The 72,089-nt window shown below is 41.4% G+C and overlaps 2 protein-coding genes and 1 pseudogene across 2 annotated transcripts in view; all 3 read left to right on the forward strand.

The window, feature by feature from the left end:
• The first annotated feature begins 17,683 nt into the window (after positions 1–17,683).
• GLYATL2 (glycine-N-acyltransferase like 2) lies at positions 17,684–23,973 on the forward strand. The gene is made up of 5 exons (XM_047774137.1): positions 17,684–17,761; positions 18,665–18,772; positions 20,192–20,318; positions 20,412–20,592; positions 23,565–23,973. Exons 1-5 carry the CDS (start codon positions 17,684–17,686, stop codon positions 23,971–23,973), a joined length of 903 nt encoding a protein of 300 aa, XP_047630093.1.
• Positions 23,974–34,810: 10,837 nt separating this feature from the next.
• Positions 34,811–36,043, forward strand: LOC125124413 (elongation factor 1-alpha 1-like; annotated as a pseudogene).
• Positions 36,044–52,131: 16,088 nt separating this feature from the next.
• The window catches only part of LOC125125135 (glycine N-acyltransferase-like), a 20,584-nt gene continuing 626 nt past the window's right edge, over positions 52,132–72,089 (forward strand). Inside the window, exons 1-6 of the mRNA XM_047775660.1 lie at positions 52,132–52,338; positions 60,640–60,735; positions 66,397–66,504; positions 69,623–69,749; positions 71,249–71,420; positions 71,837–72,089. The exon at positions 71,837–72,089 is cut by the window's right edge and continues 626 nt beyond it. Coding sequence (XP_047631616.1) covers positions 60,658–60,735; positions 66,397–66,504; positions 69,623–69,749; positions 71,249–71,420; positions 71,837–72,089 — 738 coding nt within the window. The 5' untranslated portion in view covers positions 52,132–52,338; positions 60,640–60,657. The remainder of the gene's footprint in view (positions 52,339–60,639; positions 60,736–66,396; positions 66,505–69,622; positions 69,750–71,248; positions 71,421–71,836) is intronic.

Consider the following 72,089-nt stretch of genomic DNA (forward strand, 5'->3'; position numbering starts at 1 on the left):
GTAAATTCAGTGTAATGAATAAAAAAGCAGATTCAGGAGTCTGAACACGTGAGTTCAGATCCCAGTTCCACCAGTTACTACCTACCATGTGACCGCTCAAACAGCAGGTTCTTCCACAACACTTTGGTTGCAAGTAATAGAAACTGGTTCTAGCTCACTTAGGCAAGAAAGGAACATTAATTATCAAGATGTAGGGTAGCTGTCCAAATCCAAGGAAAACTTGGAGCCCCCTGGTGGCCCAGTGGTTAAGGATCCTACGTTGTCACTGCCGTAGCTCAGGTGACAGCTGTGGCGTGGGTTGATCCCTGGCTTGGGAATTTCCACATACCATGGGCATGGCCAAAAAAGAGAAAAAAAACCCAAGAAGAATTTAACTCCCATAACTTGCTTAAGACAGTAATCAGGTAGCCTTGTCTATTCAGGTAAAGAAATGAATGAATGATTTTTTAAGGATATTATAAGGATGAATCATTCTGTTTTCTCCATCCATGTGCCACAACCTTCAAGATTCAGCTTCCAAAGATCTGATTAGACTAGTATGGGACTCGTACCCACCACCACTTGGTTAAGGAAGAGTAGAGAACCTCAACTGAGAGGTCCACTAGAACTATAGGCAATGGGGGAAATTAGGTAAGGAAAATGTCTCAGGTCCCACAGTATGGCCCAGGGAACTATATCCAATCGCCTGGAATAGGCCATGTTGGAAAATAATATGAAAAATGAGTGTATATATATATATTGTGTATATATATGTGCATATGTATGTATATATATATCTGAATCACTTTGCTGTACAGCAGAAATTGGCACCTTGTAAATCGATTATACATTAATCCAAAAAAAATTAAAGTCGACAGTGAAGACAGTTCAATAAAATATTGGTGAAAGATTTGAACAGACACTGCAACAGCAACAATAGCAACAACAACACCAGCAACAAAGATAATCTCTCTCTCTGTATCTCAGGTCAAGCATGTTTGCATGTATTTCATGATAAACCCCAGGTTCCCTATTTCGGGATTCTTCACCTGCAACACAAATCCCATTACATTTGCATCTTCCACCCGTGCCCTTTTGTGTCACCTCCATAGATCTTGTGGGGCAAGGGGAACTGACACAGACATGAAATTCATTCTGCCTATTATACCATAAATAATAAAATCCTGTCTCTGAATCAGCAGTCATATATTCTGCCAGCATTTATGAAATTGTGCCTGTCTATCTTGTCAATAGGGTAAAATCTTTAAACCTTCTCAGTTCTTGACCATTCTACCTCCAAAATGTATCTAGAATCCAACCACTCTCATCCTGATTTCTACAAACCTCCATCATTAACTCTTGCCTAAATTACTGCAATCTGTCACTAACACCTCCCTGCTTCTTTTTGCTCCTGCTAGTTTATTTCTTACCACAGAAACTGGAATTTTCCTTTAAAAACTAAAGCAAGTTCTTGTCATTCCTTTCCAACTCCTGCTAAGACTACCAATCCCATTCAGAAAAAAAGACACACATTCTTTACAATGAGCCCCTAGGTTTGCTATGACTTAGGCTCCATACCCCTTCCTGGCTTCCTTTTCTATTTCACTGCCTCTGGTCACTCTGCTTGGTTCAGCTGCTGGGCTTCTTTGCTATTCTTTAAACTGGTCAGGTCCACGCTTGCCTGTGACTCTTGAATGGCTTTTTCCTATGCCTATATTCTCTATTCTCCTTAGTCTGCACAGACACTTCTCTTGCCTCATTCAAATCTTCACATAAAAGCCACTTTCTCCGTGTGACCTTTCCGATCACCCTATTAAAAATCACCACTGCTCCCCTAACTCTCTGCCATGCTCCGATTTCCCATTATCATTCCCTACTTCTTTTCTGTTTCCATAGTATTAGGTACCTTCAACCATGCTGTACAATTTAATTATTTAAAAAATTTAGTGCTTGCTTCCTGCCCCCATGAGGTTTTGAGCTCTATGAAAGCAGGAGTCTTTTTTGCTTGTTTCTTATTAAGTGCCTATAAAAATCCTTGGTCTCCATCAGACACAATAAATACAAATGAAAGAATATGTCATTGCTGCTGATATCAGAAGTCCTCCATTTACATTACAGACCTTTTAGAAAATACTTATGCACTAAGAAAACAGCTCAGGAGTTCCTGTCATGGCTCAGTGGTTAACGAATCCGACTAGGAACCATGAGGTTGTGGGTTTGATCCCTAGCCTTGCTCAGTGGGTTAAGGATCCGGTGTTGCTGTGAGCTGTGGTGTAGGTCGCAGATGCTGCTCGGATCCTGCATTGCTGTGGCTCTGGCGTAGGCCTGTGCCTACAGTTGTGATTAGACCCCTAGCCTGGGAATCTCCATATGCTGCTGGAGCGGCCCTAGGAAAGGCAAAAAGACAACAAAAAAAAAAAAGAAAAGAAAAGAAAGCAGCTCAAACAGCCACAGTCCCACTCTCTTGAGATAGCTACAGCTGACATTTTAATGTATATTCCTCCAATGTTATTTTCTATGATTTATATCTCATTTATGAAAGCATATTGGTCGAGACAGAGAATGGAGCATATTTTGTTTAATCGTTTTCATATTTTTTGGTAGCTGGAATATTTAGAGTGTGGTATGTGGATTCATATTTTTGCCTTGAGCACCGCAAATGTTAAGGTGGTCCTGTCCTGCAGGCAAAGGGAGAGATTTGGGCACAGACTGATCTTGGCAATAAGGCAACAGCATATGTGCATGCAGGATCCCATGGTGCCTGGACAGCTGCCCAGTCTTTGGGGAAGGGCAGTGTACTGGGCATGGGACAGGAACCAGAGTGAGTCCTTGATGAGAAACAAAAATCATGTGGACAACATTTTATAAGACTGATATACTCTCCATCTTATTTTGCAACCCAGTTTCTTCCTTTAACAGTATTTTCATGATTATATCCTCTTGATATTGAACATTTTTGCTTACTACCACTGACTGGGCAAAATGTAACTCCTTTAACCACTTCCTAATGGTTGAGTAATTAAATATTTTTCTGACTTTTCACTTTTCCAAATATCTCTTTGGTTAATCTTCCATGCTTTCCACACCTTTGTAAATAGCTACAATTATTTTCTTAGATTACATTTCAACAATTAAAATTGAGAATCATGAGCGTTCCCACAGTAGTATGATGGGAATGGCAGTGTTTCTGGAGCCCTGGAATGCAGGTTCGATCCCCAGACTGGCACAGTGGGTTAAGGATCCAGTGTTTCTGCAGCTGTGGTGTAGGTCTCAACTGCTGCTCAGATCTGATCCCTGGCTCAGGAACTCCATATACCACCAAGTGGCCAAAAAGTTAAAAATAAAATAAATTTGAAAATCATGAATGGCTAATATTTTGTCCAAGAAATGAGTAAGAGCCAGCTTTTATTAAGCCCCTTCTGCTAGCTACCTTCACATATAATGACTTATTTAGTGCTCTCAATAGCCCAAATTATCCTCATTTTACAGATGGGGAAATCAAGGCTGTAAAGGTGATGTATTCAAGGTCATTCAGCCGAGACAGCGGCTGATACAAGATCTGCACTTCCTTATTGAATTCCAGTTCCCTTGCTACCTACAGTCTGCCCCGAGGCAGCCCAGTTTTTTCCTACTCATTGTCTCAGGATCTTGGCCAGGAGAGCAACTTCCTTATGGGCTTCCTTAGCAGCTTGTAAGCTCCTTTGACTTCATGACTAGACAGGTCTCCTTTGTACCATCCTTGCAATCAGCTCTGGGGCTTAGTCTGGATCATGGGGTGCAGAGGGCTAGGGTTCCACTCAGATCCTGTGCCTCTTCTCTTAGGAAAATATGGCACCTAACAGTGAGTGGTCATGGCCAATAAACAAACAACAACAACAAAAAAAAACAAAAAATAAATAAAATGTACACACTTTAAAGCTATATAATAAAGCAACTATATTCTTAAAACTATGTTTTGTCTTTATTTTTTCAAATACCTAATACCACAAAGAATAGCCATACACCAACCATCCCTGAACCTCTGTGAGGCTCTGACTCTCCTGGAGATTTGGGGCTGGACTACAAGGCTGGGCAACTGTGGGAGGCTGGTGTAGTCTCACCCTCTGTATTCCTTCACAAGATTTCATGGGTCCCTGGGATTCTGCTTTCTTCTTGATGTCCTTCATTAACCCTTAGCAGTATGAAACTGGGGTGCAGCAGGTGCCTTAGGAAGGAGTGCCCATCTGCTGGCAGTCAGCACTCAGGTATAAAATCCTTAGGGATCCTGAGGCAACTTGACTTTGCCAGATCTTAGAGGGACCTAAAGGTCAAAGGGTCACTCTACCCCGATCTACATTAAAACCAACTCCTTAAAAGTTATCTTGAGACGGTGACTGCCTGTTTGCACACCTCTTCCAGAGTCTGGAAATTCCTGGTATATCTTCATTAGGGAATTCACCAAGAGGTCCTCCTGCTCTCAAATGTGGGGGCAATTTTTCCATATCTTCCAAGGGCCAGGGTCTTCTCTGCTGGCTTCTAAAATGATAGTGGGACACTTGGGCTGGGGGCTCTCCTAATGCATCTGCTCTCTATCAGAATTCCTAACAATGTACCTCGTGATGGTCCAAAGGAGCAGCCAGACTCTCAATTCAGGGGCTTTGGGGAGTGAGCAGATTCTGCACCTCTGAACACTCAGTGAGGTCACTCAAACGGACAAACTTGAAGTGCTGGTGGCTTTAAATGTGGTTGTGCTTCTTTGGAAACACTTAGTGGGGTATACAAAATTGTGTGATCTCAACTATCTACAGGGTGATCTTTTTGGGGGGTGGGGGGTGCATCCATGGCATTCGCAGAAGTTCTAGGACCCGAGCCACAGCAGGGACACTGCCGGATCCTTAACCCATTGAGCCACCAGGGAACTCTAGTGTGATCTTAGCTATATTAAAAAAAAAATTACGCATTTCCTGGCATGGAATAGACAAACATTTTTTAAATGGAGGGTGAGGAATTTCCAAAGTTAATGAAGTAGGTTTTTTTATAAGCTAAAAACCAGCTAAGGGTAAGGAATCACTCATTGAAGAATCATGATTTCATTATAAGCACTTGGTCTTTGGCTTCAGCTCAAGGCATTGTTGATGGCTAGCTTTGTGACCTCAGGAAAGGCATTTATTCTCTTTCAACATTATCTTCCTAATTTGTGAAATATAACTCTTGCTTTTCTCATTTCATGCATGATTAAAATATGTGAAGTTGCTTTGCGAAGTTTCTGAAAGTGGGTAAAATATTGATAACTTATTATCCTTTTCCTTTATTTCCAGGTCTTCAAAATGTTAATGTAGATCAGACTCTTTCAGGCAGCTTTTTATACAGTAGATTATATTCTCATGTAGTATGGGAGGCCCTGATTCAGCTGATGTGAGGAAGCTCCTGTATTTTTTTAACAGGCAAACTTGGATGATCTTAATGTGGATGCTCCGAGAAGCACACTTTGGGGAATCCTTTTCACATCTATTCTCCTCCAAAATGCATTCCAGTCCCTCCCTAACTTTTGTCCAGTAACTGTTTATTATGCTGGTATTACAACCCCCCTGCCCTCATCTGTCCCCTGCATTTTTGACAACGCCAAGGACAAGGTGTGTACCAAGCTCAGTTCTTCTACTCACAGTGACTTTCCTGAGGTTTTTCTCTGCTTTTCCCAAGTCGCAAGTGTTTAGAGGCTTGAGACCAAGAATTTCCCAGTGAAGCCAGATTTTCTAAGTCTTTTGTTTGCTCAAATGATGCTATTTGAATAATGCTGCAATGAAGCCCTCTCTGCCAACTCCTTCAAGTTTCCATATTATAATGGCTCTGGAATAGCCAATAGTCTACAAGCGATCATGCATAAATCAAAATCTTCTGTGGGACACTTATAATTGTAGAAGCTGCTCACTACAGAACACATTCCTGGTCTTCCTCTGGTCTGCAAAGCCTCTGGCTTCATACAGTCAATGGACATAACCTCCAGTTTGCTCCCTACTAGGAACCCACATCTTAGAGCTTTATGCTAAACTGTGACAAGTTAAATCAGTTGGGGTTTAGTGTGGATAAAACTCTAAGATAGCGGCCATAGGAGCCTCTCCATTGCCACACTGAACAACGGCAGAAGGTGGTGTGTATACAGATCTACAAAGAAATTGCAGGTAAGCAGAATTGTTTGGAATAGCAAAACCCCTTTGTTTTTTGTTTGTTTGTTTTGTTTGTTTGTTTCTCAGTCTTTCGCTTAATTGGGATCCCAGTTCTAAATAATTTGTATTATTCTCCCTTTCAAATCTTTGGAAGGAGCACCCAGCAGTATCCCAGTGCTGAGAACCAATTCCTGAAAGAAACTGTAGGTCCCTGGAGCCGGAAAGAAGTACTTTAAGAATCTACAAAGCTAGTATTTCAAACTGGTAAGCCTTCTAGATCCTTTCCTTGAACTATAATTGTTTATACCTACCTGTATACCTTTCCCTGCTGCCTTCTAGACACCCATAGTAAAAATAAGAATCAGCATTCTTGGGAGTTCCCACTGTGGCTCAGCAGTAATGAACCTGTCTAGTATCCATGAGGTTACTGGTTCGATCCCTGGCCTTGCTTAATAGGTTAAGGATCCAGCGTTGCTGTCAGTTGTGGTGTAGGTTGCAGACACGTCTGGGATGTCATGTTGCTGTGGCTGTGGTGTAGGCCAGCAGCTGTAGCTCCGATTCGACCCCTAGACTGGGAATTTCCATATAAGGACCTTAAAAAAAATTAGCATTCTCCTGGTCTTCCATCCATGCCTTGAAAGAATTACTTGTGTAGAAAAACTCTTCCTTTGCATACTGGGCCATGTGGCTAAGATGAAGCTTTACTCTTTTGGATTACTTTAGGCAAAATTTCTCTCCATTTATTAATACATTTGGCAACTGACTCACAAACTTTTCTCTCCATCAAACTCCTGCTACATCCTGGTGAAGTCTCTGACACCTGTAACTCCCAGTCCCTTACTGGCTCCAACTCTATTGACTGGAAGTTGAAGCCAATAGCCATGGATCCAGAACTGATCTACCTCTGAAGTCCTAACCTCTAATATCCTAATTTTTTATTCTAGTCTCCTATTCTCTGAATATACACCCCCTGCCCAGCACCATTACTATTCTTTGACTTCGTAAAGGAGTTTCATCCTACACTCTCTCCAACTTTTCCTACTTGATTGGACCTAATTTATTTACTTCTTTCTCTCTCCTAGATCCCTCATATGCAGTTTGAAGCATCTCATCCTCTTGTTCTCAAATACTTCACAGCTTATTTTTATTGCTGCTCTAAGCGTGGAGAAAACAAAACCCTAATTTGTTGCGATTTGTCTTCTCTGCTCCTAGTCTCTGGGTGCTGAGCTCATGCATGTGGATGAGTGATGGCTTCCTAGCTGCACCTGGTCCTATACAATACTTGGCAATCCCTATGTGTATTCCTTATTTCCTTTATATAATTTTATCTATTTATTTAAGATATAGTTGATTTACAAAGTTGTGCTAATTTTTGTTGTACAGCAAAGTGACTTCGTATTACAAATACATACTTTCTTTTTTAATTACTTAATGAATTTTGTTACATTTATAGTTGTACAGCAATCATCACATCCCAGTTTTTACAGCATATCCATCCCAAAACCTCAGCGCATCCCCCCCCACCCCTCAACCTGTCTCATTTGGAGACCATAAAGTTTTTCGAGGTCTGTGAGTCAGTATCTGCTCTGCAAAGAAGTTCATTCTGTCCTTTTTTAGATTCCACATGTAAGTGATAGCACTTGATATTGGTGTCTCATTGTCTGACCAACTTCACTTAGCATGATAATTTCTAGGTCCAACCATGTTGCTGCAAATGCAGTTATTTCTTTCCTTTTAATGGCTGAGTAATATTCCATTGTGTATATGTACTACATCTTCTTTTTTCTTATTTTTTAATTACTCGATGAATTTATTACATTTGTAGTTGTACAATGATCATCACAATCAAATTTTATATGATTTCTATCCCACAACACAAGAACATCCCCTGACCCCCCAAACTGTCTTCTTTGGAGACCATAAGTTTTTCAAAGTCTGTGAGTCAGTATCTGCTCTGCAAAGAAGTTTAGTCTGTTCTTTGTTCAAATTCCACATGTCAGTGAAAGCATTTGATGTTGATGTCTCATTGTATGGCTGACTTCACTTAGCATGATAATTTCTAGGTCCATCCATGTTGCTAAAAATGCCATTATTTCATTTCTTTTAATGGCTGAGTAATATTCCATTGTGTATATGTACCATGTCTTCTTTATTCACTCTCTGGCATTTAGGTTGTTTCCATATCTTGGCTGTTGCATATAGTGCTGCAACGAACACTGGAGTACATGTATGTTTTGGAGTCATGGTTGTCTCTGGATAGATGCCCAGGAGTGTGATTGCCAGGTCAAATGGTAGTTCTACTTTTAGCTTTCTGAGGATTTTTGCATCTATGCACATCAGTGAAATTGGCCTGTGATTTTCTTTTCTTTTCTTTTTTTTTTTTTGTGGTATCTTAGTCTGGTTTTGGTACCAGGATGATGGTGGCCTCATAGAATGAGTTTGGGAGTGTCCCTTTTCTGTAATTTTTTGGAATAGTTTCAGAAAGATAGGTGTTAGCTCTTCTGTAATGTTTGATAGAATTCACCCGTGAAGCCATCTGGTCCTGGTCTTTTGTTTGCTGGAAGTTTTTTAATCACAGTTTCCATTTTGGTACTTGTGATTGGTCCCTTCATCTTTTCTACTTAATCTTGCTTTAGACTTGGAAGATTGAACTATTCTAAGAATTTGTCCATTTCTTATAGGTTTTCCATTTTATTAGCATACCATTGCATGTAGTAGTCTCTTATGATCATTCGTATTTCTGTGATGTCCATTGTAATTTCTCCCTTTTCACTTCTAATTTTATTGATTCGAGCCCTCTCTCTTTTTTTTCTTGATAAGTCTGGCTAAGAGTTTCTAAATTTTGTTGAACTTTCCAAACACCAGCTTTTAGTTTCATTGATCTACTCTGTAGTTTTCTTCACTTCTCTTTCATTGATTTCTGCTCTGATCTTTATGATTTCTTTCCTTCTGCTAACTTTAGGTCTTGTCTGTTCTTCTCTCTCTGGCTGCTTTAGATGTAAAGTTAGGTTGTTTCTTTAAACTTTTTCTTGTTTCCTGAGGTGGGCTTGTATTGCTATACATGTCCCTCCTAGAACTGCTTTTGCTGCATCCCATAGGTTTTGGAGTGTCATATCTTTGTTGTCATTTGCTTCTAGTGCCAGAGTCCAGCTCCAGCGGCCAGGGATGCACACCCTGTCGGGGGATGGATGGTGTTGGTGAATGCACATGGAGACAGCTTCTTTGTCCCTTCTTTCAGGGCTCTGGACTGCTCAAATTTTATTGGCGTAGATGATTGTTTTATAAGAGTTTTCAATTACATCACAATGTTAAAAGTATACCGGAAGGTCAAGTTCTAAAAGTGAACTCCCAGATTATGCTTCCTAAAAGGCTGCAGATGTAAGGATTTGGCATTCACAAGTCTTGTTTTTAGATTAGTGCTTATCTCCAAAGTGTCATGGCAGGAGGACAGTATGAGAAAATCAACTTCAGTTAGCTATCACTTGAAAGATTCTAAAATCAAGGACAACTCTCATAGCTAGGTTTCTTTGACCATGAATAATATGTCTAACTTTATCTAAGTCTATAGTACATTCCAACTTCTAAAGCTTACAGTATAACCAGTTAGTAAATAAACACTATGTTTTTAATTAAATTGGATTTGAATAGGGGAAAGTCCATCAGGATGAAATTTTTATGTTATTGTTGTAATTTTGTTAAATCACAAATCGCCACAGGAAAATAAGAATGGAAAATAATAATAAGCAAATAACAGGAAAGACTGAGGAAAAACTGAATAACAAGTAAATAACAGAAACAACTAAGTCATCCATGGAACAATCCCCACTAAGCAATGCAAAATGGAAATTTTTTTCTGGAAAATTTAGTTCCCCACCAATGTCAGCAGGTGAGGCTTATTGTCTTCTAGGGCCTGTCCTCAGAATTGCGCCGTACAGGCAGGTATCTCCTTGTTTAGGAACCTGCCCTCGGAATTGCACCGTTCAGACAGGCCCCTTTTCCTGATTAGGAGCTTGTCCTCAGAACTGCACTATTCAGGCAGGCCCCTTTTTCTGATTAGCAGCCTGCCCTCGGAATTGTACTGTTCGGGCAAGCTCCTTTCCTTGGCTCCTTGTATCTTCTCGGCTCCCCGCATTCTAGGTACTTTTTAATTTTCTCTGTGATTTCTTCAGTGATCCATTGGTTGTTTAGTAGCATGTTGTTTAGTCTCCACGTGTTTGTGTTTTTTGCAGTTTTTTTCCTTGTTGTTGATTTCCAGTCTTACAGTGTTTTGGTCAGAAAAGATGCTTGATATGATTTCAGTTTTCTTAAAGTTACCAAGGCTTGATTTGTAGCCCAGGATGTGATCAATCTTAGAGAATATTCCATGTGCACTTGAGAAGAATGTGTATTCTGTTGCTTTTGGATGGAATGTCCTATCAATATCTATGAAGTCCATCTGGTCTAATGCTTCATTCAGGGCATGTGATTCCTTGTTGAATTTCTGCCTGGATGATCTGTCCATTGCTGTAAGTGGGGTGTTAAAGTTCCCCACTATTACTTGTTATTGTCGATTTGTCCTTTTAAGGTTATTAGCAGTTGCCTTATATATTGGGGTGAACCTATGTTGGGTGCATAGATATTTACAGTTGTTATATCTTCTTCTTGGATTGATTCTTTGATCATTATGTAATGTCCTTCCTTGTCTCTTAAAATATTCTTCTTTTTAAGGTTAATTTTGTCTCATATGAGTATTGCTACTCCACCTTTCTTTTGGTTCCTGTTTGCATGGAATATTTTCTTCCATCCTCTCACTTTCAATTTATATGTGCCCCTAGAAGTGAAGTGGGTCTCTTGGAAACAGCATATATATGGGTCTTATTTTTGTATCCATTCAGTCAGTCTATGTCTTTTGGTTGGAGCATTTAGTCCATTAACATTTAAGGTAATTCTTGATATGTATGTTCTTATTGCCATTTTATTGACTGTTTTGGATTTGTTTTTTTTTGCTCTTTTTTCTCCTCATCTTCTGTTTTTCTCTCCTCCTGTGGTTTGATGACTATTTTTAGTGTTGTATTTGAGTTGATTTTTCTTATTTGGTGTGTATCAATTGTAGATGTTTGGTTTGCAAGTGCCCTGAATTTTTGACATAGTAATCTATATACATATGAGATTGTTTTAAGTTTCTGGTCTCTTAATTGCAAGTGCATCTCCAGTGTTCTACATTTGTACCCCCCTCTTCTTACAATTTCTGATTTTGGTAGCATAATTGTGCATGGGTGATTTTGTATCTTTACTGTATATATGCCTGTACTGGTGAGCCTTGTCATTTGTGGTATTTTTGTTTCCTGTTGCTGTCTTTTCTTTTCTGCCTAGAGAAGTTCCTGTAGTATTTGTTGTAAAGCTGGTTTAGTGGTGCTGAATTCTCTTAGCTTTTGCTTGTCTGTGAAGCTTTTGATTTCTCCTTCAAATGTGAATGAGAGCCTTGCTGGGTAAAGTAATCTTGGTTGGAGGTTTTTTTCTTTCATCATGTTAAGTATATCATGCCACTCCCTTCTGGCCTGCAGAGTTTCTGCTGCAAATATGCTGATAACCTTATTGAGGTTCCCTTGTCTGTTATTTGTTTCTTTTCCCTAGCTGCTTTCAATATTTTCTCCTTGTCTTTAATTTTGGTTCATTAGATTAATATGTGTCTCGGGGTGTTTCTCCTTGGGTTTATTTTATATTGTACTCATTGTGCTTCCTAGATTTGAGCAAGTGCTCCATTTCCCATGTTAGGGAAATTTTCGGCTATTATCTCCTCGAATATATTTTCTGCCCCTTTCTCTCGCTCTTCTCCCTCTGGCACCCCTATAATATTGATGTTGGTCTGTTTAATGTTGTCCCAGAGTTCTCTGAGACTCTCTTCATTTGTTTTCAATCTTTCTTCTCTTTTCTGTTCCCCATCTGTGACTTCAGTAATCTGTCCTCTGCTTCACTTATTTGTTCTTCTCCCTCCTGTATTCTGCCATTGGCTGCTTTTAAAGAAGTTTTTATTTCAGTTATTGTATTTTGCATCTCTTCTTGCTTAAGTTTTATGTCTTGTATTTCTTTGCTCAGTGTTTTCCTGTAAATTATCCATCTTTGCCTCTAGTTTATTTCCAATGTCTTGCATCATCTTTGGCATCAACAGTCTAAAGTCTTTTTCCTGGATGCTGATAATTTCCTGATCACTTAGCTGTTTTTCTGGGTTTTTTCCTTTCTCCATTATCTGAGTTACAGTTCTCTGTCTTTTCATTTTTATAGGTTTTTGGTGTGGTATCCTTTTTGCAGACAATAGTGTTGTAGCCTCTCTTATTTCTGGTGCCTGGCCCCCTTGTGGCTGAAGTTAGTATGGGGGCTGGCTGTAGGCTTCCTGATGGGAGGGCCTGGTGTCTGCCCACTGCAGGTGGGGCTGATTCCTCTCCCTCTGATGGGTGGGGCTTTGTCTCTGGGTGAGATTAGAGGTGGCTGTGTGCCTGGGGGGTCTTTAGGCAGCCTATTTACTGATGGGCAGGGCTGTGATCCCACCTGGATTATTGTTTGGCCTGGGGCTTCTCAGTGCTAATAGGTGGGGCCAGATTTTCCCAAAATGGCCACCTCCTGAGAAACTCATGCTGATGAATATTCCCAAGAGCTTTGCCTCCAATTCCTTCCCCCACAACAAGCCCCAGTCACCCCCTCTTTTCCCAGGAGATCCTCCAAGAACTCCAGTTAGGTCCAACCCAGATTCCTATGGAGCCTTTGCTTTGCCCTGGGACCCAGTATACATGAAATTCTGTGTGTGCCTTTCAAGAATGGGGTCTCCTTGCCCCCAGACCTGTGGAGCTCCTGTGCACGAGCCCCACTGGCTTTCAATGCCAGATGCTCTGGGGGCTCTTTCTCCCAGTTCCAGGTCCCCAAGTGTGGGTTATTAATGTGGGGTTCAGAACTCTCACTCCTGTATGTGAGTCTCTGTGATACAATTACTTTCCAGTCTGTGCATCTTCCCACCCAGATGGTATGGGGTTGCTTATATCATGTAATCACCCATCCTATCTCTTGATGTGGCCTTCTCATTGTCTTCTGGAGTAGGATATCTTTTTGAAAGTTTCCAGTCCATTTGGTTGAAGGCTGCTCAGGATTTGGTTGTAATTTTGTTGATTTATGATAGAAGTTGAGCTCTAGTCCTTCTCTTCCACCATCTTAATCCCATCTCCTATAGATAATATTCTGAGCCATGTCCTTGAAGCTGTTTTACAGGTGCTTAAGTCCCCCCCATCACCCCCAGTGGAATAGATCAACCCCTATGTGTATTCCTTGCCTGCATTTTCTCCCACTAACATCAGAATCCATTCGAACTGCCAATCTTTTCCCAGAAATCTCTATTCTTTTCTCTTTACATTTTTCTTGAACACTCTCACCCTCTTTACTTCCAAAAGATGACCTGCCATTCTGTTTCGTCCAGAAAACAGACATTCACAGAAAACTTGTTATCTTCCTGCTCTTTTTTTCTTCTTTTTTTTCTTTTTTTTTTTGGTCTTTTTTTGCTATTTCTTTGGGCAGCTCCTGCGGCACATGGAGGTTCCCAGGCTAGGGGTCAGATCGGAGCTGCAGCCACAGGCCACGCCAGAGCCACAGCAACGCAGGATCCGAGCTGCGCCTGCAACCTACACCACAGCTCATGGCAACGCTGGATCGTTAACCCACTGAGCAAGGGCAGGGACCGAACCCACAACCTCATGGTTTCTAGTCGGATTCGTTAACCACTGCGCCATGACGGGAACTCCTTTTTTTTTTTTTTTGCTCTTTTTTTTTCTAAGCCCACATACTCACATATATACCTATACACATACATGTCTACCCAAATTAAAATCTTTCTTTCCCATCTTGGATAGTCCTTCTGTCCCTAACTCATCCTAACACCTACACTTGGAAGTATGATTTAAGATTAAATGAATTAAGGAACATAAATGATTGGAGACAGTGCAGAGTCAATGTATTTAGCTGTTTTTCTTTCCTTCTTTTTCTCCTATTACATCCATTGGCTTATCAATTATAGTCCATCTTACCAGGTTTTCTGTAATTAGCATGACTATGCTTAACTCTCTCATGTGATGTTTTTCTTTGTGCTCCTGAACTCTCTTTTCTCCCTCAGTACTTTTATGTTCTTCCTTTCCTGGTCATGCTCTTGGAAAGATTTATCTTCATTTCCTTACATTTTATTTAATCTCTAATCCCCTTAACCTTTTTTTCTTCCCCTCCATCATTCCATGTCATATCTCTCAACAAATCAGGTATCAATTTATAATTCCAAAATGCACTGGCATTTATAGTACTCCTCTATCTTAGCTTCTCAGCAGCATTTGAGGCCTCTGGTCCATCCCTCATTTAAATAAAGTTTCTCCTGTTTGGCTTCTGAGATACTCTTCTTATTTTTCACACTATTTTTTGGCAACTTTTCCCCAGTCTCCTCCATTGGCCCCTCTTCCTCTCTGATCTTGTTTGACATCTATATTCTTCAATATATTTTCATAGATAGTTATAACAGAGTATTTATTGGATCTTGTTTAGCCGGAAGGATTCTGCTGCCTGGAGGCCCCGGGGAAAGTGGTGTGTGTTCTCCAGTTGGTGGGAGCAGAGTTGGGATCCTACCATGGAGGGCAGTTAGAGAACCTGCACTATGGATGACACACAGGTGGCAGCAGTGAACAAAAGCTATGCCCAATCTTTTTCCTATCCCTTTTTCCCTTTTCTTCTTCTTCTTCTCCTTCTTCTCCTTCTTTTTCCGAGGCTGCACATGTGGCATATGGAAGTTCCTGGGCTAGGGGTCTAATCGGAGTTGCAGCTGCTAGCCTACATCACAGTTACAGCAACATGGGATCCCAGCCATGTCTGTGACCTACACAACAGCCTGAGGCAATGCCAAATACTTAACCCACTGAGCGAGGCCAGAGATTGAACCTGCATCTTGAAGGATAGTAGTTGGGTTCTTAACCTGCTGAGCCACAACAGGGACTCCTCTCTCATCCCTTTTGACTGCACCCCCCTACATCTTATATATTTGATATAATGTGTTCAATGCAACCTACTGTTGTACATTTTCTTCTTTATTTGAAAGCATCTATTATTAGCTACATTTTCCTCAGGAAGTTGACTGAGCCTGGAATCAAATCAAAGAAAGTTATATGCTAAGTCTTCAAGAAAGTCTCCCAAGAGCTCTGTCACTATGCCTTGCTTATTTCATTCATTCACTCATTGAACAAAAATGTTTGTTAATATGTACACTAGGTCAAGTGTGGCGCTGATGCTTGAGCTACAAGGAGGAATAAAATGTGGTTCCATATTCGAGGAGACTACATTCTTCTGGGGAAATATGCTGCAAAAATCCTCCCAAATGAACAGGATTATCTGCCCTTTGATAAGTATACTCACAATTCTAGACAGTGCTGTAAACACACTGGTTTGTTCTAGAGCTGTGGTTTGGCTCAAAATGTTGATTTTTGTGTTAATAGATTTATAGGACAAGTTATCTATAGCACTATCTTTGAAGCTGCAGTTTCTTCAGTTATGTTCCTGTCCTACAGAATGGTCCCCTTGCTTGGATTTGAAGGTCTTCAGATTTTCCCTCAGGAATACACACACACACACACACACACACACACACACACACACACACACACACTTAGTGCAATGATTGATGGTGTGTATAAATGGTATATATTTATATATATATATATATATACACACACACACACACACACCATATATATACACCATCAATCACTGCACTAAATACTTCACAAGCATTTTGTGACTTGATATAAATCCTAAGGACAGCCTACAATCCTAAGGAGGTTTATTATGCCCATTTTATAAAGAAAGTGAAGTTCAGACAAATTCAAGCAGAGTGACCTACCTATTCCAAATGCTATGCTCTCAACCACTGTGCCTCTCTTTCTTTTGATTCTGGCTACACACACACACACACACACACACACACATAGACACACACACACGCTATGAGTAGTGGATTTTTCGGGACTGTTGTATTTGAAAAAAATGAATGACTCCCTTATAAGACACCAAAATTGTTTGGAATTTCTTGCATTCATTGATTTTTAGAAAGTATGATGACTCGTATAATCTAGCATATATTCTTTGATCAGGTACCTGTAATATGAATGTTATACAATTACATATCATTAGATATTAATGTGTATAAGACTGGAAGAAATTTCACATGTATGTCTTTTTTAATTTTTTAATTAAAGTATAGTTGATTTACAATGCTGTGCAAATTTCTGCTGTACAGCACAGTAACCTAGACATACATGTACATTCTTTTTCTCATACTATCTTACATTATGTTCTATCTCTTGAGATTGGATATAGTTCCCTGCCCTGTAGAGTGGGACCTCATTTATTTTCCATTCTAAATGTAATAGTTTGCATCTACCAACCCCAAACTTCCTGTCCATCCCTCTTCCCCACCCCGCTTGGCAACCGCAAGTTTACTCTCTGTCTGCAAGTCTGTTTCTGTTTTGAAGACAGGTCCATTTGTGCCATATTTTAGATTCCATATATAAGTGCTATCATATAATATTTGTCTGTCTCTTTCTGACTTACTTCATTTAGTATTCTTTATATACAACTTTATTTCAGGAAGAGTTTGAGATGGGTACTAATTTGAGATTATATGTTGACTTTATAACACAGACATTTCCCGTGTGTCATTAAATACACTTTGAAGACATCATTTTAATGGCTGCCTGGTAATCCATTGTTTGGATGTGCCATCATTAAGGGAACCACTTCTCTACAATGGATTTTGTATCATTCCTAAATTTACACAATCATTGTACAATAATAAATTTCCTTGTATTCATATCTTTATAGATGTCTATTATTTTTTCCTTGGTATGAGTTTCTGGAAGTGGAATTATTGAATAAAAGAGTTTGCTCTGTTTGTAAGGTTGCTAAAATATAATTCCAGTTTCTAGATTTTGCCAATTTGTATTTAGGTATTATCATCACTAATCAATTTTTCTTTCCAATGGTGTTGTTCCTTAGGGAAAAGCGACTACACACAATATGGTCTTTAGGATATTTTCCAGAAGGTTGCATTCTTTTATGATGGCTGGAACTACTACTGATGCTGTGGCAACATTAGAGCAAGTGTTTCAATCTCAAGGGTCCCCAGAGACAGTTTCTGAAGAGATACATTATTTTTCATTTGCAAATGGAAGCTGAAGATAGCTGCTTCTCCAAGTCTTGGCCTGATTTGCATCAAAGGGGTACTAGGAGATTCAGAGTAACAGATGTGTTACTTCTTACTGTGGAATTGTAGAGAGCTCACCAAGGAGCTCTGAGGTCTAGATGCAGCTCTGGACTTTATTATTTGTAAAAGGAAAGGTTTGGTCTAGACAATGCTAAAGCCCTTTGCCTCTGGCAATGCGTGGTGTCCTAGGTCATTTTTCCTTTCTCCTCTTCCTGGACACCTATCTCATCTCTTCAGGTATTTTTGTTTTCTGTGTTTGTTTCCTTAGATCATCTTCCTCAGGAAAGGAGACGAGGTGTTACAGAAGATGTTTGTGCTTCGTGAACCCTTGAAGCTGCAGAGTCTGTATGAAACCTTGGAAAAGAGCTTGCCTGAGTCCACTAAGGTGAGGGAGTAAGGGAAGATCTGGGGAGTGAGGACTGAGGTGTGAGGAAGACAGGTTCAGAGCTCAGATCCTTCTTGGGCAGGCGGAGGTACAGTCTACAGTCACATGCCTTCCCCAGGGACGATCTTAACACCCATATCCAGATTTACCACAAAATGCCTCTTTATCTCCCGGTATTCTCCTACCATACACCTTGTGCCATAATCATTGAGCCACTCACAGTTTAGCAGGTACAGTATAAGCTCCAATGCTTTCAAACATGTACTCATGGTTTTCCTCCTACCTGAAATGACTCGACGACCTCTTCTCTTTACTTTGCCAGGGAAAGACTTTACTTAACCTTCAAGACTGCATTTAAGCATTACTTCTTCTGTAAGTCTCCCACCACTTTTAGACAGGTAGTGCATTTCCTTTTGGGGACCCTACCTCACCTTGAGCATAGAGCTGTCAGAACATGTGTCCTATTATGACTTGACTGTGTATCTCTTTGTCCTTCTAGACCCAACTTGAAGGCAGTGGCCATACCACATTCAACTTTAAATTCTCCGTATTTGATACAAATCTGATATATAATAGATAGATGCCATATAAATGGTATAGTATTAAATTTTTATTTTAATTTATGATATTAAATTTAAAAATACAAAAAAGTATGAATTTTTAATAAAGATTAATGTTAGGGAAGCCCATTCCTACTGATTCATTATTAACTTGGATTTTTGTGGACCCCTTTGGGTTGTTTTGCAGTTTCTTCCAATGAATTGTTCAACAAGCCATCCCAGAAGGACTAGTTATGTTCTGCCAAACCCTTCTAATTCCTGGCTTTATTTCCCATTCCACAGCCAGGATCCTATCTCAAAGAAAAACTTCATCCTCTCTTGTTTTGTTCTGTTGCTCTTGTAGGTATACGGTGCCATTTACAACATTAAAAATAAAAATCCATTCAACTTGGAGGTGCTGGTGGATGCTTGGCCAGATTATCAGACAGTCATTACACGGCCTCAGAAAGAGGTGAGAACACTAGCTACTGAAGAGCAGGCTGCTCACCCTCCGGATTTTCTCCGTGTGGGAATTCAGGAGCTGGGGCTGGGGACTAAGGAGAAGAACCTTGATACCCCTGATTCATACAGGTTTTAGAGGGGCTGCTTGGGGGAGAGGGCAGGACAATGAGACAAGGCATGGGAGTAGGTCACATAGCCCATAATCCAAGACTTGTAAATAGCATTAGAATCCCACTGGTCAGTACTTTTCCATCAAGATTCTGATCATAGGCATATTCCTCAACATAGATGCCTGTGGCTGGAAGTGGTTAGGAAGTGTTTTTCTTTCCCTGTGACTAAATAAACACCATCTAGTAATACTTGAGTCAGTGTTGCATTTGAGAAGATCTAAATTTGCCAAATGACTTCTTGTGTGTCCTTGGGAAGATGACTGTTTTTTTTGTTGCTGTTTGGTATGGTTTGGTTTGCGCCTGTGGCATGTGGAAGTTCCAGGACTAGGGGTTGAATCAGACCAGCCACAGCCAGAGCAATGTGGGATCTGTGATCTATACCACGGCTTGTGATAATACCAGATCCTTAACCCACTGAGCGAGACCATGGAACCTGCATCCTCACTGACACTATGTCGGGTTCTTAACCCACTAAGCCACAATGGGAACTCCACTTTCTTAACTATAAAAAGTGAAGTTGACAAAAATGACTGTGTCAAAGATTTACAAAATGATAGATAAATCATATATATTTAATAAGAATGTCCTCTCTATTTTCTAGATTTGGGAAGTCTAGGCAGTCAATTCCTTCCTTCCTAGAGTAAGAATATTTTAATAGCCACCCCTCATCCCCTTATCCATATACTTAGCAATCAGGGAAATTAGAGCATAACATCACCCACAGCAACCCCCCGAGGAGAGTTAGCACCAGGCATGTGGCCGCTCCTCTACTCCAGGAGTTGCCATGAGCTCTAGCATAAAACCTTTTTCTAAAAGTCCCATTTTTTTTTCACATACACCCCAAGAACCAATCACCATGCCAGTCCAGAATGCTGGGTCAATAGTAGCTTAAGCATCACCTCCTCACAGACCCAGAGTCTTGACCCTGACCCTGTTCCTTGTACTTTCCTCCACATCTTAAGTACACTCTCTTTTAGTTCCTTAACACACACTATTTCTGGAGCACTTTCCATCTCAGACAACGGAGCTACTTACCACCTCCCGCCCAGGGTAGCTGACCTCCATGCACCCTCAGAAAGGAACCACCTTTAGTGTGGCAACAATGATTTATTTATTCTATGAGGAATTCCAAGGACATTTTCTGCACCTCTCTCAGAAAAACAGAGCTGTCAAACACACGAGTCTCTGGTACTCCAGACACATGTAACATGTTGTAAATGGTAGTGCTATGTAAATGTGATTGGTATTTGTTACCTCAGGAGATGAAGGATGATCTGGATTATTATACCAACACTTACCACATCTTCACCAAAGCTCCTGAGAAGTTAGAGGAAGTCCTGGCATGCCCCCTGGTTATCAATTGGGAACAAGCCTTCCAGATCCAAGGTAATTGTTCTGAATTAAAGGCAAAGACGCCTTGGTTCATTCATAGCAAATGTGAACGGGGTGAATCAGTGCCTGACTTTCTCCTCTCTCCAGGTTGCCAAGAGAGTGTGGGTGAGGCCATAAGAAAGATTTCAGCTTCAAAATCAGTGCAAGTAGATTACAAGAGAACCATGCTCTTTATGAGTGTAAATGAAAAGAAGCTCAAGAAATCAATTGATGACAAGATAGATTTGATGAAGTTACCTAAAATGTCTAAAGAGGATGAAGATAGAAAGTAAGATTTTACCTTTTGCTTCCTAAGTTCCTGATAGCATCTTTCAGTCTCTATAAGGGCCAGACTTATAAATGTAGGATATGAGACTAAATTATAGGTGCATGTAAAGGGAGGGAGCTATGTTAGCTAATCTTTCCTGAGCATGGGAAGGAATTCCATTAGAAGATATCCTCAGGATTTCCTGTTGTGACTCAGCAGTAATGAACTTAACTAGTAAGTATCCATGAGAACATAAGTTCAATACCTGGCCTTTCTCAGTGGGTTAAGGATCTGGTGTTGCTGTGAGCTGTGGTGTAGGTCACAGATGCAGCTCAGATCCTGAGTTTCTGTGGCTGCAGCTCTGATTCGACCTCTAGCCTAGGAACTTCCTTATGCCCCAGGTGAAGCCCTAAAAAGACAAAAAAAAAAAAAAAAGGAGAGAGATATCTTTTTTTACACATATTAATTCCCTTAGGTTTCATAAGAGTCCTCCTGGAAGAATATTGGACATCATAATGGCATTGAAAAATCTTTACTGAAACTTTTCATTTTTTGCAAAAATACTGCATGCTATACAGGGCATACATGTATACAAAGTAAAAAGTGAAAGTTTGCCCACTGGGATTCCTTACAATCTTCCTGTCCAAGTGTAAATTCTCTTAACATTGCTGTGGATGCTTATACTCTGTAGGTGTGAGTTGCTTTGTTAGTTTTCCTACCAAATATGCACGTACTATACTGCAACTTACTCCTTTCACTCAGCAATGTGTTATATGCATCTTTCATGTAAGCCCATATGGATATCTTTCATTTATTTTGACAGCTGCATAGGTTTCCATAAGAGGGAGATGCAGAATTATGTATGCCTATATTAACACACTTTTGATTTATCTCCAGTTCTTTCTAATAACAAAAATTCTGCAATAAATGTCTGTGTAAATAGATCATTGCACAAGTTGCATAAATATTACTGAAAGCAGGATTCCTGGAATTGAAATGGTTGGGTAAAATAATATGTTTATTAAATTAAAGATACTACAAAATTGGATGGTACATATAACATATTAATATATGATAACAAAACATGTGAAAAAATGTGTGTCCTTCAATAGGGACATGGATAGACTTGTTACAGTACAATCCAAATACTGGAATAATATGAAGTCATCAATAAGAATAGAGAGCTCTGTGTGAATTGATAAAGAAAAAACTCCATAGCTAATATATTGTTAAGTGAAACAACAACAAATAAGATGGACAGAACAGGGTATACTGTATATGCCATCCCAGTATGTACACATCTAAACTTCCATAGAATGCCTCTAGAAGATTATGTAAATGTATTATATTACAGTTGCGTCTAGAGAAGGTAACTGCATAATAGGGTTTCAGATAAAAAGAAATAATTATTTTCCATCAATATCCATTTATGCTTCCTAATTGTATCATTCCTTCAAAAATATGCATTATATTCATGCAACTGATTTAGCCAGGAGAGCCAACAATATTTGAATCCTGCTTTGTCTTAACTATGTTCCCAGGAGGCTTTTTAGAGAAACAAATCTACAGGGACATATGATAAATGAGAAGTAAATATATAATTCTGGAAATATGGGATGAAGTGCTTATTCTAAGGTGATTCTTTCCTATAAGCCCAAATGTGTATTTTGATATCTTGCCACTCTGGGTTTGTACCGTAGGAAAAAGGCAGGTGAGGATGCTTGAGATCTTTGAGGAAGTAGGGCCAGGATCAGTTCAAGGACGCAAAAGAGAGAAAAACAAAAACAAAACACCTCACCCATGTGTAGACAGTTTAGTGCCCAGTGAACCCACTCTCTGGTAAATGTGAAGTGACTTTGAAATTGACAAATTCCTGAAAACTCTTCCATTTTCATGAGAAGTAAAACTTCTTTGAGAACTTTTCTCTTTCTCAGCCCCTCCTACTTACAGAGGATGTTATTCTGTTTTACAGGTGAGAAAATGCCTTCTCAGATAGCTTGCCCAATGAGATAATCAGGACTAAAACCCTAATTGTTACCACCCAAAATCCAAGATGCTTTTTCCCGTAGTGTCACTTCTTAAACTGCCTTTTTGTACTTTCCTAGAAGTATGTGGTGATGAGTTTTGGGACACAGAAAACCATAAGATCAAAATGGCTGTCATCTCCCTTTAATATACATTTTATTGAAATATATGTCGAAAGAAATGTTATCTTGTACATTTAGATATTTTGTGGAGTAGAACTCAAAATCCACATTTTTGAATTGAAGTATAGTTGATTGACAACATCCGGTTAATTTCAGGTGTACAACATATAGAGGCTCAACAATTTTATAAGTTGTACTTACAGTCACCTCAAAATAATAGCCACATTTCCCTATGCTGTTCAATATATCCCTATAGCCTATCCTGTTATTTTTTTATTTTTTTAAAAAAATGTTTTGGCCATGCCTGCAGCATATGGAAATTCCCAAGCTAGGGTTCAAACCCATACCATTGCAGTGACCTGAGCCACAGCAGTGACAATATTGGATCCTTGACCTGCTGTGCCATACAGGAACTTCAGCCTTTCCCTGTTATACACAGCAGTGTGAACTTCTCAGTCCCCTACAAAAATCCACACTTTATACATGGTCTTTGAGGAAAATTCAGCCATATAGAGGGTTGCTCTTGTCTACAATCCTCGCTCTTTTAGGAACGCATTTTCTCTTTTCTTGGGGTATTTGGTTGGGCCTTTTTGAGAGACGCTACACTATATTTTGCTGACTCTCCGCTGTGAAATGTGTCATAGAGGACATAAGGTTTTTTCTCTCTCAACTATCTGGGAACATTTTGAAGCAGGCATATAAAAAGCAGTGTGTGTATGTGTGTGCATGCATTTCCTCCTCAAGGCTGTAGGATCCTTAGGGGAAGGGATGTGTCATATTCATTTTCTGCAATCCTGATTGTTCCTTAAATGTTGGTTAGATAAATGCACATTTTTTTCTTGACAGGAAAGAAAACTTTAGGACTATCTTCTTGGATGCCTCATATGCGGGGCTTGTGAATGAGCACTGGGACTTTGGAAAAAATGAGAGGAGCTTGAAATATGTTGAACGCTGTCTCCAGAATTTTCCAGGATTTGGTGTGTGGGGTCCAGAGGAGTGTCCAGTCTCTTGGGTTGTGATGGAACAGTCCTGTGAGTTGAGAATGGGTTACACTGTTCCCAAATACAGAGGCCAAGGCAACATGTGGCAAATTGCTTACCACTTTATATCATATCTTATTTCAAAAAACATGCCATTTTATTTACATGTGGCAGAAGAGAAAGAAGAAATTCAAAAGCTAATGAGAACTGTTGGGTGTAAGGAGAGTCTTTGTGGCTGGCATCAGTGGATATGCACCCCTAAAAAATATTGTTGATTGGTGCCATTGCCCATTTCAAGCCTTTCTTATCAGTGAAAAAAGAATGCAAAAAACATGGTCATCTATGTTAGCTCACACAAAAAAATCCAATTATCTGGGGTTCATGCGTTATGTAAGTCAACACTTATATAAAAATTTTGCCTTCCTTCTCCTCCATATTGCAGAAAATTAGAAGCTTGCATGTTGGATGTTATACTTTTGTGACTTTTAAAAATTCTGAGTGATAGATATTGCAGTTAAAATTACCCAATGTCAATCATTACCACCAAGATAACCCTTTAGAAGCAATATTTTCTTTTTGGAAGACTTCTTTCTTGAAAGAATCATACTTTTTCATGCTTCTATGTTTGAAAATAAAACAAAAAAAAATCTGTTTTGAAAAAATGTGTCCTCTCGGTACTGTCCTCTTCCTCCTACAGAGTTTTCCAAAGGATCCTTCAGAATACCCCACCATCATTGCCTTTGGTTCTTGGTACCTTCTAGAGTGCTTTGAGGGACTATACTGAATTAAATTATATGGCCATCAGAGAGTTTGGTTTTCTGACTAGCTTTTTAACCCAAGGGCTTTGTAGGTTGAGTTGTGAGGCTTAACTTCATATTTTCAACATGATTTTTATGTGTTTGCTATATTAGTTTCCCGACATTGTTGTAACAAACTATCAGAAACGTAATGACTTAAAGTAACAAACATTTATTATCTTAAATTTCTGAAAGGGGTCTTACAGGATGAAAATCTAAGTGTTGGTGAAGTTGGTCTTTTCTGGAGTCTCTAGAGGAGAATTCATTTTCTTACCTTTTGGGCTTGCAGAAGCTGTCTACATTACTTGGCTTGAGGCTGTGCATCTGCTCTCCCTCCACTTCTATCGTCTTGACACAGCCCTCACTTCTGTATTCAGATCTCCATCTATCTCTCTTTTTACAAGGACATTTGTTACTATCCTCGTGGGACATCTGGTCCGTGCTAAATGGTTTTGCGCCACGCCAAATATCAAAGTCCTTTGGCATGAACCAGATGTCATATGGATGTCTTAGACAGAACCAAATGTCCACTAACCACTGGACATTGAATGAGAATGTCGTAAAAGGAGGAGGTCAACTGGGAAAAGTCACAAAATCTATCTTCTTTTTCTTTTTAATAAAGTAGAGTTGTTTTACAATGTTGTGCCAATTTCTGGTATACAGCTGAATGATCAGCTGTATACCAGAAATACACACACACACACACACACACACACTCTTTTTCTCATATTTTAGCATATTTTCATATATATATATATATATGTATATATATATATATATACTCACACACACATTCTTTTTCTCGTATTTTCTTCCATCATGGTCTATCCCAAGAGGCTGGCTATAGTTCCCTGTGCTATACAGCAGGACCTCATAAAATGTATACTATCAAGTTTCCTCTAAATCCTTAGTTGACTCTTGAAAGATGCATATGTGGGTATTACATCTGAAGACTCAAGTAAATACCAAGAGCTGGAAGACTGAAAGAGCTGTGCAGAGATGCGAATAGCCTCTTAATACTGGAATTCCATCCCTTTGGATGCTGCAACAAAGTGCCATAGACAAAGTGGCTTACAAATAACAGAAATTTATTTCATATGGTTCAGGAGGCTGGAAGTTCAAGACTGGGGTGACAAAATGGTCAAGTTCTAGTGAGGGCCATCTTCCATGTTGCAGATTGTTGACTTATTGTATCTTCACATGGTGGTGAGCAGAGAGAGGAAGCAAGTTGTCTCATGACTGTTATAAAGACTCTAATCCCATTCGTGAGTGCTCCACCCTCATGACCCCATCTCATCTTAATTATCCCCCAAAGACCCCACCTCCTAATACTATCTCATAGTGGTGGATAGGGTTTTAATATATGACTTTGGGGGTAAACAATCATTCTGTCCGGAAGAGAGTTCAGATCTTACCAAAGTAAGGGAGTGGTGAACACTTCAGGCCTTTTCCTTTGAAATCCCTGAAGGACCACAATGAGTTGTGAGATGAACAGCTCAGGTATAATGCTTATGTTTTAGGACCAAGGCCAGAGCAAAATAGACTGACAATGTCTAAAACTGCTTCCACAGAATCGATGTGATCTTCCAGAAATGCAAATGACTTCTGGAACAAACTTCAAACATTCATCAAAGAAAGATGAAAAATTATTGAGTATCCATAATATATCAACCTAAAAATAAGTACCCTAAAAAAATTACTATATGTATCACTTCAAGCTTTGGCTGTCACCATTTTTGAAAATATTTTGGCAGTTACTTATAAAGTTAACTCTACACTTATCATACAATGCAGAAACCCACTCCCAAGTATTTATCTAAGAGAAAAAAAATGTACATTAAGAGATGGAAAATGCTTATAGCAGCCTTATTTCTTCATGGTAGTAAAAAGCTCAGAATAACACCAATGTCCATCAGTTTAAAGTTGTAGTGCTTGTAAACAACTAGTAAAAAAGTTTTTGTATATTTATACATTGTAATACTACTAAGCAATATAAAGGAACAATTACTGCTACATGAACAACAGGTACAAGTCTAAATTGTTTAGACTCAGTCAGTTTCTCTACCTAGATGCCACTGACATTTTGAAGTGGATAATTCTTTGCTATGGGAGCTATCCTTTGCATTGCAGGATTTCAACAATATCTTTGGCTTTTCCCCACTAGATAAAAGTAGCACCTCCTTGTTGTGATGGCACTGTCCTCAGACATTATCAAAAGACCCCTGGCAATAAAACCATCCCTGTTGAGAACCATTGCTGTAGTTCCATAATTATTAACAACCTGGATACAAGACTCAGGCTTATAGTCATAGTCATTCGTCAACTGCCTTACATCTTTTTGTTTATTTACTCATTCCTGGCGTGTGTTTACCATATTTACATTCACATATGAGAAATGTGTCTTGTCTTCTACTGTAAAGCATGTAGTAAACAGTTATTAATATGCTTTTTTCGGAGTTCCTATTGTGGCGCAGCAGAAACAAATCTAAGAACCATGAGGTTGTGGGTTCGATCCCTGGCCTCACTCAGTGGGTTAAGGATCCAGCATTGCTGTGAGCTGTGGTGTAGGTTGCAGATGCAGCTCAGATCCCACGTTGCTGTGGCTCTGGTGTAGGCTGGCAGCTACACCTCCAATTGGAACCCTGGCCTGGGAACCTCCATATGCCACGGGAGTGGCCCTAGAAAAAGGCAAAAAGCCAAAAAAAGAAAAAAAGAAAAGAAAAATTTCAAATCAACAACTTAAGCTACCTCCTAAAAGAATTAGAAAAATAAAAACGAACAAAACCTAAAGTCAACAGAAGGAAGGAAATCATAAAGATCAGAGAGGAAATCAATAAAATAGAGATTCAAAAAAAAAAAATAGAAAATAATCAATAAAACCAAGAGCTGATTTTTTGAAAGGGTAAACAAAATTTATAAACCTCTGGCCAGACTCACAAAGAAGAGGAAAGAAGGAACTCAAATAAAATAAGAACTGAAAAAGAATAAATTTCAATGGATACTGCAGAAATACAAAAAAAACCCATAAAGGAATACTGCCACTTGCTTCTAAGTTGATGAGACTTATGTGTAGGTCAAAGCTTAGAAGTAATTAAGACATCTTTAGGAGTTCCTGTCCTGGTTCAGTGGTTAATGAACCCAACTAGGATCCATGAGGATGCAGGTTCAATCCCTGGACTTGTTCAGCAGGTGATGTATTCGGCGTTGCTGTGAGCTGTGGTGTAGGTCGCAGACGCGGCTAGGATCTGGCATGGCTGTGGCATAGGCTAGCAGCTATAGTTCCTAGTCTACCCCTAGCCTGGGAACCTCCATATGCTGCAGGTGCAGCCCTAAAAAGAAAAAAAAAAGATATCTTTAGATGTTTGAATTGAACAGACCTCAGAAATTATCCAATTTAATTCCCTTAGGTGTTCCCTCTGGTTCTCTACACTTTGATTCCCTCCCTGCAAACACCTCTGCAGCATTCAGATTCAAACTTAAGAATGACTTTGGGGAGTTCCCTTGTGATGCAGGGGGCTAAGAATCCATTGCTGTCACTGCTGCGGCTCTGGTTACAGTTGTGGCATGGGTTTGATCTTTGGCCTGGGCAATTCCACACTCCACAGGTGCAGCCAAAAAAAGAGAATGACTCCAAAAGGGAAGTTTTCTGTGACTTGTCTATCACTAGTACCCCACCTAGACCTGTTTCCCCTGATGCATGTTCTCTTAGCACTCTGTATTTCTCCTTTATATAACTCATCCTAAATGCAATTAAATACTTGTACAATTATTTGTAAAATGTATGCTCCCTCCTCAACAATGGAAAGTAATTTCCATGAAGGCAAAGATCGCTGAAACTTTAGTCCCTAGCTAGGAACTTATCAGTAAATGCCTGTTTAATGAATGAATAATGACTGGATGTAAATAATAAATAAAAAATAAATGAATGAATGAAATTTCATAGAGTAGTTGTAAGGATAGAGTAAAAAATAATATATCCTAACAGGCCCAATATCTGGTGTATATTAGAAGCTTGTAAAATAATATTAGACCCTTTGATATCTCAAACCCTTGAAGGAAAAGCATTAACATTTTATATTCAATGTTTTTATACTTACTGTCATGACATACATAGTTCCCATATTAATAAAGTCTTTTGATAAACACAGTTTAAATGATTTTATGACATGGTTATATGGTATATTATTTGGGGTGCTTTTGGCTTCAAGCAAGAAAAAAAAAAAAAGCCCTGATTTGAAATGACCTGCGTAATAAGGAAATCTGTTATCTCACCAAATTGAGTCCAAATGTGGACCAGGCTTGAGGAAGGTGCCTATCAGCAGCTCAAGGACGTCATCAAGAAACCAGGTTCTTTCTCTTTCTTTCATCACTATTGGTTTCATCCTAAGGTTCGTCCTCCTTATGACTGTGATTTGGCTGTCAGGGACTTATTAACCTGAAAGAGAGACACAGGGAGAAATTCCGACTGACATTACACTTCCTAGGAGATTGTCATGTTCTGATGGCTCAACCAGTGGTTCTTTTTTTTTTTTTTCTTCTTTTCTAAGTCTTGTCGGTCCTGGGAGAGCCCTAAAGCTTCCCTGTCCTAAATTTATATTTAGGAGGGTGGGAGGATGGGAGGGATGTCTGATCCTTTGAGAGGGAGTCCTTGGGGCATCTGTGAGGGGATGGGCTGGGGAACTGCCATCTCCCCAAGGTCAGAAAGAAGGATTGGGTTTAACCCTGCAGCAGGGAAGGATTAGGTTAGACTGAGGAACTGGTACCCTGGACAGTAGAGAACACAGAAGGGCAAATGACCAAAGTGGCTTGTAGATTCTCTCAGCTGCAGCATTAAGAACGGTCAGGAGGGTGTTCCTGTAGGGGCTCAGTGGTTAAGGAATCTGACTATGAACCATGAGGCTGCGGGTTTGATCCCTGGCCTTGCTCAGTGGGTTAAGAATCCAGTGTTGCCCTGAGCTGTGGTGTAGGTCGCAGACGTGGCTCAGATCTGGCGTTGCTGTGGCTGTGGTGTAGGCCAGCAGCTGTAGCTCTGACTAGATCCCTAGCCTGGGAACCTCCCTACGCTGCGGGTGCAGCCCTAAAAAGACAAAAAAAAAAAGAACTGTCAGGATTCTAAACTGTTTGGATTCGGAGCCATTTTTTGACTCAGAGGGCGGGAGTTGTGATTATTGCATAACGCACCACTACTTCTCCAAGCCTGAACCTGGGTCTTAGCCTAGGGGGTGTTTTGATTGCCTGACATGTACTGAGGAGAGTCTGGGCCTAGCTGTGATTTCTTTTCCTTTGTTTCTGGAGGTGGGGAGGAAGAGAGTTGGCATTGTACCTCAGAATGAAGAGGATCGGCTTTAATTAAATCTGAAAAATCCCTCATCGTGAATACAGATGGCCAGCAAACTCACGAAAAAATGCTCAACATCGCTGATTATTAGAGAAATGCAATTTACAACTACCATGAGATACTACCTCACACCAGTCAGAATGGCCATCATTCATAAGTCCACAAATAACAAGTGCTGGAAGGGGTGTGGAGAAAAGGGAACCCTCCTGCACTGTTGGTGGGAGTGAAAACTGATACAGCCACCATGGAGAACAGTTTGGAGATACCTTAGCAATCTATACATAGAACTTCCATATGACACCGCAATCCCACTCTTGGGCATCTATCCGGACAAAACTCTACTTAAAAGAGACACATGCACCCGCATGTTCATTGCAGCACTATTCACAATAGCCAGGACATGGAAACAACCCAAATGTCCATCAACAGAGGATTGGCATAGGAAGATGTGGTATATATACACAATGGAATACTACTCAGCCATAAAAAAAATGACATAATGCCATTTGCAGCAACATGGATGGAACTAGAGACTCTCATCCTGAGTGAAATGAGTCAGAAGGACAAAGACAAATACCATATGATATCACTTAGAACTGGAATCTCATATCCAGCACAAATGAACATCTCCTCAGAAAAGAAAATCATGGACTTGGAGAATAGACTTGTGGCTGCCTGGGGGGAGAGGGAGGGAGTGGGAGGGATCGGGAGCTTGGGGTTATCAGATACAACTTAGAATAGATTTACAAGGAGATCCTGCTGAGTAGCATTGAGAACTATGTCTAGATCCTCATATTGCAACAGAACAAAGGGTGGGAAAAAAAATGTATACATGTAGGGGTAACTTGATCCCCATGCTGTACAGTAGGGAAAAAAATTAAAAAATAAAAATAAAAATAAATAAAATTTCAGATAATAAATGACCCAGAGTGAAAACAAAACAAAAAAAAAACTATAGATCACCAAGTCCAATCTTTCATTTTTCTGATGAGGGATTTTTAGAGAGCTCAGTAAATTTACCTGGTTTTTCAAAGTTCACTGCTCCTTCTTTTAATCCGTTAATTGTCCCAGTGAGGCTTGAATGAATAAGATAGGACTGCCTTGGTAGAGGACCCTGGATCTTTTCTTGTTGTTCTCTGATTCCATAGGCTTTGAATGTAATTGACAGTCTTTCCAAGGACCCTTCAACCAGTGGTTCTTTAAGAATTATGAATATGAATCCTCATCACATTTTATCTTGAATTAATGGTACCCCATTTCATACATAATGTAAGAACTTAACAATAATGTAATTCCATTTGCCCCCTTTTGGTGCATTGTTAAATAATTTACTTCTACATTTGTCGTAACTCTGTAATAAACAGCTTTATATATTTAATTAAAAATAGTCAATTATTTCTTAGAAATTTAAGAAAAAAAATTGTTTAAAACTATTTCATATTTTCAATGGTCTCCCTTTCTAACTGCCATTCCAAAAATGTCATTTAATCTAATTTCTTTTTGGCCCACAGACTTTTTTCTTGTAGGGCAGATCTGCTTTGCTTATTTGAGAGTATTTTGTATTTTACCTCCATGTTAAAAAGATACTTTGTTTAATATGGAATTTTATGTTGAGAATTATTTTTTTTTCAGCATTTAAAAAATATCATTCTATTATCATATGAAGAGCCTACTCTACCTATATTCTACTACAAGTTAATCACTAAAGAGATGTTGCCTATAAGATTAAATTATATATAATGGCCTATCTCTGGGAACCCTGCCTCCCAGGTAATGAGTGTTAAGCTAAAATACCTTTGTTTATCTCACAGGAAACATCCCAACCAGGCCCATCTGTGAATGACTGCAGGAAGGAAGAAATTAACACAGCCCCTCCAGAGGCAGACCAGAACCAGGAAATGACTGGCTTCACTCCCTCCCCTTTTAGAATAAAAGAAGCCTGAGTTCCAACTCAGGCAAGCTGGTTCTTTGCAACACTAGTCCCCCATCTCCTTAGTCTGCCAGCTTTCTAAATAAGGTTACTATTCCTGGCCCCAACAAGTCGTCTCTCAATTCACTGGCTTGTGGTGCTGGGAGTGGTACAAGCTTGTACTCTGTAAGAAATTTTGAAAAGTCAGCCGGGAGTCTTGGCCAACAGCCCCTGTTTGGGAATTTCTGAGTAAGGCCCTAGTGGTGCTGGGATCCCCTATCCTGAGGAGCAGTCCTCCTAAATTCCCCAAAGCAGCATCAGCAGCCTCAATGCTTGGCAGTTAGAGAGAAGAATTGACATCTGGGAGACCTCAGACTCCATATGATAGGGTAAGTTTCTCTGGCATGCACAGCCAGAAACTTTATTTCCTAGCCACTGGGGGCTTTTTCTCCAGAATAAGCCAATTTGTTTTGTACTTAAGTGGGGTATCCTGCTGGAGAGAGGAAAGAGATTTTGGACTTTTACTGGATTTGTGAACCAGTTTGTTTGTTTCTTTGGATGCTAGCAATTGTATGTGTACTGTTTGTGTTTTGTTTGCCTGGAATTTCTGCCTTTTAAAATGAGGAATGTTTCAACTACCCCTAAAGAAATTCCTCTGAGGTACAATTCACATAAGTGATCTGATTACAGCTATGAACTATGACTTATAGAAAGATGCTATTTTGTGGTAACAATGTGTGGCTGCAGTACCTGTTAGGATCTCCACAAAGGGTTTAGACAGGGTTATCTTAGGACCCTGTGCTCCCTTGCTGTGTTAATTATGTCATTTATGGTTTCCTGCGTTGTTAATGTATGTAAAACCCCTAGATAAAACTTGAGAGTTTATTTAGGATTTTCTGTGTCCTTTGGGTTTTTCATTTCATTTTGATTGGTACAGTTTCTTCAGTTACAGACAAACCAATTTTATGATATTTAAAACTTTTACTGATGTCAAATGGACAAAAGGAAAATTAAACAAACATACAAACCAACAAAAACCCTTTCTGTTCTTATCCAAGAATGAAATAGTTCCAGGGAGAAGAGAAAGGTTCCATTTGGTTCCTGAAATTGCCAGAGCCCCATCCTAGAATTCAGGTCATTTGGTTAATACCAAAGCAAAAGGGCATCCTTTTAATGATTAGACATGACCAACTGGTATTAATGATTTAACAGTGGCTTTTTGAATGACTCTATAGCTATTCTGTGAAGGAGTGGAGAAGAATGATCAAATCCTTTACATGTAAGCATTTGTGCTATTACATCAGGGAAAATGAGAAAAGGAGAGAATAAAAGTCAGGATATGCTGCTTCAAACCTTAACTCCTCCTTAACTCTCCCAGCCACTCTTGCCATTATACCAATATAGTCACCCCTTGCACCACCTTCCATTCCTATCCAGCTCTAATTCCTGACACTGGAGCACAGGACTTACCCTCCTTCTAGGGACCAGTTAGAAAATGTTAGACAGTGATACCAGATATGAGTCCCTGTGCCCCAGAAACTAAGACCTGATCCAGTGCCCAATTTGGGTCGAGTCACTGCCAGAGCAGGACAATTTCCGTTTCTGTTATCTCATCAAGGGGGCTAAACAAAAAACACCAGACAGCTGGGTTTCTCAGACTTCTTTCACTGGAAATATTGCCACCCCCCTGATAGGGAGGATCCTCTATACCTGAAGCCCAGTTGGCAGTACCTATAGCTGAACCAAATTGGGGACCCCCCCCCCAATGAGGGAAGCATGCCCTGATTAGAGCACTACTTACTGGTGCATATTGGCAGGGCTTCGAAAGGGGTAAGCAAAGCAAAAGACTTATGAGAAATTCAGAAAAACAAATGAAGACCTCTCTGAATTTTTCAAAAGGATGTATCAGGCTTACAGATATCATATTAATGCAAATCCTGAAAGTATCATAGTGGTAAATTTGACCTTTTGGAGGCAGGAAAAGCACCTCAGATATCAGCAGAAAGTTGCAAAAATAAGAGGGCACAGTTGGGATGAACCCCTCTCAATCGTAAATACTGTTTTTAAAGTGTTAACAGGAGACAACAAGGGAAGAAAAAAAAGACCTGAAATGAAACGTTTTAGTAGCAGCATTAGATTCCCAACTGAGCAACCAGAGAAAGGTAAACTATCCCTGGGGAGGGAACAATGTGCTTACTCTAAGGAGGATGAACACTGGAAAACAGATTGCCCTGGATAGAGCCTCTCATATGGCAGAAAGAGAGGAACACCGATGAATGAAGAGGCCCAGGGGCGCTCTTGAACTTGAGATGCCTAATTCCCCACCAGAGTCCTGGTTAAAATTAACAGTGAGGAAAGAGCTAATTAGTTTTCCTGATAGACTGCACCCCAACATTTTTCAATAAAACAGCTTGATATCAGAGTCCCATCAGAACATGCTTCAAGCCTGCAGATGGTTCTCCAAAGAAACCCCAGGAAAGGTGACAGAGTTCTCCCCCTGCCCCAACCCTCAGGGCTAAGAAAAGGTAAGGCCAGATGTATGGGCTAACGACACCCCAGGGAAGGCCAAAAACACATGGACGATACAAATCCCATTAAAAAGGGTCACCGGGACACCTAACCTAAAACAATATCCTGAGCAAGAGGATTACTTCTTCCCCAGATTGATTTGTCCAAATACCAGCCAGGGCATTCAGAAAAGGAGAGAGAGGGACAAAGAGTGGAATTTCATTTGGATCACAACTCTCTGGAGACTCAGTGTCCAAGGAATTGGTTTGATCCCCGAGGTGCCCTTGGCCACTGTGTGAAGCACACTCGCAATAGTGCCCATCATGGGAAAGATGTCCCTTTACAATGGACTCAAAAATATATAAGGGTCCTAACCTACAAATGACCATACAGTGAATCACTCTGGGTTGTATGATTTGTGCTAAAAATAACCTGTCCCCAGATGAGGACCCAACACAGAAGAATGTGACCCACCAAGGACTGGTAAATGGACTTTGCTCAAATGCCTAAAGGAAGAGGAAATTTCAGATACCTGCTAGTGTTTATCGAAAATTTTCAGGATGGGAGGAAGCATATCCCACCTGGACAAAGTCTCTGAATGGTATTCCTGGGTCTTGGACAAACTGAAAGCTGAGCATGGTAACATCATGGGTCTCTGCCTGTGGAAATTCAAGACCAGCAAGTATTATGTGACCATCACTGGTGCCTCCGGACATAAACTTCATCAAACACTTGATTACAGGCACACCCCAGGCTGCCTGTGCTGTCCTGACCGTTGCTGTCAGTGTTGGTGAATTTGATGTGGGTATCTCCAGCAATGGATGGACCTGTGAGCATGCCCGTCTGGTCCACATTCTGGCTGTGAGACAATGATATGTTGGGGTTAATGAAATGGAGTCCACCGAGCCACCTACAGCCAGAAGAGACATGAGGAAATTGTTAAGGAAGTCAGCACCTACAGGAAGAAAATTGGCTACAAATCTGACACAGCAGTATTGGTACTGATTTCTGGTTGGAAAGGTGATAATGTGCTGCTGCCAAGTGCTCGCATGCCTTGGCTCATAGGAAGGAAAGTCACCCATAAGGATGGCAATGCCAGTGGAACCAAGCTGCCTGAAGCTCTGGATTGCATCCTGCCACCAAGATGTCCAACTGACAAGTCCGTGCATCTGTCCCTCCAGGATGTCTATAGAATTGGGATTGGGACTGTCCCTGTAGGTCGAGTGGAGACTGGTGTTCTAAAACCTGACATGGTGGTCACCTTTGCTCCAGCAATGTTACAACCAAAGAACAGACTGCTGAAATGCATCCTGATGCTTTGAGTAAAGCCCATCCGGGAGACACGTTGGCTTCAACATCAAGAAGGTGTCTGTCAAAGATGTTCATCATGGCAATGTGACTGATGACAGCAAAAATGACCCTCCAAATGAAGCAGCTGACTTCACAGTTCAAGCGATATCTTGAACCACCCAGGCCAAATCAGTGCTGGATATGTCCCCATCCTGGACTCTTACATAGCTCACAGTGACTGCAAGTTTGTTGAGCTGAAGGAGAAGATTGAGTGTCATCCTGGATGAAAGCTGGAAGATGGCCTGAAACTCTTGAAATCTGGTCATGCTGCCATCGTTGCTATGGTTCCTGGCAAGTCCATGTGTGCTGAGAGCGTCTCTGACTATTCTCCTCTGGGTTGTCTTACTGTTTGTGACATAAGGTAGACAGTTGCTGTGGGTGTCATCAAAGCAGTGGACAAGAAGGGTGCTAGAGCTAGCAAGGCCACCAAGTCTGCCCAGTAGGTAAAAGAATATTATCTGCAATACCTGCCACCCCAGTATTAATCTATGGTGGAAGAATGGTCTCAGAATTATTTGAATAAATTGGCCATTTAAGGTTAATAGTAAAAGACTGGTTAATTATAGCAATGCAGGAGCTCCCATCATGGCTCAGTGGTTAATGAATCTGACCAGCATCCATGAGGCTGCAGGTTTGATCCCTGGCCTCATTCAGTGGGAAGGATCTGGCATTGCCGTGAGCTATGGTGTAGGCCACAGATGATGTTTGGATCCTGTGCGGCTGTGGCATAGGCCAGCAGCTACTGCTCTGATTCTACCTCTAGTCTGGAAACCTCCATATGCCATGGGTGTGGCCCTAAAAAGCAAAAATAAAAAATAAAAAATTGTAGCAATACATCATAAAACCTTCATTAGGAAAGGAGAATGTTTTGTGGACCATTTGTTTTGTGCGTGGCAGTTTTAAGTTATTAGTTTTTAAAATCAGTACCCTTTAATTGAAAGTTCTCTTTAAGGAAGTTATCCCCTGATTTGGGTTAAGGCATTGGAACTACATTCATCTTAGAGACCACAATCAATGGAAAAAACAAGAAAATGAATACAAGTTTAACTTGGGATAAGGCCTTTCCAGATGCCCTGGTATGTATCAGTGGCTCCCAGAAGCAGGCTTAAATTAGGCCCCTTTGAATACTGTGTAGTAGGCATTCTAGGTGTCTGCCTGGATAGGAGAATCTATAAATGCTCTAAAAGTACTAGCAGTTAGCAATTATGTTAAAATTTGGGGCACTATACTAACCTCTATTTATAAGCTTGCCTTAAGCAGGTCTGCCTACCCCACTGAAGTAGATAGTAATTTCATTGTAGCTAGAGAAGGGTCAACCTATTTAATTCATTCAAGAATTTGGCATATGTATTGAGAACTAGAACCCCAAACTCTAAGTTCAATTATAAATTAGACGACAAAGTTCTAAGGGGTTTCATCATGTTCAAATAGTTGTAAATAAAAAAGCAAAGAGGATTTTGCTGCTGACTAAAGATTTTAAGGCATATTCATTGCCCCCATTCAGCAGGAAGTAGCCAGAACATTCTTTGTTCCCTTCCTCACAGGACTGTGGAAAGGACATTGACAGTGGGGAATTGTGACAGGGAAGAAACTTTGCATTCTATTACAGGTTAATCACTAAAGAGATGTTGCCTATAAATTTAAATTACACATAATGGCCCATCTGTGGGAACCCTGCCTCCTGGGTAATGAGCATTGAGGAGTTCCCACCGTGGCTCAGCAGTAACAGATCTGACTAGTATCCATGAGGACACAGGTTTTATCTCTGGCCTTGCTCAGTGGGTTAAAGATCCAGTGTGGCTGTGGCTGTGGCTGTGGCATAGGCCAGCAGCTACATCTCCAATTCGACCTCTAGCCTGGGAACTTTCATACGCTTCAGGTGAGGCCCTAAAAAGACAAAACATGTAAAATAAAATAAAATAAAATAATAAAATAAAATAAAATAAAATATAAAATAAAATAAAATAAAATAAAATAAAATAAATAAAAAAATAAAATAAAATAAAATAAAATAATAAAATACCTTTGTTGAGCTCACAGGAAATATCCTGACCAGGCCCACCTGTGAATTACTACAGGAAGGAAGAAATTAACACATCCCCTCCAGAGGCTGACCAGAACCAGGAAATGACTGACTTTACTCTCTACCCTTTAAGTATAAAAGAAGCCTGAATTCTGACTCAGGCAAACGGATCTTTTGGGACATTAGTCTACCATCTCCTTAAACTGCCAGGTTTCTGAATAAAGTCGCTATTCCTTGCCTCAACAAGTTGTTTCTCAATTTATTGGCCTGCTGCATGCCAAGCAATAGAGCTTGGACTCAGTAACACTATCTTTTAGACCTTATGTATCTTCTGAAAGTCAGCCATTATTTCTATCTTTATACCCTTATTGTAATACATGCTTTTTTCCTCTGGATGCTTTTAAGGTTATATCTTTCTATGGAATTTTCAGTAGTTTAATTGTGACATGTCCAAATATGTTTTTCTTTCTGTTTATTCTATGTGAGCTTATTCTAAAAGGGAGGGGGACATTCTAAACCTTTTAGTTTTTGCATGTAAGTAACTACTTATGGTAAAAAAAAAAAAAAAAAAAAAGCTCTGATGTGGGGAGCCAGACAATGCAGGGACTCAAAACAAGGACCTTGCCTGACGGCAAAAAAAAAAAAAAACCCTGAAGGCAGGTTCCTAACCAAGGAAGGGAGCTCACCTGAACGGCACAAGCCGAAGGTGGGCTTCTAGTCAGGATAAAACTCACCTGAACGGTGCATGCTGTGCATGCTGAAGGTGGGCCTCTGGTCAGGATGAAAGCCTGCCTGCATGGTACAAGCCAGCCGAGGGCAGGCCTCAGGTTACACAGCTCTCATTTTGATGTTGATGGGGAAGAATTGGGGCTTTCCTGGGATAATAATTTCCATGTTTGCGCCGGAGAACATGGATTGTTTCTCGGGTGACCTAGTCTTTCCTGTTGTTTTATTTGTTCTTCAGTTTTCTTCAGTCTTTCCTGAATATTTACTTATTGTTCTTATTTTCCATTCCTATTTTCCTCTGGTGATTTGTGATTTAACAAAGTTACAACAATAATATAATAAGAATTTCATCCTGAAGGACTTTCCCCTATTTTAATCCAATTTAGTTAAAACATAGTGTTTATCTATTAACTAGTTATATTGTAAACTTTAGAGTTAGGATCTTAATGAGGTTCATAAAAGTTAGATATATATTATCCAAAAAACCTAGCTGTGAGTTTTGTCTTTGATTTTAAAAGCTTTTAAGTGATAGCTAGTTTAATTAAGTTGGTTTATATTTACTTACACTGTCTCCCTGCCACAATGCTTTGAAGATAAGCACCAGTCTACAAACAAGGTTTGTGAATGCCAAATTCTTGTGTCTATGGCCTCTTCAAAGTACTCACTAAGTTTAATTAAGATAGAGATCTTAAAACATGATGTATAGCTGCTATACCATGTAATAGTTAACCAATGTACTTTTAACACTGTAATGTAATCTGTAGTGAAAAACTGTCTATATAATCAACCACTGTTGCCAATAAAGTTTGAGCAGTCCAGCGCCCTGAAAGAAGGGACAAAGAAGCTGTCTCTGATGCAAAAGCCGATGTCCGTCCATCTTCTTCGGGAAAAAGTGTACACTCCCTGGCCGCCGGAGCTGGCCTCCGGCAACACTCTGATTCTATACATTAAGCCTAAACAGTAGCTGTCTCTTGCTTTAGCTGCAGGTATTTGTGAAAGGGGGAGGAAGGAAATAAGCATTTCTTATAAAGATCCACCTGCTTCCTAGATCTTAGCTGGTTTCACAGCTCAGATTTTCTGAGTATGGGCAGGATTGTTAGGACCAGAGAGAGTCTCAGACTTATGGAAAAAGACCCTCAAAGGGCACTCTGCCAATGTCTCAATATTACAGAGCCATATATTTGAACATGGGGTGCAGAGGGAGTGACTCCACCTTACACTCTGCTGCCAGAGGTGCAGGTTGGTCCATGGGTTCTATTAAGAACCTCAGTTCAGCAGTTTTGGGATCAAACAGATTAAAGTACACTTTTGAAGATACTCTACCCAGAAAATATATTTCATCTCCTAGAATCATCTGCTGCCTCTTGTTAGTGTCTGGGAATCTGCAGTCTGAATGAGAAGACGGCTTTGCAGATGAGGACAAAGGAGGATCATTGCTCTCAGACTCATTTCCTTCTCTTTCCCCACTGAAGTGGAATGAATCAAAATGCTACAGCTGGGTGTGGATAGAATGTCTGAGCTTATCTCTGTCGAGAATTATGCCAGGTGAGAAAAAAAAAAAAAAAAGAAGCTCTTCTCTTTGAGAAATCTATATCCAGCACCTACTCTGTAAAGGGCAGTGTCCTAATTCTGTGAGAAGTTTTTGACTGGATAAAGATAGGCTTTTGTACTGAATTGATGACTCTGGAGAGATTAGGGAGCCTGCAACTGATAGATGAGTGACAGAAAATTTAACAGCCTCTGGGAAGGAAAAAACCAGAGTGACATTTATATAACAGCTTGTAGACATACTCTAGTAACATTCTAAGGTAATTAGATTTTTTTTTTTTTTGGATAAATGATGACCAGGGAAATTAATTGCCTTGCTTAAGGCTTCAAAGAGATAATGTGGATTATAGTAATAGGACTGCAGTACAGATGAGATTAACTGTTAACTTAAGACTGTAACAAATATAATTTAAAAAAATCTCAGCTGTAATGTTCCTATATTATTTGGTGTTCCCTTCTAATTTTTTTTATCTTGATGTATGTGCTTTATGTAAATGTGGCCACAAAAAATATATATATAGTTAGAATTTTCCCACTGTCACTTTTCATCCTTTTCATGTTCATCTTAAGGCTCTCTCATATGGCAACATATATATCCTAACTTCCATGTTAATGGGTTTTAGAGTAGTGAAATGATAGATCATTATTTATGTATGCTATCTTTAGAGAGAGACACTGAGATTGTGTTCAGCACTTTTCTGCAAGTCAATATTGTCCTGCTTTATAAAATTTTTCAGAGCATTTTTCTTCATCTGAATTCTTTTTTTTTTCTTTTTTTAGGGCTGCAGCTGCAGCATATGAAGGTTCCCAGGCTAGGAATCCAATCAGAGCTGCAGCTGGCAGCCTACAGCACAGCCACAGCAATGCCAGATGTGAGCCACTGTCTGCAACCTATACTGCAGCTCAGAGAAACGCCAAATCCTTAACCCACTGAGCGAGGCCACAGATCAAGCTGGCACCCTCATGGATACTAGTTGGGTTCATTGCACTGAGCCATGATGGGAACTCCTGAATTGTTTTTCTTTGGATGAATCCCAAGTACTGGGATGACTTTGTCAAAAGTTCCAAAGTGTTCTTTAAAGGGCTTTGTGCATTATTAATGCTAGCAACTCACCAAAATGAGTGTTCTCAGTTTTAGTCAACTGCATTTACTGAACTCCATGTTTGTGTTTTCAGTGTATATGTGCATGCATGTGCAGAAAGTTCTCCCAAATGTACTTTAGTACTTTGTCCCTAGGAATCTGACATCAAATTCAATTTTTCTTCCTATTTTCATGTAATCTTTTCGTGAAACGCTTCTAGCCAATGTAAGGTTAATCTTTAAAAATGGTAAGCTTCTGCTGTCTTGATACCTCCAAGATAGATGGCATAGTTCCCTCTATTCTGGTCTGAGGCTTTTCTCAACCAAGTGCCTGGTACAAATTCCCATGCCCAGAATACAAATGACCTTCTAAAGTTACCTGTTGAATGAATGAATCTTTGTCCTTGGTAAGTAGAGTGACTAAACAGATGGTCATGTTAATACAAATATTTCATACATTCAGTTGCTAAACAGACATTTATTGAATCCATACTGTGTATCTGATAGTGTAATAAACATCGAGAATAATCATCTGAGGCCCTGCCCAGAGGACTGATAATCTAGAAGTTAAACTGTAAGTTACTGTAACACACTTTGTGATTGAAATATGTACATAATCTCAGGGGAGTGTGGAAAGAGAGTAATTTGTTCTTTTTGGATTGAGGGACTAGAAGGTGTCAGTAGAGAGAAAAATGAAATTTAAGTAAGACTTCGAAAAGGGAGTAAAAGCTGTATTTTTGAAGGTCTTCTGGATGTAGGGCATAAACAAAATAAAGAAAGGCCAGAGTTGATAAATCAGATACTGAGTTAAAGAAATATTCTGTGGTCTTGTATGGAAGAGAAGGACAACAGAAGAAACTAAAACTTTAAACTTGATAGTAAAAAATATTTATTTACAGAACTTAAGTGAATTCTACCAGTCCCAGGACTGCCCACAGCAGCTGTATATATGTATATATGTATATATAGCTGTGTATATGTATATACATGTATATATATGTATGTATGTATATGTATATATGTATATATATGTGTATATATATGGGATATAAGTTAACTCTTTCTATGGGGCATGTTTCAGTTGTGTATGTGTTTTATTTTCCTTATTAGATTATGAATTCTTAGGCCACAGGGACTCTAACTATGATAGCTTACTCTAAGCTCACAGTTGCACAGAGTTCAGTGTCTGAGCATCAGTTAGGGTCCAAACAGAGAAGCAGAAGTAGATTTGATACAGATACTTGGCCTTAGGCAATTGCGTGTACTAGTTCAGCAGTTTCTGTAGTTTCTGTGAGGCTGTTTCTTCCCACCTGGTTTTGAAGACTGACGTACACAGGGGAAGGTAGCTGGGAGAGGAAAGCAGGAGGGAGAAAGAACAAGCTATTTTTTTTTTTTTCTCACAGCAACACCGAATCCTTAATCCACTGAGCAAGGCCGGGGATTGAACCCACGTCCTCATGGATACTAGTCAGATTCGTTTCTGTTGAGCCACACTGGGAAGTCCAAGGGAGAAAGACAAGCTGAAAAGCACAGCACAACCTGGGGCTCACGGGGCCAGAGAAACTTTCTTGGTCCTACTGACTCTGACCTTAGTAGAATGGGTGACCCACAGATAATTTGATTCCTTTGTTAGGGAGCTAAACACCCACACCTGACCCAGGTGACAGGCAAATTGAAGGCAGACCCAGGAGAGAGGCATACACCTGCCAGCCCAGCCTCTACCTTGTGTCGTGAGGTTAGCTGCAAAATGCCTGCTGCTTAATTCTGCCCCCCCCAGATCCTCTGTGGGAATCTCTCCATGGGCCACCCTAATTGGAAATGCGCAGGGCTGGGAAATGTAGTTCAGCCTAGCTGGGGTGACACTTTTCCTCATGTGTCGAGAATATAATGAGCCCCCAATAAATATGTATTGAGTGATTGAATACATGAATGACTGCATGGATGATCAATACATCAATACTTAGGTTTCCAGGCTAACCACACAAATCTCTTTAACTTATAATGGAGCTACTCCAAAGTATCATTAAATACAAAACAAGGCCAGACTTAGGTAAGGAGAGACTCTATCTGAAAAGATTATTTATGGGGGGAGGAGATTCCTGTAATAGGAAGAGGGCATTATTTCAACAGGAAGAACTCTCAGACCATAAGATCTGGAAACATCTGAAAGCTCAGGCAGAAAAGGGTTTTTCTTTAATGAGAAGTCAGCATGTTTATGGAAGATCTTTCTGGATTACCAGTGTTGGCTCAGGCTGAGGGTGAGTCCAGGTTCAGATCTCTGCATGGAGAGAAATTTAATATTTGGCCAAGCCCAGTAATCTTGGTTAAGACCTCAGAACATTTTGTTCAGATGGTACAGTTGAGGATAAAGGTCAAGACAACCATTTATAAGTGAATAGGAAAAGGGCTAGAAAGAGTCCAGTGTGAGGAAGTGGGAAGAAAGAGTTGAGATCAACACCTGTCAGAGAATGTTTCATCCTAAATTCAGCGTATTGTGGTAGGTGCTGTAAAGAAGGCGTTCTGTGCTAACTTGACCTAGGCAGGGGAAGGAGAGAAACTTAACCAAGCTTTGTTTAAGAAGCATTTTGTTCTAATTTATCAGTGGAAGCTTCACAATTCAGCTCATCATCTTAAGGCAAAGATTGGGAATTTGAAGAGTTAGTGTCTGGCCTTGATCTAGGTAACAAGGGGGATGTTCTTACAAAAACCAAAGAAAGACTTTGGAGAAGGACAGTTCCTTGCAGGAAGACATTTCAGGAACACAAGCGGAATAGAGGGCTTTCTTTAACCAGTGCTGTTGTCCAGAATAATAGGGCTTGGGTGAAGTTCAATATTGTCAGTCCATCAGAGAACTGCATCTATCAAAGTACATTTTGGCCCCCGTCTTTGGTCTGTCTTGAGAATTAGCTCTACAAATTTTCTTGCTTTATTGACTTGAAGGGGGTTGTCAAGGATTTTACTTACTCTAGCAATGATTTCTGAATATGGCTGCATAAGAAATCATTGGGAACAGTGTTGGAGAGAAGGTAGACCAGGTGGAACTCTCACCCACTGCTTTGGGAATATAAAAGTGTAGCCACTTTGGAAGAGCAGTTTGGCAGTTTCTTACAAAGTTTAAACATATGCTCATTAGATAACCATGCAAATGCACTTCCTCATATTTACACAATAGGAATAAAAGCATATGTTGAAAGATTTGTACATGATTGCTCACAGAAGTTTTATTTGTAATCACCAAAACTAGAAACAACTCAAATGTACTTCAACAGGTGACTATGTTGCAGAAACTGTAGAAACCATGGCAGAGGAAGGAGACAAACCACCCTCGGAGATGCAGAAAAGCAAGGTTTATTCAGCACTGGCGTGGCCTCAGAGGAGTCACCTCCAGAGTCTGAGCACCAAGTCTTTGTTCTCAGCAACTTTTATACAATACATGGTCTTGTTTTTCCCATGTAAGCAGCCCCAGACCTCCACTGTCCCCGAGCAGACAGTGTTCCTACCTAAAATACTAAGCAAGGTTGAGGAAGCAAAACTGATTAGCAGGGCCACTGGTTTGGACATAGGGCACATAGTTGCTACATAATTACAAGAAGGATGGTATGAGGCCAGCATCGCTGAAAAGGCCTGCAGCTAGGGTTTGAATTTACTATGATCTTTGCTCTGTGATGACCCAAGAACTTATCTTTGTCCTCTTCCAAATCTTAGGTTCTATAACTCTGGAAGCTTTTCAAGAATTGTCAAAGTTAATGTTCAGGTCATGTGGATGGTTAAGGGCATAATGGGCTTGAGTCTAGACCTCGTAATTCCTCATCGTGGATTCTCTTTTTCCCTCTGTTTCTGCTTATTGCTACACCTCTGGCCTATGGAACTGTTCGGGCTACGGCTCAAATTGGAGCTGCAGCTATAGGTCTACACCACAGCCACAGCAAAGCCAGATCCAAGTGACATCTGCAACCTAGGCCACAGCTGACACCGCTAGATCCTTAACCCACTGAGTGGGGTCAGGGATCGAACCCACATTCTCATGGACACTGTATTGGGTCCTGAAACCACTGAGGCACAATGGGAACTCCAGGATTATTTCTAGGACACCTCCTAAAGCCCCTTTATGTCTTGCAGAAGGCTTCACATTCAGTGCTGTGTACCCTAGGGGCTGCCTGCCCTCATCACCCCCCTTCTCTGGTCTTCAGCTTCCCACAGTGGCCAAGGGCCCCCTGACACCAACATTCTAAGATTTCGAGATTCCAAGCTTGATCTTCATAAATAGCTTGCTGGCATGCACTTTGGGGCACTTGTCTCTTTTCTGTTTATGTATGTTTCTTACCTGTAAAATAGGGGCCCTAGCACGTCTCTCATATTAACTGGAGAGTCAGTCACTGTGTTGCTGAGAAGAACTAGACATTTTACTGTGTGTGAGCACAAGTCTTAGGTACTAACGATGGAATTGCTCTTATTATATTCATATCAGATTTTGAAGAAGGTTCGGTGAATAGTCCCACTTTATAAAGAAGAAATGGAGGCATAGGAACATCATACAGCCTCCTGAAGACAACTCAGTAGCCAGATTATGGCCCCAGGCAATCTGGATGCAGAATCTATAACCTTGTGCTCTGATTGTCTGAAGACAATTTGGGGGCAAACAAATATATCACTCCACAGCATGTGTGGTTTATGGGCTGTTCTCTCCCCTTGTTTTCAATAGTAACCCAGAGGTGTTTCAAGTCTCATCCATGGATGTTACCCACGCTGCCTTGGTGAATAAGTTCTGGCATTTGGGTGGCAACGAGAGGAGCCAGAGATTCATTGAGCGATGTATCCGCAACTTTCTCTCCATCTGCTTGCTGGGGCCTGAGGGCACCCCTATATCTTGGTCCCTGATGGACCAGACAGGAGAGATACGGATGGGGGCCACCCTGCCTGAGTACCGGGGCCAGGGTCTCATCTCCAATTTGCTGTGTGTCCACATCCAGGCTCTGGATGAACATGGCTTCCCCACATACATGCATACAGACAAAGCCAACAAAACCGTACAGAAAATCAATCACAAAATGCATCACATCCCCTTTCCTTGTGGTTGGAACCAATGGAACTGTGTGCCTCTGTAAAGCAGCTCTGAAGCCACCGTGGTGTTGGCCAGAGATATGCATGGGTGGCTAGAAAGAAAGAAAAAGGTGTAATCAGCAGTAAAGCTGAATGTTCTGGGTGCACTTGAGAAGAATGTGTATTCTGTTGCTTTTGGATGGAATGTCTTACAAATACCTATTTTTTTCTTTTTATTACTCAATGAATTTATTATATTTGTAGTTGTACAATGATCATCACAATCCAGTTTTATAGGATTTCCATCCCAAAACCCCAGCACACCCCCCAACCCCCCAAACTGTCTCCTTTGCAGACCATAAGTTTTTCAAAGTCTGTGAGTCAGTATCTGCTCTGCAAAGAAGTTCATTCTGTCCTTTTTTCAGATTCCACATGTCAGTGAAAGCATTTGATGTTGATGTCTCATTGTATGGCTGACTTCACTAGGCATGATAATTTCTAGGTCCAACCATGTTGATGCAAATGCAGTTATTTCTTTCCTTTTAATGGCTGGGTAATATTCCCTTGGGTATATATACCACATCTTCTTGATCCACTCCTCTGTTGATGGACATTTAGGTTGTTTCCATATCTTACCTATTGCAAATAGTGCTGCAGTGAACATCAGAGTACATGTGTCTTTGCGAGTCATGGCTTTCTCTGGATAGATGTCCAAGAGTGGGATTACTGGATCAAATGGTAATTCTGTTTTTAGCTTTCTGAGGAATCTCCATATTGCGTTCCACAGTGGTTGCACCAATTTACATTCCCACCAGCAGTGTAATGGGGTTCCCTTTTGTCCACACTCTCTTCAGCATTTACTGTTTGTAGACTTTTGGATGATGGCCATTCTGGCTGGTGTAGGGTGGAACCTCACAGTGGTCGTGATTTGCATTTCTCTGCTAATGAGTGATGTTGAACATCTTTTCATGTGTTTTTTGGCCATGTGTATGTCTTCTTTGGAGAATCATCTGTTTAGATATCATGCCCATTTTTGGATGGGGTCGTTTGTTTTTTTGTATTGAGCTGCAGAAGGTGTTCATAAATTTTGGAGATGAATCCCTTGTCGGTTGATTCATTTGCAAAGATTTTCTCCCATTCTGTGGGTTGTCTTTTCATTTTGTTTAGGGTTTCCTTTGCTGTGCAGAAACTTTTAAGATTGATTAGGTCCCATTTGTTTATTTTTATTTTCTGTCATGACTCTAAGAGGTGGATCTGAGACAATGTTGCTGTCGTTTATGTCAGAGAGTGTTTGGCCTATGTTTTCCTCTAACAGTTTTATGGTATCTGGTCTTGCATACAGGTCTTTAATCCATTTTGAGTTTATTTTTGTGTATGGTGTTAGGAAATGTTCTAATTTCCTTCTTTTACATGTGGCTGTCCAGTTTACCCAGCACCACTTATTGAAGGGGCTGTCTTTTCTCCATTATACATTCTTGCTTCCTTTGTCATAGATTAGTTGGCTGTCAGTGCATGGGTTTAATTCTGGGCTTTCTATCCTGTTCCACTGATCTATATTTCTGTCTTTGTGCCAGTACCATATAGTTTTGATGATTGTTGCTGTGTAGTATAGTCTGAAGACTGGGAGCCTGATTCCTCCAGCTCCCTTTTTCTTTCTCAGGATGTCTTTGACTATCCTGGGTCTTTCGTGCTTCCAAACAAACATTGAAATATTTTGTTCAAGTTCTGTGAAAAATGTCCTTGGTAATTTGATAGGAATTGCATTGAATCTGTATGTTGCCTTAGGTAGTATAGACATTTTGATAATATTAACTCTTCCAATCCAAGAGCATGGTATATCTTTCCATCTATTTGTGTCATCTTTGATTTCTTTCATCAGTGTCTTATAGATTTCAGAGTACAGGTCTTTTGTTTCTTTAGGTAGGTTTACTCCTAGGCATTTTATTCTTTTGGATGCAATGGTAAAAGGGATTACTTCCCTAATTTCTCTTTCTGATCTTTCATTGTTAGTGTATAGAAATGCCATTGATTTCTGTGTATTAATTTTGTATCCTGTGACTTTGACAAATTCATGGATGAGCTCTAACAGTTTTCTGGTAGAGTCTTTAGGATTCTCTAGGTATAGTATCATGCCATCTGCAAATAGTGATCATTTTACTTCTTCCTCTCCAATTTGGATTCCTTTTATTTCTTTTCCTTCTCTGATTGCCATGGCTAGTACTTCCAAAACTGTGTTTAATAGTAGTGGTGGGAGCAGATATCCTTGTCTTGTTTCTAATCTCAGGAGGAATTCTTTCCGCTTTTCACCATTGAGAATGATGTTTTCTGTGGGTTTGTCGTATATGGCCTTTATTATGTTGAGGTAGGTTCCCTCTATGCCCACTTTCTGAAGGGTTTTTATCAGAAATGGGTGTTGGATTTTTGTCAAAGGCTTTTTCTGCGTCTCTTGAGAGGATCATATGGTTTTTATTCTTCAGTTTATTAAAGTGGTGTATCACACGGATTGATTTGCAGATATTGAAGAATACTCCCATCCCTGGGATAAATTCCACTTGATTATGATGTACAATCCTTTAAATATATTCTTGGATGCAGTTTGCTAGTATTTTGTTGAGGAATTTTGCATTGATGTTTATCAGTGAAATTGGCCTGGAGTTTTCTTTTTTTGTGGTACCTTTGTCTGGTTTTGGTATCAGGGTGATGGTGGCCTCATAGAATGAGTTTGGGAGTGTTCCTTCCTCTGCAATTTTTTAGAATAGTTTCAGAAGGAGAGGTGTTAGCTTGTCTCTAAATGTTTGATAGAATTCACCTGTGAAGCCATCTGGGCCTGGTCTCTTGTTTGTTGGAAGTTTTTTTGTTTTTGTTTTTTTGCTATTTCTTGGGCCGCTCCCGCAGCATATGGAGGTTCCCAGGCTAGGGGTCCAATCGGAGCTGTAGCCACTGGCCTATGCCAGAGCCACAGCAACGTGGGATCCGAGCCACGTCTGCCACCTACACCACAGTTCACAGCAATGCCAGATCCTTAACCCACTGAGCAAGGGCAGGGACCGAACCCGCAATCTCATGGTTCCTAGTCGGATTCGTTAACCACTGCGCCACAACGGGAACTCCTGTTGGAAGTTTTTTAATCACAGTTTCAATTTAAGTTCTTGTGATTGGTCCATTCATCTTTTCTATTTCATTTTGGTTTAGTCTTGGAAGATTGCACTTTCTAAGAATTTGTCCATTTCTTCTAGGTTTTCCGCTTTATTGGTGTATAGTTGCATATAGTGGTCTCTCATGATCCTTTATATTTCTGTGATGTCTGTTATAACTTCTCCTTTTTCATTTCTAATTTTATTGATTTGAGTCTTCTCTCTTCTTTTCTTGATTAGTCTAGCTAATTGTTAGTCAATTTTGTTGATCTTTTCAAAGAACCAGCTTTTCATTTCATTGATCTTTTCTATGGTTTTCTTTGTTTCTGTTTCATTGATTTCTGCTCTGATCTTTATGATTTCTTTCCTTCTGCTAACTTTAGGTCTTGTCTGTTCTTCTCTCTCTGGCTGCTTTAGATGTAACATTAGCTTGTTTATTTGAGCTTTTTCTTGTTTCCTGAGGTGGGCTTGTATTGCTATAAACTTTCCTCCTAGAACGGCTTTTGCTGCATCCCATAGGTTTTGGAATGTCGTATCTTTGTTGTCATTTGCTCCTAGGTATTTTTTAATTTCCTCTTTGATTTTTTCAGTGATCCATTGGTTGTTTGGTAGCATATTGTTGAGTCTTCACGTGTTTGTGTTTTTTGCAATTTTTTTTCTTGTTGTTGATTTCCATTTGTATAGCATTGTGGTCAGAAAAGATGCTTGATATGATTTCAATTTTCTAAAATTTACTGAGGTTGGATTTGTAGCCCAGGATGTGATCAATCTTAGAGAATACTCCATGTGCACTTGAGAAGAATGTGTATTCTGTTGCTTTTGGATGGAATGTTCTATAAATATCTATTAAGTCCATCTGGTCTAGTGCTTCATTCAGGGCCTGTGTTTCCTTGTTGATTTTCTGTTTGGATAATCTCTGCATTGCTGTAAGTGGGGTGTTAAAGTCCCCCCCTAGTATTGTATTATTGTTGATTTGGCTTTTTAAGGTTGTTAGCAGTTGCCTTATATATTGTGGTGAACCTATGTTGGGTGCATAGATATTTAAAATTGTTATATCTTCTTCTTGGATTGATCCTTTGGTCATTATGCACTGACCTTCTTTGTCCCTTAAAATATTTTTCATTTTAAAGTCTATTTTGTCTGATATGAGTGTTGCTGCTCCAGCTTTCTTTTGATCCCCATTTGCATGAAATATATTCTTCCAAGAATCTTGAATCATTTGATTGACTGAATGTTAGAGCTGAATGAGACAGAGAACCAGGGGTCTGGCTCTGGGGCGACACAAAAGGACTCTACTCTTGTGTTGTAGACAGACTTTGTGAGCTATGGACCCCTTAGGGGCCTAGGGGATCCACTAGGCTAATAGTGACAGACAAGTTTCAATGGGCTTGGAGAAAGTAATGAACAATTATAGTAATTTCAACCCCAGGAAATGAGAATAAGAATTAATATTCCAGGGAATTCCTATCATGTCTCAGTGGTTAACAAACACAAATAGTAACCATGAGGATGCAGGTTCCATCCCTGGCTCCACTCAATGGGTTAAGGATCCAGCATTGCCCTGAGCTATGGTGTAAGTCACAGAAACAGCTCAGATTGGGGTTGCTCTGGTTGTGGCGTAGGCTGGTAGCTGTAGCTCCGATTAGACGCCTAGCCTGGAAACCTCCATATGCCATGGGTGCGGCCCTAAAAAGACAAAAAAAAAGAAGATTAATATTTTTGGAAGACAGAGTGAAATCTGTGTAAACTTGTGCTGTGCTGGTCCAAGGACTGAAGGAGCATGCAAGCTTTTCTGACTTTCTCTCTAGACACTAGCCATCCCCATCCATCCCTGCTCCTCTGATTAGAGTCAATCCTCCCCTCATAACAACAAAACTATGTGGTACAGTGGGTTCAGGATCCAGCATTGCTGCAGCTGTGGCATAGGTGGAAATCGCAGAGCAGGTGCAATTCCTGGCCCAGGAACTTCCACAGGCAGTGGTTGCAGCCAAAAGAAGGAGAAGGACAAGAAACTATGGACTAACCTAGTAATCAAGGGTAAGAGCGATGAGGACAAGGACCCAGACAGTGTCAAACTTCCTTCCCTGGTCACTTCACATGGTGGAGTTGGGACTCAGACTGTCTTCTCTGTGCACACTTTGCCGAGGACGGTAGAGCCAGTGTTAATATGCAGTACTGAGTACCTTGGAGGAAAGGCTCTGGGTTTAGATTCTATCTAAGTCAGCCACACTGAACCTCAGTTTTCTTCTCCATGAAAATGAGACTAAGAGGTTTCACCCGGTGGCACAGTGGGTTAATGATCCAGCATAGTGACTGCAATGGCTTGGGTCACTGCTGTGGTGTGGGTTTGATCCCTGGATCCAGAACATCCTCATGCCACAGGTGTGCCACACACACCCCACACCATGAGCCTGAAGCGCCTGCCTTGAATCATTGTGGGGATTTTTTCTTTCTTTTTTTTTTTTTTGGCAGCACCCTCAAAATGCAGAAGTGCCCTGACCAGGGAACAAAGCAGGGCCACAGCAGTGACAATGCCACTCTTAACTTCTAGGCCATCAGGGAACTCTGGGGTGTCTATAGCCTCAGAATGAGCAGAGGAGAGGACACAGCTTATCCTAAGAAAAGGTGATTCCTAAGAGCTCTAGTCACTCCGTCCACATGGTTTTCTGTTCTGTGTATGTGTAAGGAGAGAGATCAGATTCCGCAGATCAGACCCGAGTCATACCTTTCCTACCTCCTTCCTCTTCTGGCAGGCACCTGAGAACAGGAAGGGGAGGAGGAAGGTGTTGCCTATGCAGTGGGGCCCTCTTTCCAGTATCTGACTTGTGGGTTTCACACAGCTTGGGTTTTAGAATAATGGCAGGGCCCACGGGGCAAAGAGCAGCCTAGTGTTTGGGGAAGCAAAACTCAGATGGCACCCTGGCAGCCTCCCAATCTTGCAGACAGAAGCTGCTCACTCTGCAGGAGACCCAGAGAGGAGAGGCTGGAGTTCATGAGAGCTAAAACCCAACTCTTGCCCAGAGCAAGGTCCACATTGCAAACCTCAGCTTGGCATGAAGAAAACAGAGCTCAATGCACTCTGCCAGACCCTGCTGAACAGACTGCACCAGAGGGAAGTTTCCGACTCGAGAGGTTGCTCCTCATCATTCGTTTCCGCCAGGCTTTGGTGTGAAGACTGCTTTCCAGGTGAGATCTCATGCCAAAAAATAAAAATAAAATAATCATTGCTTTGTGACAGCCTCTCCACTCACATGCCAAGTCGAAATGTTCCTATTGTGTTATGCTCAGAATATGATGACCAGCATAGCTAAGGAAAAGGAAGAACTTCCGCTGAAGAAGCGTATATCTGGCACCTATTCTGTAAAAGGCACCTTGTTAGGTAGGTACGACGAAAAATCCTTGTGGGTTTCTGATCTTAACTGATGAAGAATAAGGAAAGATGTGGGCACTTTCTGGAGGCGAGCGGGTGAATGGAGCCCTTCATATGTGAGGACACGGTAAACGTTCCCATATTTAACCTTTCTGGTTACATTTTAAAGTAGGCAGCTTTCGTTGCCTCCGTGACGGATAAGAAGGTTGTTATACTTAAGGTCAGAGAGGAAAGGAGTAGATGAAAAAGGACACGAATACAGACCAGATTTATTGGGGGGTTTTGTTTGTTTGTTTGCTTGTTTGTTGCTTTCTGGCTGCACCAGTGGCATAGGAAAGTTCCCAGACCAGGGATCAAACCCGTGTCACAGCAGCAAACCAAGCCACTGCAGTGACAACACCAGTTCTTTAACCCTCTGAGGCACAAGAGAACTCCAGACCAGATTTATTGTTTATTTAAAGTGTATAATGAACATATTTACTCTCAACAGTTCACCCATACGGCTACCACCACAATCTATGTGTTTCTGTTCTCTTCCTCTCTCTCTACTCATTTCTTCTTTTCTGGGGGGGGTGGGGGTTAGGACCATCCCGGTAGCATATGGAAGTTCCCAGGCTAGGGCTTGAATTGCAGCTGTAGCTGCCGGCCTGTGCCACAGCCACAGCAACTCGGGATCCAAGTCTCATCTGCTCACAGGAACGCCAAATCCTTAACCCACGGAGCGAGGTCAGGGATCAAACCTGAGCCCTCACGGATACTGGTCGGTTTCATTACTGCCGATCCACAGTGGGAACTCCCTGTCTGTGTTCTCTTTTACATTTCTGCTTACAGAGTTTCCTTGTAGCTCAGCAGGTTAAGGATCTGGCATTGTCACCGCTGTGGTTTAGGTCACTGCTATGGCCTGGGTTCTATTCCTGGGCCAGGAATTTTCATATGTTGAAGGTGGGCCCCAAAAACATTTTATGGTTTTATATATATATATGGTATATGCACTGTTTTGTGTCCTACGTGATCTCATTCTATTTTAACACTTTCCCATGTGTCCACATGTCTAGGAATTACGTCAATGTCATGGAGTTGCATCATATATTACATTTCTTTTCCCAGTTACTAGACACTGGGATTTTGTTCAGCCCATACTTACTTATGCTTTATCAAATTCTGCTGAGCATTACTCCTTTGACTCGTGTTCTTTGAACTAATTTCTCTTTCTGGGAATGACTAGGTCAAAGTTCTGCATTTCCCTCCCAAGGACACCACCTGTTGCCCAATTCTGGCAGCTCAAAGAATGTCCAGTTTCCTAGGAACATCAGGCTCCGGGGCTTTCAATCTACCTTATGTCTGAGGCACCATGCTGGCTTGTCGGTTTGTGGGCACATCCTTGGAGGGTGGTTGCAAAACCTGTACTTCTCAGGAAATGTGGTAACATGACACCCCACCAATTGGATATGCATCTCTACATTGCATCTGAAACTTAGGTCACTTCTCCGTGAGTGGCCTCTAGATAAAAGGTAAGATTGGCCTTCAGGAATTCTACACTTTGTACAGTCTGAAGACCCTCAAACACACGGCAAGGGTATCTCTACCTTGGTCTGGACTCTTATTCCTGACACAACTTAGCACAAAGCAACTGAAAGTCTTTCCCAAGGCCAGCATATATTTATGCACTTGATGCATACACGTTGATAAGATTATCTCTCTATCTATCTTCTATCTATCTATCTATCTATCTATCTATCTATCTATCTATCTATCTATCTACCTACCTATCTGTCTATCTATGCGATCTATGCCTCTGAAAGTGGGAGTGTGCTCTCTAGACAGAGAGGTCAATCCAAGCTTCTGGTACATTCAATCACTCACTACCCATTTATCGAAGGCATCCTATGTGCCAGATACTGTGATAAGCATCATAGAAAAGATAATAAATAAGATCGGTTGCCTGCCTTAGAGAAGCAATGGTCTAGGAAAATAAACTCTAACTCAATATAACAAGTTCTGTAGCGCCGATAGGCATAAACACTTCTGAGAGCAGAGAAGGACTAATTATTCTGCCTGAAGTAGGCCACCATAGAGGGAGCCACTGGGGCTGACAGGCCCTTCGGCTAGACTTGGAAGGATGAGTGGAAGCTGAGCTCAGCAGTGAGGACTCAGGGAATGCCAGACGGGGAGGAAAAGGCAGGAAGGACCGAGGTGCTGCAGCAGACACCATGTTGAAGAACTGGCCTGTGGTCTTTGTGGTCAGGAGTAGCCTCAGAAAAGTGTACGGAGAGAGACCAGAGGCAGATGGTCAAGAAGGCCCCGTGTACATCTCCTTAAGGACATCTCAAGGAGATCAGCAGCTGTGGGTCAGGTGAGTCAGAGCCTTTGTGGTCTGGCCGAGTCCGTCCTCCTTCTCCATTCTGAAGGAGACACAAGGGGCTATTAAGCACCTGCTGTTCTTGGAGTTCCCGTGGTGGCTGAGCGGCGAGGAACCTGACTAGTATCCATGAGGACATGGGTTGGATCCCTGGCCTTGCTCAGTGGGTTAAGGAGAAGGCACTGCCGTGAGCTGTGCCATAGGTTGCATATTTGGCTTGGGTCTGGCAAAGCTGTGGTTGTAGTGTGGGCCGGAGGCTACAGCTCCAATTCGACCCCTAGCCTGGGAACTTCCATGTGCTGCAGGTGAAGCTCTCTTTAAAAAAAAAAAATAGAATCTGCTGTTCTCTTTTAGTGATTGACAAAGTTCTGGGAAGGAGACAGGGGGACACCCACAGGGAAAACTTGGAACATTCACCAGTCCACACATTGCACAACATGTTAAAGCGCCAGGATCCAAAAATCTAGGGAGTGAAGTCTTTGTAAGCTTGACATGTTTTTCCATAGAAAGAAACTAATAATGGCTGTGTTTCTGCAAATCTAAATCTTTTCCAACCATCCTGAAGAGCCAGTAGTCCTGAGCAGTTAAGCTGAAAAGGAAGATCCCTGAGTCCTGGGAAGTCAAAGCAAACCGAGAGCAGAGTCGGAACGGATGCCCTAGGGCTGAACACCTAATTTGGGCAAAGACTTGTAGCCAAAGATCCTTGGAACACACCTGTAATCCACCAAAGTCGGGTTTACTGTCTGTTGCAATGAGAGAGAGAGCACACCGCCAGGGAAATGCAGCGCATCTCAGTAAGAGTGTGTCGGGAGGGACCTGCCTGGTAGGCGATTTGGGGGAGGGTTCAAGGACACCTGGGTTGGGTCTGGCTTGGATACTGCCAGGAAGCCTTGCACTTCTGTTTAATACTTTCATCTATGGAGCAGAAAGGGAAGAGTAGAGGCAAGATGTAGCAGCCGCTTGTTAACTGGAGAGAGGAGTATTTGGCCAGATCTGCATGAGACAGTCTTCTTGTTTTCGTCTGTGTTCAAACATGATTGTGACCTTGCATGGTGTTGCTGTTCTGTGACAGGGCTATGTTTCAGGGGCTGATGTTTTTTCTTTCTTTGTCAAATTCAAGAAACACTTGTAAAGTGGAATGAGGACCTATTTTTGGTCGATGACCTGGGGAGCTGAAAGTAGCAGAGAGGCAAATAAGGACAGCTGACACTGACTTGCTTCCAACATGTACATTTTTCTACCAAGAAGTCCCCCTGACCGTTTAAAGCTTAAAAATCATTTGTTGAAAAGACTCTCCCATTTCCATGTGCTGGTCTAGGCATCTTTGTTGAAAAGCAGTTGACCGCAAATGCCCACCTACTTCTGGGCTCTCTATTGTATTTCATCGATTTATTTGTCTGTCCTTTATGCCGAGCCCATGATCACTCTGTCTTTCCAGTGAGCCTTGAAGTCACGTAGATTTTAGAATCAGCTTGACTTTCTACAAATGAAAGTGGGGGTGTTTCATTACTAGCTTGAATCTATAGATCAGTTTTGGGGAAAGATGGTGACCTATTAGCAAGGATGTGTCTTCTATTTTTTTTCTCTCCATGCTTCATTACAGATAGCTTTGATGGCTGTGTCTAGCTTCCTTCCTTTTGCCATGTCTTACATACTGTTAAGCACATCCAGTGTATTTTTCGCAGATGTATTTTGTCTTTTCTACAAGCTCGATGTGCATTTTCTTTATATCCTCCATATTTCTCCTCATTATGCTCATGTGTTCCTCTATCTTCTTACATATGAGGTGGAAGTTAATAACTATTTAAGATCCTTGTCTACAGGTTCCAACATCTCCACAGTTACCTATATTTATTTTTATTAAAAAATACCTTTTTTTTGGCTGCACTTGCAGGTTGCTGAAGTTCCCAGGCCAGGGAGCAAAACTGCCCTACAACAGTGACCTGAACCACAGCAGTGCAAGGCTTCACCCTGAAAAAACTGAGCAACTAGGACACTCCCTTTTTCTTTTTTAGATGAGGAGAAACTTTATTTGCAAGGATTACTGCACTAGGGGGAGAGGTGCTACTGCAATAAGAAAACTATTCCACAATAGGTGTGCAAATGTCTCTCCTGGGTCTCATTTTACTGATGTGTGTTTTCCTATTTTCTTGGGGTTTTATGTGGTTAGCATTTTTATTGACGAGTAGACCATTTGAATTATTTACTCTTTGTTGATGGATTTTTTTTTATACTTATATATGGTGTTGTCTTTTGTTCTGGTGCATGGCTAAGTTACTGGAATCAATTGGATTATTTCAAGACTTGCTTGTAACAAGTGTGAAGGTGGCTCTGGAGCAGCCAAGGCTGAATTTCACCCCCAGCTAAGCCTGAGCGTCTTACCCAAAGCCCTATGTTATGAGGTCCTTCCATTCCAGCTCATGAGAACACAAATTATTCTCCGTCTTGGGTGAGCAACAGCAATTTCCCTACCTACTCCTTTCCAGTGATTCTTTCAATAGGCGAAAGGCTGAGGTGGTTTCCCCTTGGAGAGATCAATCTGAACCAAAGAATTTAGGAGATTGCTCTTCCCCAAGAATTCTCCAGAGGTCCCTGTCCCTCCCTTGCTGTAGCTCCACCCTGGTCTCCCCAGACTCCAGTCTCTTTATGCACAAGTTGGTGAGCTCCCATGATCTGGTCAATTTGCATTTCCCTGAGCTGCAGCCTTCAAACAATAAGTTGATTCCATCTCAAGTGCCCCATTTCCCATTTCTCTGTTCTCAGGGATCATAGTACTCTGCTGCCTGATGTCCAACATGGGAGAACTGTTGTTTCATTTACTTTGTTTCGTTTTGTCATTGGTTTAAGTGGGAAGGCAAATAATCTAGATCCTATTACTATACCTTGGCCAGAAACAGAAGTATCTTTGCTGCTCTGAAACACAAAGTTTACCAGTCCTGGAGTGTAGCATCTCGGGCATGGCCGGGTTTTTATTTTATCTCTTTTCTTTTCTTTCTTTTTAGGGCGGCACCCATGGCATATGGAAGTTCCTGGGCTAGGGGTCAAATCAGAGCTGCATTTGCAGGCCTTTGCTCCAGCCATAGCAATGCAGGATCTGAGCCACATCTGCAAACTACACCATAGCGTGCAGCAACACCAGATCCTTAACTCAGTGAGCGAGGCTGGGATAGAACCCTCATCCTCACACAGACAACAGCAGGTCCTTCACCCACTCTGCCACATGACAGGAACTCCTCTGCATATTGTGCAGGCTTTAACACAATATCTTCTCAAAATACCTCTTTGGAGTCGTCATTACAAAGTAACTTTGTCCTCCTTCCAAATCACAGTTCCAAATCAGAACCCTGTGACACAGCCTCTTCTCTTCTTTTTTCAAGTCGATAGGATTTTATGGGCTCTTTTGGCAATCCCAATTTGATGCAGTGAGTCAAATATGTACAAATGCTATTTTTACACTACCTAATAATTAGACAATATGTACTACAGATCCAAAGGTGAGTCTTAGGGATGGGGTAGAAAGGTGAGGCTCAGTGATACGGTGAGAGTAGCAGCCTGAAATATGGCTTGGCACTTAAACAGAGAAGCAAGACTTAACTGTTTGTGGTTTAAACCATGTCAAAGTGCCCTATATGCAAAAGATGGCATCAAACTATCATGCAATAGGAGTTCCTGCTGTAGCTCAGCAGAAATGAGCCCAACTAGTATCCATGATGACGTGGGTGCAATCCCTGGCCCTGCTCAGTGGGTTAAGGATCTGGCGTTACAATTAGCTGCCGTGTAGGTCGCAGACAGGGTTCGGATCTGGCATTTGCTGTGGCTTTGGCATAGACTGTCGCCTGCATCTCTGATTCGACCCCTAGCCTGGGAACTTCCATGATGCCTTGCATGCAGCCCTAAAAAGACAAAAGTGGAAAAAACATAATCATGCAATATATAGCACTTTAACCCAAGTAGGGAGAAGGAAGAAGGAGAAAAGAGAACTAGAACATACCCTCACACCATGCACAAAAATAAACTCCACATGGCTGAAAGACTTCAATATACGACAGGACACCATCAAACTCCTAGAAGAAAACACAGGCACAACACTCTCTGACATCAACATCATGAATATTTTCTCAGGTCAGTCTCCCAAAGCAATAGAAATTAGAGCAAAAATACTCCAGTGGGACCTCATCAAACTGAAAAGCTTTTGCACAGCAAAGGAAACCCAAAAGAAAACAAAAAGACAACTTACAGAATGGGAGAAAATAGTTTCAAATGATGCAACTGGACAAGGGCTTAATCTCTAGAATATATAAACAACTTATACAACCCAACAGCAAAAAAACCAATCAATCAATGGAAAAATGGGCAAAAGACCTGAGTAGACATTTCTCCAAAGAAGATATACAGATGGCCAACAAACACATGAAAAAATGCTCAACATCGCTGATTATAAGAGAAATGCAAATCAAAACTACCATGAGATAATCATCTCACACCAGTCAGAATGGCCATCATTAATAAGTCCACAAATAACAAGTGCTGGAGGGGGTGTGGAGAAAAGGGAACCCTCCTGCACTGTTGGTGGGAATGGAAACTGGTACAGCCACTATGGAGAACAGTTTGGAGATACCTTAGCAATCTATCCATAGAACGTCCATAGGACCCTGCAATCCCACTCTTGGGCATCTATCCGGACAAAACTCTACTTAAAAGAGACACGTGAACCCGCATGTTCATTGCAGCACTATTCACAATAGCCAGGACATGGAAACAACCCAAATGTCCATCAACAGAGGATTGGATTTGGAAGAAGTGGTATGTATACACAATGGAATACTACTCAGCCATAAAAAAGAATGACATCATGCCATTTGCAGCAACATGGATGGAACTAGAGACTCTCATCCTGAGTGAAATGAGCCAGAAAGACAAAGACAAATACCATATGATATCCCTTAGAACTGGAATCTAAGAGCCAGCACAAATGAACATCTCCTCAGAAAAGAAAATCATGGACTTGGAAAAGGGACTTGTGGCTGCCTGATGGGAGGGGGAGGGAGTGGGAGGGATCGGGAGCTTGGGCTTATCAGACACAACTTAGAATAGATTTACAAGGAGATCCTGCTGAACAGCATTGAGAACTTTGTCTAGATACTCATGTTGCAACAGAAGAAAGGGTGGGGGAAAAAATGTAATTGTAATGTATACGTGTAAGGATAACCTGACCCCCTTGCTGTACAGTGGGAAAATTTTAAAAAATTATTTAAAAAAAAACAAAAAAAAGAAGGAGAAAAGAGGATGGGGAGGAAGTGGAGGGTGAGGAAGAGGAAGGGTGGCAGGAATAAAATAGTATCTGTTCAATGTTTACTATATGGCAGATACTTTTCTAAGCAGTAATGTCCTCTTTTAATGTATTAGCTCATTTAATGCTCACAAAAATTCTCTGAGTCGGATGGTAACATTACCCTGTCTACTTTGAGGAAATCAAGGCACAGAGAGGCTAGGTCACTTTCCCAGGTTTACACAGCTTATTCCTCGTAGAGTCAGAAGTCCTGATGGAGCTTCAGAAAGCAAGCCCTGCGTTTTCTGCTTTTCTCATCCTCCTTTGGGATGGGGGAGGACTTTAGGGAAGATAATACCACAAAGGAGACACTCAAGAGGGCTCTGGCATTTAGCATAGAATTTGAAATTAGCACAGAACTTACTACTCTTGTTTCTGAATCTCCTCTGGCTCGTCTCATTTCTGGCTATTATTTGGTTGTCTCTCTAGGCGAAGGCATCTGCCACGATGTTCCTGTTGCAAGGTGCCCAGATGCTGCAGATGCTGGAGCATTCCTTGAGGAAGAGCCTTCCTACATCCTTGAAGGTGACAATGAAAACTTCTGAGCACGAAGAGGAAGAGGGACCAACATTGTGGAGCACTTATTCTGTGCCAGGCATTACTGCATGTTTTCTCTCATTTACTTTGCATAAGCTCTCTACAAAGATACTCGCTGTTATGGCCATGTCACCAACGAGAGGGTAGATGCTGAGGGAAGCGATTTGCCTAACACCCCATAAATAGTGAGTTGCAATACTGGGGTGTGACGATAGGAATGCCTGAGACCTCACACTGGTTTGGGCTGCAAGGTGATTCAAAAAGTATTCCCTGCCCCCTTTCCAAGAAACTTTCCTTAACAGCACTGGCAATTTGCCCCAGAGTTCTCCTGCAAAGTTAGCTACAACTACATGTTCGTTTTTAATCTGTTTTCCCTAAAAGAACATTTGCCAGGTGAGAGGTTGACCATCACAGGCTGTCTTTGAAATTAAAAGTAAGTCAATTTCTATTTGACTTAAATTTTCCAATTGCTCTGCGCTTATTGCACTCAGGCTATTTTGCGGCTGACTCTGTACTCTTTCTGTTAACCTGGTACAAATGATCAGAAATCTCGGGATCAAGTAAGACACACACATAGGAGTTCCTGTTGTGGCTCAGTGGGTTAAGACTCTGACTAGTATCCTGAGGATTTGGGTTTGAGCCCCAGCCTCTCTCAGTGGGTTAAGGATCTGGTGTTGCCATGAGCTGTGGTGTAGGTCGCAGATGTAGCTTGTATCTGGTATTGTTGTGGTTTCGGTATAGGCTCATAGCTACAGCTCTGACTTGACCCCTAGCCTGGGAACTTCCACATGCTGCAGTGGGGCTGTAAAAAAGACACACACACACACACAAAAGACATACACATAAATGCCCACATCCAGAACTGTTCAAGAGTAACACTGATGACAGAATCCAGTTTTTGATTGTGTTTTTCTTTAGCAACCAACGAGATGGGATCCATCCCAATGGAATTTAGGTATGACTCCGGGTGTGTGTGTGTGTGTGTGTGTGTGTGTGTGTGCGCGCGTGCTCACGCGCGCACGCCTGAGTGTAGAACAATCGTTTCTCTCTGAAACTTATTTTAGATAGAAACAGAAACTAGGTTTCTACTGATTTACAAGACATTCCTATAAGATGCAAACATTCTAGGTAAGGTCATCGCCTTCTCCTCCCTCACTCCCTAGTAGATTTGCTACTCTCTTCTTTCAGCATAAAGGAGAAAGATGTTAGTGTTAGGGTATGGATAGACATACGGCTTCCTTTTCATGTGTTGGAAATAGACTAATGAAACAACCTGCCCTGTTCTTTAACTACTGCCCCCAAGTCACCTCACATCAACTAATATAAAACTGTCAAGTCACTCACTTTGGTAGATCCCACTGACAGTCATCTCTGTTACCTAACATTGGTGAACTGTTTTCGCTTGCTAGTCCTTAAGAGCCAGGCAACCGCTCGGAGAAACGGTCATTTTCCTTGGAGGTTCCGTCAGGGATACCCTCTATGAACACTTGCCTAAGATGTGTTTATGGTGAGCAGCTGTTTTTGAAAATTCGTCAGGCTTGCAGTTTTTCTTCCATGATCCATTGTGTCGGATTTTGTGATTTAAACTTCTCTCACCTCCTTGTCTTAAATAGACCCCAAACACTTTGAGAAAACTCCCGGAGGTTCCCAAGTGTTCTTTCTTGGAGTATCTCTGTAGGAGTAAGATAAGTGGCCCTCTTGGCTCCTCAGCTCTTATGAAGAAATAACATCGGTGGTATACTAAAGATGTACCTTTTACCTAGGTTGGTAGCTAGAATAGTTGTTTGCCACTTACTTTGTTTAAATAAGATTTTTAGTCTTTCTATTTTAGTTGATTGGCAGTGTTCCGTCAAGTTTGGCTGTACAGCAAAGTGACCCAGTCAAACATATACACATTCTTTTCCTTGCATTATCCTCAAGCATGTTCCACCACAAATGCCTAGATTAGTTCCCTGTGCTACACAGCAGGATCTCATTGCTTATCCCCTCCAAATGCAATAGTTTGCATCACGACTCCAAACTCCCAGTCCATCCCACTCCCTCCCCTTCAGGCTTGGCTCCAGGTCCATGAGTTTGCTTCTTTTCTGTGGATAGGATCATTTGTGCTGTTCATTAGATTCCAGGTGTAAGTGATATCATATGGTATTTGCCTGTCTCTTTCTGACTGACTTAGTATGAGAGTCTCTGGTCCCATGCATGTTCATGCAAATGGCATTGGTTTGCCAGTTACTTTTCTTTTTTTAAAATACTCAATGAATGTACTGCACATATAGATGTGTAATGATCATCACAACCCAATTTTATAGCATTTCCATCCCAAACCCCAAGCTCATCCCCCCACCCCCCTACCTGTCTCCTTTGGAAACTCTAAGTTTTCCAAAGTCTGTGAGTCAGTATCTGCTCTGCAAAGAAGTTCATTGTGTCCTTTTTTTAAGATTCCACATGTAGGTGATAGCATATACTGTTGGTGTCTCGCCGTCTGGCTAACTTCCCTCAGAATGAGAATTTCTAAGTCCATCCATGTTGCTACAAATGCTGTTCTTTCTTTCCTTTGAATGGCTGAGTAGTATTCCATTGGGTATATGTACCACATCTTCCTTGTCCATTCCTCTGTCGATGAACACTTAGGTTATTTCCATGTCTTGACTACTGCAAATAGTGCTGCAAAGAACACTGGAGTACATGTGTCTTTCTGAGTCATGGTTATCTCTGGATAGATGCCCAAGAGTGGGATTGCTGGATCAAATGGTAATTCTATGTTTAGCTTTCTGTGGAATCTCCGCACTATTTTCCACAGTGGTTGCACCAATTTACAATCCCACCAGCAGTGGAATAGGGTTCCTTTTTCTCCACACCCTCTCCAGCACTTACTGTTTGTAGACTTTTGGATGATGGCCATTCTGGCTGGTATCAGGTGGTACCTCATAGTAGTTGTGATTTGCATTTCTCTACTAATGAGTAATGTTGAACATGTTTTCACGTGTGTTTTGGCCATCTGTATGTCTTCTCTGGAGAATTGTCTGTTTAGACCTCCTGCCCATTTTTTGATGGAGTTGTTTTTGTTTTTGTTTTTTGTTTTTTGGTACTCAGTGGTAGGAGGTATTTATAAACTTTGGAGATTAATCCCTTGTCAGTCGACTCATTTGCAAAGGATTTTCTCCCATTCTGTGGGTTGTCTTTTTGTTTTGCTTAGGGTTTCCTTTGCTGTGCAGAAACTTTTAATCTTAATTAAGTCCCATTTGTTTATTCGTGTTTTCACTGTTGTTACTCTAAGAGGAGGATCTGAGAAGATGTTGGGGTCATTTATGTTGGAGAGTGTTTGGCCTATGATTTCCTCTAAGAGTTTTAGAGTATCTGGTCTTGTATCTAGGTCTTTAATCCATTTTGAGTTTATTTTTGTCCAAATTTTTATCCACATTCCACCAAAGGGCACCCCCACTTCACAAAGACAGTTCTACCTCTACCCCTAATAAGTACAGAATTATGTGCAAGATTTCAGGAATAGAAAGGCCTTCTGGTGCTTCTAGAAAGTTTGAAAAGAGGAGTCCCAGCAGCTCCGAGGTGGCAAGAGAAGCAATTTCCGGCCACTCAGCTCTGCAAAGGCTCTCACCGCGCTGCCCCCATCACCCCAGGACTCCCCACCACAAGCTCTCTGCCACTTACTTTTAATGGAGGTGTGACCTGGAACTCAATATGTGCTTTGGGTCTCAGTTGAGAAATCATGCAGTGGTTCTTCTAGGTGTTGGATCCAAAATACATTTTATTGTGTGTGTCAACTCTAATTGATTCCATTGAGATAGCTGCCTGACTCCCTGCATTCTGAGTTCAGCAGAGGAAAAAAAAAAAAGAGTTTTATGTAATAAGGCCAGGGGGTTCCCGCTGTGGCGCAGTGTAGTTAAGAATCCAACTGCAGCGGCTAGGCTTGCTGGGGAGGTGCGGGTTCACTCCCCAGCCAGCAGGGAGTTAAAGGATGTGACGTTGCTGCAGCTGTGGCTCAGAGTCAATCCCTGGCCCAGGAACGTCCATAGAATGTGAGTGAAGCCATTACATAAATAAATCAATAAATGCTAGGGGAATAAGAACGAGTACCAGTTGCACATAGGTTCAGATCTTATAATGAATAGCATATTAGTTAGTGTAAAACAATTTTGCAGAACTCCAAATGCAAATGTGTAAAAAGAAAATGTCTCTGCTTTGCAGAACTATACTGAATTTCCACATCAAGCCTCCATTCATGACTGAGAGTGGAATAAATTGGGATAAACTCAGCCAACGTAGGGAAATTTTTTCCCCCTCTTCATCTGCGTGATCTAACACCAGCAGTTCCCGTGGGGAGGAGGGTAGTCAGAGGGAAGGAAAGATGTTGGCACAGTCTTTGGTCACCATTTGTCCATGGTAAAAATCATTCTACTGTGTATCTTTTTTCTTTTTTCTTTTGACCTTTGGTCACTGGCAAGTGTCCATGCTGGTATCTGCAGAGGCCTCTTGTTGACCATAGTCACGAGGCCCACGCTGGTGTCCACTGCTGCACTCCTCAACCCCCAAACCACCAGGCCACTTAAGGTCCATAGGCTGTTTCATTCCTCCTTTCCCCCTTCCTCTCTCTCTTTCAACATGGTGGGATGGGAGATCCAACACTGGACTGAGGCTATGGGACCCCACACCCCTTTCTCTTGATCACTATGCTGTAGCCTCTGCTTATTGGTGGGAGGAAATTACCTTTCCAGGAGGTGACATGGACATATATGTTAAAGAGTTTCAACCATGTCCCTAACCTTGGAGCCAGCAATTAGCCTTACGGACAAACGAAGAAAATATCAGGTGCCCAGGCTAAGACTTCTCTGCAAGCAGGCTCTGTGAAAAATGGTTGGTTCAAGTGAAAACTTGTAAACCACTGAGATGACCATCAACAGGCAAATGAATACATGAACTGTGGCACATGCACATACTAGGGAATCCTATGGGGCCATTAGAACATAATCGGAAAAGTTTGTGTTTATGAACATAGAAATAAGCCCACAATGCACTCAGTAGATCCAATTGATTTGCATTTGTAAAACTGTGTATCTCTATATAGTCTACAGAAGCAAGTCTGGGAAAAGACAACATTAAATCCTACAGTAAAGAGTGGTGTTCTTCAGATCATTCACTTTATTTGCACAAAGATTTTACTGTAGTAGATGTATGGTTTACATTAGATGGGAAGACAAATCTCTCCCTTGAGGTGAAAACAAAGTAGCATCTGGAGATTTTTGATGTAGAGGCCTATTTTTCCCTTTTCCACCATAAAATCTCATGAAATCATAGAAATAAACCTTGTCCTGATCAATGTCCATTGTCATACTTCTTCTTCTTTTTTTTTCTTTTTAAGGCAGCACCTGCAGCCTATGGAAGCGCCCAGGCTAGGGATCTGATCAGAGCTGTAGCCGCTGGCCCATGCCACAAGCACAGCCACACAGGATCCGAGCCACCTCTGTGACCTACACCACAGCTCACGGCAATGCCAGATTCTCAATCCACTGAGGAAGGCCAGGGATGGAACCTGAATCCTCATGGATGCTAGTCAAATTCGTTTCCACTGAGCCATGACAGGAACTCCTGCCATTCCTTCGTAATAAGCCAACCCTCTCCTTTCTCGGGAAACTGCAGGTTTATGGCACCGTCTTCCACATGAACCAGGGAAACCCCTTCAAGCTAAAGGCCTTGGTGGACAAGTGGCCTGATTTTAATACAGTGGTTATTCGCCCTCAGGAGCAGGTAAGATGCCAGATGTAGAACGAATATGTACCCATGTTCATATTTGCTGGGTGCCTACCATGCGTCAGGCAATGTGATAGACTCTGGGAATACAGAAATGAGTCACAGGGATGGTAGATAAGTCCCTGTTCTCAAGAGCCTCCCAGCCTGGAAGCGAATGCAAACAAGCAGATAAATCACAACTCAGTGTAAAGTGTTCCGGAGAGTGTACAACATACAGGATGTAGCACAGGCAAGAGCTCATTCAACTGTGGAGGATGGAGTGGAGGGAGTTCCCTCTGTGGCTCAGCAGTAACAACCCTGACTAGTATCCATTGAGATGGGTTCAGTCTCTGGCCTTGCTCACTGGGTTAAGGGTGAAGCGTTGCCATGAGCTGAGGCATAGGACGCAGCTGTAGCTTGGATCCTGCCTTGCTGTGGCTGTGGCTTAGGCTGGCAGCTTCAGCTCTGATGCAACCCCTAACCTGGGAACTTCCATATACCGTGGGTGTGGCCCAAAAAAACAAAAACAAAATAACCAAAACACTCTGGAGGTTGGAGATGGAAGTTACAGGATCAGATTAAAGATAACTTTCTCCCCCCCCACCCCCCCCCCCCCGGGCTGTACAGCATGGGGATCAAGTTATTCTTAATGTATACATTTTCCCCCACCCTTTGTTCTGTTGCAATATGAGGATCTAGACATAGTTCTCAATGCTAGTTCAGCAGGATCTCCTTGTAAATCTATTCTAAGTTGTATCTGATAACCCCAAGCTCCCGATCCCTCCCACTCCCTCCCTCTCCCCCCAGGCAGCCACAAGTCTATTCTCCAAGTCCATGATTTTCTTTTCTGTGGAGATGTTCATTTGTGCTGGCTCTTAGATTCCAGTTCTAAGGGATAGCATATGGTGTTTGTCTTTGTCCTTCTGACTCATTTCACTCAGGATGAGAGTCTCTAGTTCCATCCATGTTGCTGCAAATGGCATGATGTCATTCTTTTTTATGGCTGAGTAGTATTCCATTGTGTATACAGACCACTTCTTCCGAATCCAATCCTCTGTTGATGGACATTTGGGTTGTTTCCATGTCCTGGCTATTGTGAACAGTGCTGCAATGAACATGCAGGTGCATGTGTCCTAAAGACAACTTTCTTGATGGATGTTTCATCCAAACTGGATTTTATATGTAAATATATTTCTGTTTGGCCGACAAGGCGAGGACATTCTAACCAGCGAAAGTAGCAAGGACGAATATAGAGAGGTATGAAATAGGATGCATAGGGTGATCATAAAATAACACATGCATAATATTTGAATTGTCATAGGCTTTCTAAGGAAAAAATTTAAAAATAGTGAAACTAGATAGTTACTTCATTTCAAAAACAAAAAATCCTCAGCTTGTTTGAAAACATCCAGCAAAATGATAAATTTCTAACAACACATCTTGCCTACAAATTGATAAGATATTTAAACACCATGAAATTAAGTGATGTATAAAAGGAAGAAATTTATATTAATCATAGAACTGAACTGGAATAAAATTGTTTGATCTTTTATCTTAAATGGGATCTTCACGGAACAAAACGGGGTAGTGCACCATTGCTGCCTAGGGAGTGTATTTTCGTGCAACATGTTTCAACTATTTTATTTTATTTATTTATTTATTTATTTTTGCTTTTTGCTCTTTCTTGGGGCGCTCCTGAGGCATATGGAGGTTCCCAGGCTAGGGGTCGAATCGGAGCTGTAGCCACTAGCCTATGCCAGAGCCACAGCAACTCGGGATCTGAGCCACGTCTGCAACCTACACCACACCTCACAGCAACGCCGGATCCTTAACCCACTGAGCAAGGGCAGGGACCGAACCCGCAACCTCATGGTTCCTAGTCGGATTCGTTAACCACTGTGCCACGACGGGAACTCCTCAAGTATTTTGAAAAATATTTTTGATACTGCATTCGTTGTGGTAATAGTTTCCTGTGCCTGCTTCTTCCAAATAATCTCAGCTGTTATTTAATAATTATAGGGGCTCTTTCTAAACAACTGGTTTCTTTGATTTTCGGTTACCACAATTTGTTCAACTATTGCATTTTTTTATTGTTGTTTTTTTACAGCTGCACCTCTGGCATATGGAGGTTCCCAGGCTAGGGGTTCAACTGGAACTGTAGCTCCAGCCTACGCCAGAGCCACAGCAACCTGGGATCTGAGCTGCATCTGTGACCTACATCACAGCTCACGGCAATGCTGGACCCTTAACCCACTGAGCGAGGCCAGGGATTGAACCCGCTTCTTTGTGGATGCTAGTCAGGTTCCTTAACCACTGAGCCACGATGGGAACTCCCTATTGTATTATTTTAAGAAAGCATTTCTAGTTGGTTTTCATCTTCTTCGGCGTCATTAAGTATAGATAGAGATTTCAATCCAGAATTATCTATAACCAAACTCCATACTGTCATCTTCATCGTCCATGCATTCTGAAAGTATCTGAAATGTGGCACAGTTTCTCCTTGCAACTGATGCTCGTCCTCATCAATTGCTGTTCTCTTCTTCTGGTTGAGGAAGATGCCCATGTTGAAGAATGCTGTGTCTCTGAGTTGAAATTTTCATACAACACATGCGTAGAAAAAAGGATCGTTTTGCAATTCTCCATCCTCGTTGGAATCCTGAACCTCTCATCTTGATCTCATGGTTTAAATGATTCAGAAAAATTTGTAATGCACCAGTACATTTACTAAATTTTAGTACCTAAAATACTACAGGAGTTCCCACTGTGGCTCAGCAGGTTAAGAACCAGACTAGTATCCACGAAGATGTGCGTTCAATCCCTGGCCTTGCTCAGCGGGTGAAGGATCCAGGTTGCTGCACGAGCTGCGGCGTAGGTGGCAGATGCAGCTCAGATCCGGCATGGCTATGGCTGAGGCATAGGCCAGCAGCTGCAGCTCGGATTTGACCCCTAGCCCAGGAACTTCCATGTGCCACAGGTGTGCCGCCCCCCCAAAAAACAGCAAAAACAAAATACCCAAAACAGAAGAAAAACAAAACAACACAAAACAAAAAAATAGAGTATAGTGGAATGTTTTTCAGCTGTCACCATCATGAAACACAAGGAATTAATTTTATTCCCCTTTTCTCAATGACAACAGGAGATGACAGATGACCTTGATCACTACACCAATACCTACCACGTCTACTCCAAGGACCTGAAGAACTGTGAGGAATTCCTTGGCTTACCAGAAGTCATCAACTGGAAACAGCATTTGCAGATCCAAAGTAAAAGGAATGGCTTATGTACTGGCTCACATCTCCATCTGCAACAATTTCTCCTAGAACCCGTATCCCCTTTGTCCAAGCTCCACACCCTCAGCCTGCTGTCAGTTTTTGTATTCAGCTGCAACCCTACCTGGAGAGGGGAAAAAACACCCTCGAAGCTCGCGCAGAATGGGCTTCCTCTAGAGAACCATAGCATAATCCCCTGATAGCCAAGGATGTATGGCATATTTTGCAGACATATCCAGGATCCCTTAGGGTGTACTGGGTGTCAGAGCAGAGCTTTCCCTAGGGACTTTCATTCCTGGGATAGGATGGCTATGTCTCAGAACACCCCCGCCCCCATCATAAGGAACAACTGTCATCACTGTGAGCACGCCCTCAGAATCAGACCACCTAGGAAGGCATTTGCCTGTTACTTGCTGTGTGGTCCTAGCCAGTGACTTATCCTATCTGAGATCATGCTTTTCATATGTACAAGTGGGGATGATAAAGGTAACTACAAAGCAAGAGTACTGAACAGAGTAAATGAAATGTCTTTTTTTTTAATTTAATTTAATTTAATTTTTTGGCTAGACCTGCAGCATGCAGAAGTTCCAGGGCCATGGATGGAATCCATGCAAACAGCCGTGACCCTGGCCACATCAGTGACAAGGCCAGATCCTTAACCTGTTGCACCACCAGGGAACTCCTAAATGGAATCTTGAGTAGAAATTGCTTAGTACAATATCTGGATGCTTCAGTTAACGTTCACCTCCTAAGTCTCACAGTCCACAATTGGTCTGGGCTTTGCAAAACAGTTCTGCTAATAGCTTCTGGGTTTAGCTGTACAGTTGCAGTCAGTTGACAGGTGGATTGTGTGTGTCTGAATGACGGTTCTGGCTGTCAGTGCTGGCTGTGCTGATATCATGATGGGAGTATGTGTCCTCAGCAGACTGCCCTAGGCCTAGTCACGTGGTATTGGCCTCCGTGTAACCAGGAGCACAAAGATATGACAAGCCCCAATGTGCAAGCACTTGTAAGCCTCTCCCCACATCAACTTTACTCTTTCTCTGACAAATAGCATGATATTGCTTATTACATGGAATCTAAAAAAATGGTATAAATGAACTTATGTTGGAAAGTAGAAATAGACTCACAGACATAGAAAACAAACCTATGGTTACCAGACGGTAAAGAGGGGGAGGAATAAATTAGGAGCCTGGAATTCAAATATACACAGTACTGGAGTTCCCGTTGTGGCTCAGCAGGCTAAGAATCTGACCAGTACCCACGAGGATGCGGGTTTGATCTGTGGCCTCACTCAGTGGGTTAAGGATGCACAATTGCCGCAAGGGTGTAGGGTTCAGATGCTGTGGCTTGGACCCTGCATTGCTGTGGGTGTGGCGTAGGCCCCAGCTGCAGCTCCAATTCGACCCCTAGCCCAGAACCTTCCATGTGTCGCATGTCGGCCCTAAAAAGAAAAACAACATCATTGCATTTCTCCTTATGACCCCACCTAGGTTCTCAGTCCAGCCTGAATGAGGTAATACAAAAGCTTGCAGCCGCTAAATCCTTCAACGTCCAGCAGTCAGAAAACATTCTCTACATGACGCTTGAGACAATAAAGGAACTGGCTCCTTCCCTGCTGGATGAAAAGAACTTGTCCCTTACCGATGGTAAACCCAAGGCCATGTGAGTTTGGTAAAAGCTACCCCTCACTTATTACTCCTCTCACCCCCAAAACAGCCTCCCAAATTTTCTCCTCCCTTTCACGCTGGCTCCCCACCAGCAATCTCCTTGAAGGCAGCCAGAATAATCTTCTCCTAAAAAGGTCTCTCTCCCCTCCTTAGTATACCCCACCATTTCCTTTCTCATCTGGTGTACATCAGGCCTGGGTAAACGTCTCTGACCTGTCTTATTCTCTCAGCTCACGCACCCCCCAAAACGCCTTTTAGTCTCTCCCTCTGTCATTACAAGGTCACTCGCACTCCAGGATCTCCATTCACTTTTTCCTCCGCCCGCTCTGTGTCTCAAGATTACAGAGGTAAGAAGAACCAACATAAACCTCTTTACTCACGACCTGTGCTTTTCTCTTGGAACCTCCCTAGTGACCGAGAGCAGTTTCAACTCTCATCCCTGGAACCTTCCCACGCTGCCTTGGTGAATGAATTATGGCAATTCGGTGGCAATGAGAGGAGCCAGAGATTCATCGAGCGCTGCATCCGGAACTTCCCCTCCGTCTGCCTGCTAGGGCCTGAGGGGACCCCGATAGCTTGGTCCCTGATGGACCAGACAGGAGAGATGCGGATGGCAGGCACCAAGCTTGAGTACCGGGCCCAGGGCCTCGTCACCTACGTCATC

Source organism: Phacochoerus africanus, chromosome 4, assembly GCF_016906955.1.
Source record: "Phacochoerus africanus isolate WHEZ1 chromosome 4, ROS_Pafr_v1, whole genome shotgun sequence".
Taxonomy (NCBI): domain Eukaryota; kingdom Metazoa; phylum Chordata; class Mammalia; order Artiodactyla; family Suidae; genus Phacochoerus; species Phacochoerus africanus.

Excerpts from the sequence above, each read along its gene's own strand:
- GLYATL2 (XM_047774137.1), top strand. The coding sequence starts at position 17,684 with ATGTTTGTGCTTCGTGAACCCTTGAAGCTGCAGAGTCTGTATGAAACC. Across the intron at positions 17,762-18,664 it reads GCTTGCCTGAGTCCACTAAG|GTATACGGTGCCATTTACAA; the intron begins GTGAGGGAGTAA and ends TTGCTCTTGTAG. Across the intron at positions 20,319-20,411 it reads ACAAGCCTTCCAGATCCAAG|GTTGCCAAGAGAGTGTGGGT; the intron begins GTAATTGTTCTG and ends TCCTCTCTCCAG.